At 44.5% G+C, this 71,568-nt stretch overlaps 2 protein-coding genes across 7 annotated transcripts; one reads left to right on the top strand and one right to left on the bottom strand.

The window, feature by feature from the left end:
• Positions 1–25,215: 25,215 nt before the first annotated feature.
• LOC746904 (colorectal neoplasia differentially expressed) lies at positions 25,216–35,157 on the bottom strand. Of its 6 annotated transcripts, none has more exons than XM_016929855.4 (5): positions 35,046–35,157; positions 31,382–31,494; positions 29,868–29,933; positions 26,583–26,612; positions 25,216–25,494 (listed from the first exon to the last, which is right to left on the bottom strand). In XM_016929855.4, exons 2-5 carry the CDS (start codon positions 31,415–31,417, stop codon positions 25,372–25,374), a joined length of 255 nt encoding a protein of 84 aa, XP_016785344.1. In that variant the 5' UTR covers positions 31,418–31,494; positions 35,046–35,157; the 3' UTR covers positions 25,216–25,371. The 6 variants fall into 6 exon arrangements, 4 of the variants coding, with proteins under 4 accessions (XP_016785344.1, XP_054524381.1, XP_054524380.1 ...); XM_054668406.2 differs by having other exon boundaries at positions 31,382–31,517; positions 35,046–35,128; XM_054668405.2 differs by lacking the exon at positions 35,046–35,157 and adding an exon at positions 34,770–34,857.
• A 1,790-nt stretch (positions 35,158–36,947) lies between these two features.
• Positions 36,948–40,704, top strand: IRX5 (iroquois homeobox 5). Its single transcript, XM_510970.7, has 3 exons — positions 36,948–37,724; positions 38,776–39,181; positions 39,355–40,704. Exons 1-3 carry the CDS (start codon positions 37,476–37,478, stop codon positions 40,149–40,151), a joined length of 1,452 nt encoding a protein of 483 aa, XP_510970.2. The 5' UTR covers positions 36,948–37,475; the 3' UTR covers positions 40,152–40,704.
• Positions 40,705–71,568: the final 30,864 nt, after the last annotated feature.

The raw sequence follows: 71,568 nt of genomic DNA on the forward strand, positions 1-71,568 counted from the left end.
GGTCAGGAGTTCAAGATCAGCCTGGTCAACAGGGTGAAACCCTGTCTCTACTAAAAATACAAAAAATAGCCAGGCATGGTGGCACGCGCCTGTAATCCCAGCTACTTGGGAAGCTGAGGCATGAGAATCGCTTGAATCCAGGAGATGGAGGTTGCAGTGAGCCAAGATCGTACCATTGCACTCCAGCCTGGGCGACAGAGCAAGACTCTGTCTCAAAAAATAAATAAATAAATAAAATAAAAAAATTAGGGCTTTAGACTTTAGCTTTAGTCCCAATAAATTGCAAGTCAAAAGAAGATATGTTTAGAGTTTATTAAAAAAAAAAAAGAGCAATAGGATAAAGAAGACAAGGGGAATTTACAGATTATCTCAATATAGGTGTCATTTAATAAACTATAAACTTAAAATGAGGCCTGTTTTAATTTTATTTTCTAAGGTGTATTCAAATACTCAAATATTTCCCTTAGTTCCCAGACTCAAGGCCCGATGGCTCCCCTATCCTGGCTAGAATCAGCCTCTGAAGAACTCTGCGAAGTGGAGAAGGATGTCAGAGGAGGGAGTTAGAGCAGATGTCCCTCATTTTAACACCCAATTGGCTAAAATACACAGAGAACTGAGAAAAGACTTGCTTGCAAGTTAATATACAACTGTGGCATCTGGCCCATTAGTGGGCTCTGGAAGCCCTTTTTCATGCTGGCTGTATTCTACTTAGCTCCACTACCTGGTCTCCAAGTCCACAGGAGCATAAAAGCAGCATTTTGAAGGGCAGGACGAGGCCTGCAGGTAGGGCCAACGAGAAATACAGCTGACAGCAATTGAAGACACAGAAAGCTTCTGAGAAATGCCAATGAGAACTAAACAGAAAACAAAAAACCAAAACAACTAAAAACGAAAAGGCCGAGTCCTTTCATGAGAACTGAGTTATACAGTCCAATTCTTACTGATGACGATGAGTTATTACCAAAGTTAAATGAGACTTGATATGCTTTCAAGATGAGATGGGAAAGTATAATCCATTTTAGAAAGATTTCCATCACAAATAGTTAATGTTAATTCCTAAAACTGGGCTATCTTGAATAACCCATTCCCTGAGGGTTCCAGATTAGCATCATTTCACTGTAGTTAGATAGTTTTATGGTTAATGTACTGTGGTATAAATAAATATAGCTTAGCCTGTCTCCACTGAAAATATGTGTTCCATAAAACAACAAGTAAAATAGGTCAATAACCAACCCATAGTAAATAATTCAAGCATAAAAGTACATAACATTAGAATGAACCAAGATAAACCAGTCCTCTTCAAAATTGACAATACATTTATTCAAAATGGACTTTTAAAATGAAAACCTAAATATCTAAAGATAAATGGTGAGAAAAGAGGTATCAAATTATTAATTTACATGCACTACACTCCTATAAGAAGAGTCTGTAGGAAAATAAATCAGTTTATGCATCCACATGATGATGAAGTCATACTCTGTACCACTCTTATTCAATTTTACAACATAAAGTTATAGTAGGTGTTCAATAAATTGTTGCACGGAAATATAATTTACAAGGCGTTCAGATGTCAGATGAAAAAGAGATGGGCAATAACAGGTATATCATCAGTTTTTCATGGGGGTATTTAGAGATGTGAAATATAAGGAAAGTGAAAGAGAGGAATTTGAAATTTTAAAGAAACTGAACCTGCTGACGGCTATGATGCACACGTTGATTTTGACTACATCTGGGGGCAAAAGATGCTTGGTGAATAATGTCTGGCTCTGGTTAGGTTTCAGAATAGGAGACTAATCTGAAGACATTCAAAATGGCACCAGCAGATGAGAAGGATGAAGTCAGAGTCCCAGCCTCCTATCTGCCCTGGCACTGGCTTCACTACTAGGCAGTCCCATTCAGCCAGGCTAACAAAAGATGTCCTGATCTGTGGCTTTGGGGAAACAAGGTAGCAGGTGACCTCCATGGAGCCCCTTGGTGGCAGAGGGAGGTGACAAAAGGTTCCCTATACTGTTAGCAAGCTTCCTTCACCTCCTTGCCTGGTGCAGGTTAAGTCAGAGTTTCAGTGATTCCATTGTTTTAGATTTTAATTTACATGGCTCTTTGGGCATTTTGCAGAGTATATCACCATAGAAGCGGACATGTTTGCCTTTAATGTCTACGGGCATAATTTATGCATTACTATACTGTCCATCACTCTACTAAGTCAAAGATATTAGTAATCTTTGCATTTTCCCCATAGGCTGTGAACTGTGGATAGCATAACCATACCAGGGACATGGGTATCCTCTCAGTCCTCAGCTTTACCCCAGTTTATTTTATTTATTTATTTATTTATTTATTTATTTATTTATTTATTTATTTGGAAATGGAGTCTTGCTCTCCTGCCCAGTTTGGGTAAGATGCGCCCACTGGGCAATGTTGCGATCTTGGCTCACTGCAACCTCTGCCTCCCAGGTTCAAGCAATTCTCCTGCCTCAGCCTCTGGGGTAGCTGGGATTTCAGGGGCGTGACACCACACCGGGCTAATTTTTGTATTTTAGTAGAGGCGGTGTTCTCCATGTTGGCCAGACTGGTCTCAAACTCCTGACCTGAAGTGATTTGCCTGCCTTGTCCTCCCAAAATGCTGGGATTACAGATGTGAGCCACTGTGCCCAGCGTTATCCAAGTTTATGACCAGCTAAACTTTACTCTCCCAGTCCAAAATTCACACAGCCCACTGAAACATAGACAGGGCACTCTTGACATTACAAAATTGCTTTATGGTGAGGTTTTAGAAGAACTTCATGTGTCTATCTCATAAAGACCTGAGTAAAAAAATTTACAAACACTTACACAATGCTTAGAATGTGCGCGCTGGCTCACTGCTATAATCACAGTACTTTGGGAGGCCAAGGTGGGCAGATTACCTGAGGTCAGGAGTTCAAGATCAGCCTGGCCAACACGGTGAAACCCTGTCTCTACTAAAAATATCAAAAATTAGCCAGGCGTGGTGGCTGATGCCTTTGATCCTAGCACTCCAGAGGCTGAAGCAGGAAAGTTGCTTAAACCCAGGGGGTAGAGGTTGCAGTGAGCCGAGATCTCGCCACTGCAGTCTGTCTCAAAAAAAAAAAAAAAAAAAAAGAATGTGGCCTACATCTTCCACTCCACTAGTGAAGGACATTTCAGGCCCCTGCAATAAATTGGCAAGAGGGGGCAGATAATTCATTGTTTACGTCATTTCGGGGGAGAATAGATCTGGGGATTTAGAAACCCCAAAGGCAATCCTAGTGAGGTTTCTGAAAGGCTGTTTAGAGACAGAGCAGAAGAAGGGGGATTCTTTCTCTCTCTTTAGAACAGGTGTCAGTCAACTAAATCCAGTCTGCAGCCTGTTTTGTAAATGTCATTGGAACGCTCTTGTACAAGTGTCATTGGAGCACAGTTACACCCTCTTGTCTATGGCTGCCTTTGCAATGCAATGACAAAGTAACTGTGACAGAGATTGTCTGGGTCACAAAGCCAAAAATATTCACTCTATAGCTCTTAATAGAAAAAGTTGGCCAATGCTTGCTTTAAAGTAGCTCTCAGGCTGGGGCACGGTGGCTCACGCCTGTAATCCCAGCACTTTGGGAGGCTGAGGTGGGTGGATCACTTGAGATCAGGAGTTTGAGACCAGCCTGACCAACATGGTGAAACCCCATCTCTACTAAAATACAAAAATTAGCCAGGCATGGTGGCATGTGCCTGTAATCCCAGCTACTCGGGAGGGAGGCTGAGGCAGGAGAATTGCTTGAACCTGGGAGGTGGAAGTTACAGTGAGCTGAGATCACGCCACTGCACTCCAGCCTGGGCAACAGAGCAAGACTACGTCTCAACAATCAATCATTCAATCAATAAAATTAAGTCTCTCTCCCTGAGAAGGATAGGAACCCCAGCAAAGCTGTCTCTATCCTAGAAAGCACCTCCCCACAACCCAGCTTTAAATAGCTTCTTCCCTGTTTGCCCCTCCCTACGCCCACCCCAGCCTTGACACATCCAGATGCTGAGGTCTGTGTTATTTGGAGATCACCCCTACCTAAAGGCCTAAAACACACCCCACTCGCCAGTTGTGAAACACCCAATGAAGACTCAGAACCATCAAGTCATCAGAGGAGTGGTTGAATTTGAAAGTTCCCTTTTCAGCTCCACATTCCCTTTTCAGTGACAGGGCAGAAAAAAGGGGATATTTTCTCTCCTTTAGAACAGGGCTTGGCAAACTAAATCCAGCCTGCAGCCTGTTTTTGTAAGTGTTACTGGAGCACTTGTTTATGGCTACCTTTGCATTGCGATGACGAAGTAGTTGCCACATAGATGGCTCAACATTGATTGAACACCTGGCTCCTGCCCATGCATTTGACCTCAAGTTTAGGGAAGCCTCAAAGAGGAGGATGTGAAAGAGTGTGTGGCATTTCATCTGAAAAGGATGAGACGAGGGAAGACCCTCCAAACGGAAGAGGCAGCAGACCCACAGGTGTGTGGGTGATCATGCATGTCATGGTCTACCCTAAAAATGCAGCTGCTGTGAGAGAAGGGTGCATAGGCTAGAGAGGTGGGAAACAAGGCTGGAACAGTCTGCCAGTCAGGCAGCAAAAGACCTTGTGAATGGCACTGTTGAGAAGTGGAAGGCATGAGGATGTTTCTGTTTAATTTTAATTTTTATTGTGATTTTACTTTAAGTTCCAGGATACAAGTGCAGAACTTGCAGGTTTGTTACATAGGTATATGTGTGCCATGATGGTTTGCTGCACCTATCAACCCATCATCTAGGTTTTAAGCCCCACATGCATTAGCGATTTGTCCTAATGCTCTCCCTCCCCTTGCCCTCCACCCCCACAACAGGCCCCGGTGTGTGATGCTCCTCTCCCTGTGACCATGTGTTCTGATCATTCACCTCCCACTTATGAGTGAGAACATGCGGTGTTTGGTTTTCTGTTCCTGTGTTAGTTTGCTGAGGATGATGGCTTCCAGATTCATCCATGTCCCTGCAAAGGACATGATCTCATTCCTTTTTATGGCTGCATAGTATTCCATGGTGTACATGTACCACATTTTCTTTATCTAGTCTATCATTGATGGGTATTTGGGTTGGTTCCATGTCTTTGCTATTGTAAATAGTGCTGCAGTAAACATACGTGTGCATGTGTCTTAATAGTAGAATGATTTATAATCCTTTGGGTATATACCCAGTAATGGGATTGCTGGGTTAATGGTATTTCTGGTTCTAGATCCTTGAGGAATCACCATGCTGTCTTCCACAATGGTTGAGCTTGTTTACATTCCCACCAACAGTGTAAAAGTGTTCCTATTTCTCCACAGCCTTGCCAGCATCTATTGTTTATTGACTTTTTAATAATCGCCATTCTGACTGGCATGAGAGGGAGTATCTCAGTGTGGTTTTGATTTGCATTTCTCTAATGTTCAATGATGCTGAGCTTTTTTTCATGTTTGTTGGCTGCATAAATGTCTTCTTTTGAGAATGTTTGTTCATATCCTTTGCCCACTTTTTGATGGGATTTTTTTGTTTGTTTTTTGTTTTTGTTTTTGTTTTTTTTGAGACGGAGTCTTGCTCTGTCACCCAGGCTAGAGTGCAGTGGCGCGATCTCGGCTCACTGCCCGCTCTGCCTCCCAGGTTCACACCATTCTCCTGCCTCAGCCTCCCGAGTAGCTGGGACTACAGGTGCCTGCCACCACGCCTGGCTAATTTTTTGTATTTTTAATAGAGATGGGGTTTCACCATGTTAGCAAGGATGGTCTCGATCTCCTGACCTCATGATCTGCCCGTCTCGGCCTCCCAAAGTGCTGGGATTACAGGCGTGAGCCACCGTGCCCAGCCTTGTTTGTTTGTTTTTTTTTCTTGTAAATTTGTTTACGTGCAGGAGGATGGTTCTAAAGGATTTAAACAGCAGGGTGCAGTGGCTCATGCCTGTAATCCCAGCACTTTGGGAGGTCAAGATGGGCAGAACACTTGAGGTCAGGAGTTTGAGACCAGCATGACCAACATGGTGAAACCTCATCTGTATCAAAAATACAAAAATTAGCCAGGCATGGTGGCACGCTCCTGTAATCCCAGCTACTTGGGAGGCTGAGGCAGGAGAATTGCTTGAATCCAGGAGGCGGAGGTTGCAGTGAACTGAGATCGCGCCACTGCACTCCAGCCTTGGGGACAGAGTGCGACTGTCTCAAAAAAATAAAATAAAATCCTTAAAAATGATTTAAGCAAGGGCACAATTGTGATCAGATCTCACTTTAGGACGGTCACTCTAATAGCAGGGGTGAGGTAGTTGGGGTAAGGGAAATCTGTGCCCTCTCCTAGGCTGCTGGACCCTCCCCACCACACCTCCTCTGAAAACCACTTCTCTATGCACCTCAGAGAGTTCAACCTTTTCCCCCAGGATCTATGGGCACCTTCTAGATAATAGCAAAAGCGGTATCGTTCTCATCCCAAATCATCACTTTCTGGACTGCCTCCCAGTCCCATGCTTCTCCTTCTATCAGCTGTTATTGTTGTTTTGTTTCTAATTTCCAATCTGCTAGAAAGGTAATTTTATTAAATACAAAATCTTACACTCGGGTACCATGGCAATGTCAAATTTCTATACAGGTCTCTAAATGCTTTCCCTCATTTTCTGCATTTGTCTTGTCACAGGCTGATCAAAAATGTTTGTGGAAGTCCAGTTTCCAGTTTGGCATTTAAAGCACTTGGAAGCTGCCCCTTCATCATAACAGGTGGAAAGCTGAGCAAACTGAAAACTCAACAACCTGACTTGGGTCTGTAAGAGTGAGATCACAGGGCAAACTGCTGCTTCTGAAATTGGAGAGACAAACAGGTAGATACAGGAAGACAACTTGTCAGAGCAGAGACCTCTGTGGGGACCAAAACCAGGTAGGAAAACCTGAATTGTAATTGACCAATTGCCAGAGACTGGTTGTGTACAAATCTGACAGTTAAAAACCCCTGAAGGACCCAGTCATGGGGAGGTAGGGGGCCATTTTTTGAGGTTTGCCTCTTAGAGCTCTACCAGGTTATTACAGTGAATATCAGAGAAAAATTCCCCCTCATGCTTCTAGTGGGGTGGGAGGGGGAAAGAAACCACTTGAAATACAATACAATACAGCACTCTCTTCCATTGTGTCCTTTTTTTTTCTTTTTTTTCTTTTTTGATATGGATCCTCGCTCTGTCACCCAGGCTGGAGTGCAGTGGTATGATCTCGGCTCACTGAAACCTCCGCCTCCCGAGTTCAAGTAATTCTCCTGCCTCAGCCTCATCATGCCTGAATAATTTTTGTATTTTTAGTAGAGACAGAGTTTTGCTATGTTGGCTAGGCTGGTGTCAAACTCCTCACCTCAAGTCATCCACCTGCCTCGGCCTCCCAAAGTGCTGGGATTACAGGTGTGAGCCACCGTGCCAGGCCTCATCTGTTCTTTTTTCTTCATTTTTTTTTTTATTTTGAAGTGGAGTCTTGCTCTGTTGCCCAAGCTAGAGTGCATTGATGTGATCTTAGCTCACTGCAACCTCTGCCTCCTGGTTTCAAGTGATTCTCCTGCTTCAGCCTCCTGAGTAGCTGGGATTACAGGCATCTGCCACCACGCCCAGGTAATTTTTGTAGTTTTAGTACAGACAGGGTTTCACCATCTTGGCCAGGCTGGTCTCAAACTCCTGACCTCACGATCCACCCGCCTCGGCTTCCCAAACTGCTGGGATTACAGGTGTGAGCCACCGCACCCAGCCCCCATCTGTTCTTAACAAGATCTGCTATTTGACCACAGCCTAACCTGATGGGGTTTTATCAGAGCCCAGGTGTTTTGGGGGAAGTGAAATACTCAATTTCAGCCCCCTCTATACTTCCATGTGGGAGAAGAGAAATACCCCACTCCAGCTCTCTCCAGCCATCCTGTCCCTCCTAAGCGGGGGAAATTGAGAAACGCATGTGAAGTTCATAGTTCAGAGGCATCGATTCACTAAAAGACAGAGGCAGGCCTAATCACAGGACTATAGAATGTTTCCCCTCTCCCCACACCTACCGTGAGATTACTGAAGGCCTATTTACGGCAAGTCCTTTTGCCCAGTACATCACGCGCAGCTACCAGGAAAAAATTACAAGGCATACTGAAGGGCAAAAAACACAGTTTGAAGACACAGAGCTAGCATCAGAACCAGACTGAGACATAGCAAGGATTTTGGAATTATTAGATTGGGAATTTAAAAGAACTATTTTTTTTAGGCTGAACTGTGTCTCTAAGTGATGTTTATTACCCTGTCTTTCCCAAGATCAAACATATTGCTAATGGTTAGATTAATTTCAGAAAAGTAAATTGAGCAGTGCCTGAAATTGAACAAGTGATGCTACAGTTCAAGTCAAAGTCAGACTTCGTTAAACTGAATTCAAGTATTAGGTTGGGGCAAAAGTAATTGTGGTTTTTGCCATTCCTTTTTTAAAAAAATTACTATTTTTATTTTAAGTTCCAGTACATGTGCAGGATGTGCAGCTTTGTTACTTAGGCAAATGTGTGCCATGGTGGTTTGCTGTACCTATCAACCCGTCACCTAGTTATTAAGCCTAGCATGCATTAGCTATTTTTCCTAATGGTCTCTCTCCCCTCACCCTATGCACCAACAGGCCCCAGTGTGTGTTGTTCCCCTCCCTGTGTCCATGTAAACCAACTATAATTGTTATAGTTGAAATGTTTTTGTCCATTCTAAAACTCTTGTATTGAAAACTTAATCTTCGATGCAATTATATTGAGAGGTGGGCCTAATAGAAGGTTTTTAGGTCATGAGGGCCCGGCCCTTATGAATGGATTAATGCCAATATCAAAAGAGTTTGCAAGAGTAGGGTCTCTCTTTTTCACTCTTCCGGTATATGAGAATACAACTTTCATTCTCACTTGTTCTTCTGCCTTCTGCCATGGGAGGACACAGCAAGAAGGCACTAGACACCAGATACTAACAACCTAATCTTGGACTTCTCAACCTCCAGAGTTGTGAGAAATAAATTTCTGTTCTGTATAAATTATCTCATCTGTGGTATTCTGTTATAGCAGCACAAATTAACCAAGACAATGATAAAGATACTAATGACTCTAAGGAATGAAGTAGAGGGCACGCAAAGACAGATGAGAAACATAAGCTGAGACATGGAAATTCAAAAAAAGAATTAAAAAAATACTAGAGATAAAAAACAATGTAAGAGAAATGAAGAATACTTTTGATGGGCTAATTAGTAGACTGAGGCAAGAATCTCTGAGCTTGGCAATATCTCAATAGAAACTACCAAGACTAAAAAGTAAAGAGAAAAGTAACTGAAAAAAAAAGAGAAAACAGAATATCCAAGAACTATGGGACAACTACAAAAGGTGTAGTCAGATGTGATGAGAATACTCGAAGGAGCATAAACAGTGAAAGGGCACATAAAAAATATTTGAAGCCATAATGACTGGGAATTTTCCCCCAGTTAATGTCAGACACCAAACCACAGATCCAAGAAGCTCAGAGAACATCAAGCAGGACCAATGCAAAACAACTGAAACCAAACAAACAAAAAACTACTCCTAAGCATATCATATTAAAAGTATAGAAAATCAAAGGTAAAGAAACAATCTTGAAGGAAGCCAGATGAAAAAACACCTTACCTATAGAGGAGTTCATTACATCTGAACTTCTCCTCAGAAACCATGCAAACAAGAAGACAGTAGTGTGAAATTCTGAAAGTGTTAAGAGAAAAAAACAAAACGAAACAAAATCATCAACCTAGAATTCTATGTCCTGTAAAATTACCCTTCAAAAGTAAAGGAGAAATAAAGACTTTCTCAGACAAACAAAAATTGAGGGAAAGCGTTGTAAATAGATCTGCCTCACAATAAATGTTTAAAAAGATTATTTAGAGAGAAGAAAACTTATATAGGCCAGAAACTTGGATCTACATCAAGAAAAAAAGATCATCAGAGAAGGAATAAATTAAGAAAAAATAAAAATTTTTATTTTTCTTATTTTTCATTGTTTTAACAGATAATGTTTTGTTCAAAATAATACTAGTGACAACAGCGTTTGATTATATATACATATATATGCTTATCTATAAGCAAAATGAATGACAACAATGTGATATTAGGGATGGGAAGGAGGAACTAGAATTATTTTATTATGAAAAGATAATCATGTTACCTATGAAGCAGTATCATATTATTTGAAAGAAGACCTGGATTGGCTGTAAATGTATATGGCAAACTCTAGAGCAACCACTGAAAAAAGTAAAAAAAAAAAAAAAAGAAATATAACTCATACGTTAAGAAAGGAAACAAATATTGTTAAATAGTTAATTGAAACCATAAAAGGCAGAAAAGGAGAAGACAAAAATAGAAACAAAGAACAAGAATAACAAATATACAACAGGAACAACCATGATATATGTTAACCCAGCTATATAAATAATCATTTTAAATGTCAGTGGTCTAAATGTACCAATGAAAAGAAGTTGTGTATGAGCCTGACAACAGAGAGTCAAAAACATATGAGGCAAAACCTGATAGAACTGCAAGGAGAAGTAGATGAATCCACTATTAGGGTTAGAGACCTTAACACTTCTTTATCAGAAATGGATAGATCCAGCAGGCAGGAAATCAGTAACGACAAAGTCAAACTCAACAACACCATCAATCAACTTGATATAATAAATCTATAGACTATTTCATCCAATAACAGCAGAATACACATTCTTCACAAACTCACATGGAACATTCATCAAGACAGAACATATTCTGGGCCATAAAAAAACACCTTAACAAATTTAAAGGAGCACAAATCATACAATATATGCTCTCAAAACACAATGGAATTAAACTAGAAATCATTGACAGAAAGATTAACTGCAAAATCCCAAAATAACTTGGAGATTAAATAATACATTTCTAGATAACACAGTGGTCAAATGAGAAATCTCAAAAGAAATTTCAAAATATTTTAAAATAAATAAAAATGAAACTGCAGTTTATTATAGGTTACAGAAAACCCAGTGCTTAAAGGAAATTTTATATAGCATTGAATGCATATGTTAGAAAAGAAAAAAAATCTAAAATCAATAATCTAAATTTCTACCTTAGGAAACCAGAAAAAGAAGAAAAAAATGAAATCCAAAATAAGCAGAAGAAAAGAAAATAAAACAAAAAGTGGTACAAATTATAGCAAAGGTAGCCTGCTATATACAAAGTTCATATGCAAAAGTCAATAGCTTTACCACATACCAGCAAGCAACATGTGTAATTTGAAATTGAAAACATGATACCATTTACATTAGCACCACTACAAATAAAATAATTTTAAATTTAATGAAATCTGTGCAAGGTCTATAGGAAGAAAACTATACAATTGATAAAAGAAATTGGAGAACTACATAAATGAAGAGATATTCTATGTTCATGGATAGAAGGACTCAATGTGGTTAAGATGTCTGTTCTTCCCAACTTGATCTAGAAATTCAACACAACCTCAATCAAAATCCCATCAAGTTATTTTGTGGATATCGACAAACTGATTCTAAATTTTATATGGATAGGCAAAAGACCCAGAATAGCCAACAGGTATGATATGATATGAAATGATAAACAAGAATAAAGTTGAAGTTCTGACAATACCAACTTCAAGATTTGCTATAAAGGTATGGTAATAAAGATAGTGTGATATTGGTGAAAGAGTAGACAAATAGATTAATGGAATAAAATAGAAGCCGGAAAATAGACTCACATAAATATAGTCAAATGATCATAGACAAAGAAGCAAAGGCAATACAATGGAGGAAAGACAGTCTTTTCAACAAATGATGCTAGAACAACTGGACATCTGCATTAAAAAAAATGAATCTAGACACAGGCTTTAAACTCTTCACAAAAATTTACTCAAATAGATCACAAAACTAAATGTAAAACACAAAACAATAAAATTCCTAGAAGATAACACAGGAGAAAAATCTAGATGACTTTGGGTTTGGTGCTGACTTTTTACATACAACACCAAAGACATGATCCATGAAAGAAAGAACTGATAAGCTAAACTTTATTAAAATTAGAAATTTCTGCTTTGTGAAAGACACTGTTAAGAGAATAAAAAGACAAGCCAGGGACTGAGAAAAAATATTTGGAAAAGATATATCTGATAAAGGACTGTTATACAAAATACACAAAGAACTCTTAAACTTAAAAATAGGAAAACAAGCAACCTGATTTTAAAAATGGGCCAAGTTGTGTATGGTGGCCCATGCTTGTAATCCCAGCAGACTGGGAGGCTGAGGCAGGAGGATTACTTGAAGCCAGGTGTTCGAGATCAGTCTGGGAACATGGGGAAACCCCATCTCTACAAACAAATTTTAAAAATTTAACCAGGCATGGTGGTGTGTGCCTGTGGTTCTAGCTACTCTGGAGGTTGAGGAAACGGGTTGCTTGAGCCCGGGAGGTAGAGGCTGCAGTAAGAAGTGATTGTACCACTGTACTTTTAGCTTTGCTGACAGTCAGACCCTGTCTCAAAAAAAAAAAAAAGATGTTGGGGGGGAGGCTAAATGCCTTAACAGACATCTCACCAAAGAAGACATACAGATGGAAAATCATCCCACAAATATATGGTCGACTGATCTTCGACAAGGGCGCCAAGTATACGCAATAGGGAAAAGGCAGTCTCTTCAACAAATGGTATTGGGAAAACTGGATATCCACATGCAATAGAATGAAACTGGACCCTTATACCATAAACAAAAATTAATTGAAATTGATTAAAGACTTAAATGTAAGACCTGAAAATGTAAAACTGCTAGAAGAAAACATAGTAGAAAAGTATCAAGACATTGGTCTTGGCAATGACTTCATGGATATAACACCAAAAGCACAGGCAGCAAAAACAAAAATAGACAAGTGGGAGTCCATCAAACTAAGAAGCTTTTCCACAGCAAAGGAAACAATCAACAGAGTGAAAAAGCAACCTAAGGAATGGGAGAGAATATTTGCAAACCATATGTCAGATAAGAAGTTAATTTCAGAAATTAAAGATTTATTATTTAATTTCAGAAATTAAATTATCCAGGTGTGATGGCACGCACCCGTGGTCCCAGCTACTCAGGAGGCTGAGGCAGAGGATTGCTTGAGTCTGGAAAGTAGAGGCTGCAGTAAGCAGTGATCACACCACTGCATTCCAGCTTTGGTGACAGAGTGAGACCCTCTCTCAAAAAAAAGTGGGGGTGTGCCAAATGCCTTAACAGACATCTCACCAAAGAAGATATAATATGGATGGAAAATCATCCCACACATATATGGTCATTTTTTTCTTTTTTTTTTTTGTGAAACGGAGTCTTGCTCTGTTTCCTAGGCTGGAGTGCAGTGGCATGAACTCGGCTCACTGCAACCTCCACCTCCCAGGTTCAAGCGATTCTTCTGCCTCAGCCTCTTCAGTAGCTGGGACCACAGCCGTGCAGCACCATGCCCAGCTAATTTTTTTGTATTTTTAGTAGAGATGGGGTTTCACCATTTTGGCCAGGCTGGTCTTGAACTCCTGACCTCAAGTGATCCTCCCACCTCAGCCTCCCAAATTGCTGGGATTACAGGTGTGAGCCACCACGCCCAGCCTATGTGGTAATATCTAATTTCAGAAATTAAATAAACTCCTGCAACTCAATAGCAAAAACACTAATAATCCAACTTAAAAATGGGCCTGGACTCGAATAGACATTTCTTCAAAGAAGACAAAAATGGCCAACATGTATATGAAAAATACTCAACATCACACTAATCATCAGAGAAGTGCAAGTCAAAACCATGAGATACTACCTCACACCTGTTTAGATAATGGCTATTATCAAAAAAAAAAAAAAAGCATGTTGGTAAGGATGTGGAGAAATGGGAAACCTTGTACTATTGATGAGAATACAAAATGATGCAACCACTATGGAAAACAGTATAAAAATTTCTCAGAAAATTAAAAATAAAAATACTGTATGATGCAGCAATCCAATCTAAAACCATTGAAATCAGGATCTCAAACAGATATTAGCACTCCAATGCTCATTGCAGCACTACTCACAGTAGTCAAGAAGTGGCAACAACAACCTGATGTTCTTTGGCAGATGAATGGATTATTTAAATGGTGGCATATACATACAGTGGGATATTATTTAGCCTGAAAAAAGAAGGACATTCCGACACATGCTACAACATGGATGAACCTTGAGGTCACTATGCTAAGTGAAATAAGCCAGTCATGGAAAGACAAATACTACATGACTCCACTTATATGAGGTACCCAGAATAGTAAACTCATCAAATCAGAGAGCAGAATTATGCTTGCCAGGGAATCGGGATGGGGGAATGGGAAGCTGCTCAATCATCACACATAAAGTCTCAACTATGCAAGATGTGGATCTAGAGATCCAATGTACAGCATTGTCTCTATAGTTAACAACAGAGTGTTAACTGTGTACATTGTACACTTTAACATTTGTTAAGAGGTTAGATCTTATGTTAAGTATTTCTTATCAAAATTAATTTTTCAAAAAGAAGAAATACAAATGGCAAATAGGCACATAATGCTCCCCATTATATGTCCTTAGGGAAATGCAAATGAGAGGCCACTACACACCTATTAAAATAGCCAAAAGCCAGAACACTGACAACACCAAACGCTGACATGGATGTGAAGAAACAGTAACTCTCATTCATTGCTGGTGGAAATGCAAAATGGTCCAGTCACTATGAAAGTTTGGCAGCTTCTAACAAACCTAAGCATAATTTTAATGTTTGATCTAGCAATCACATTATCACATTCTTCGGTATTTACCCAAAGGAGGTGAAAATTTATGTCGACCCAAGAACCTGCACACAGATGTTTACAACAGCTTCATTCATAATTGCCAGAACATGGAGGCAACCATGTTCTTTAGTAGGTGAATGGGTAAAAAAACTGTGGTATATCCAGATGATGGAATATTATTCAGTGCTAAAAAGAAATGAGTTATGAAGTCATGAAAAGATATGGAGGTAACAAATACATATGACTAAGTGAAAGATGCCAGTGTTAAAAGGCTACATACTACATGATTCCAATTATATGCAATTCTTAGAAAGGCAAAACTATGGATATACTGAAAAGATCAGTTGTTGCCAGGGGTTAGGAAGAGGGAGGGATGAACAGGCAGAACCCAGAAGATTTTTAGGGTGGTGAACTGACTCTGTATGATACTATAGTGGTAGAAACATGTCATTATACCTTTGTCCGAACCCATAGAATGTACAACATGAACTGTGAACCTTAATGTAAACTATGGACTTTGGGTGATGATGATGTGTTAATGCAGGTTCAGCAATTGTAACAAACGCACCATTCTGGTGTGGGATGTTGATGAGAGAAGCTGTGTATGTGTGGGGGTAGCAGGTATGTGGGAAACTTTTGTATCTTCTGCTCAATTTTACTATGAACCAAAAACTGCTCTAAAAATTAAGCCTATTTTTAAAAAAATATATGTGGGCTGTCAGTCTATGGAGCACACTTGGAGTTGCACTGTGGACTGTGGCCTTTCTAGGTATGGAGATGTTGATTCCTCCACCCTGGGTCCCCAGCCCTTTGTTCAAGTATCGCTGATGGTGGAACAGACCCAGGTGTGAGCTTTGAGGGGGCTAGAAGGCAGAATTGACCCAACCTGATGAAGAGGAACATGTACTGATTGGGTAACTGGGGCAAGAGTGATGCCATGACCCAAAACATGATGAGGAGGAGGGTATAGAGAGAGACAGGCTCAGGGCAGAGGAGCCAGAGGAGGGGCAATCAGGAGCTGTCCTGGTAGACAGCTGAGCTCTCCATACCCAGGCTTGGGCCAAGGAGAGCACTGAGGTGGGAGGTGGAGCTGCAGAGAGGAGCTACCTTTGAGGGATACACCAAACGAGGTGGCCAGCAAAAGCAACACAGGCAGGGGCCAAGGACGAACCCAGGAACGAGGGACACTGTTCCCTGCACAGAGAGAGCAAGCAGGATGAGGACTGAAAACCATCAGAGTTGGCAAATAGGCCTTCAGCAAACTAAGAAAACCAGGCTTGGCGTGGTGGCTCACGCCAGTAATCTTAGCACCCTGGGAGGCCAAGGCAGGCAGATCACTTGAGGTCAGGAGTTCGAGAACAGCCTGGCCAATGTGGCAAAACCCCATCTCTACTAAAAATATCAAAATTAGCAGGGCATGGTGGCAGGTGCCTGTAATCCCAGCTACTCGGGAAGCTGAGGCAGGAGAATCGCTTGAACCCGGGAGGCGGAGGTTAAAGTGAGCTGAGATCACGCCACTGCATTCCAGCCTGGGCGACAGAGTGAGACTCCATCTCAAAAAAAAAAAAAAGAAAGAAAACCTGATGGCACGGGGATGAATGAGAAATGAGAATGGGAAAACCAATAGAAAGACACCTTTCTATCGACTTTTTTCTAAAAGCTCAGTTAAGGACACAAATGCTCCCGGTGGAGCACAGAAAGAGAGTAGGTCTAGAGGGGATATTTTAGAATGGAAGCAAGTAAGGAAAAGAAATTAAGTGAAGAGGGAGAATTTTAAGATATAGAAAGAGTTAAGATACCAGAGGAAAACGGGAAAGAGAAAGCAAAGGATTAGCTAGATAGGAGAAAGGCTATCATTCCCTTAAAAATGAGGAACAGAGGTAAGACTGGGCACAGAAAAAATACAGAAATAGGCCAGGCACCATGGCTCACTCTGGGAGGCCAAGGAGGGTGGATCACACGAGGTCAGGAGTTTGAGACCAGCCTGACCAACATGGTGAAACCCCATCTCTACTAAAAATATGAAACTAGCCAGGTGCATGGTGGCGCATGCCTGTAATCCCAGCTACTTGGGAGGCTGAAGCAGGAGAAGTGCTTGAACCCGGGAGGTGGAGGTTGCAGTGAGCCTAGATTGCGCCATTGCACTCCAATCTGGGCAACAAGAGCGAGACTCTATCTCAAAAAATAAATAAATAAATAAAATAAAAAATTAGAAAAAAATAAAAAATTACAGAAATAATGTATTGTGCTTTGCTGAAAAAATTATCCCATTTGGTTTTACAATTAAGTCTGCATTACTTCAGCTTCTCAGTGGGTTTCAAGGTTTTCAAAATGAAAATGTCAAGGAAGTACCAATTTCCAACTTCTTCTAAAACCTGTCTATTCAATCTCTATTTTTTTGGTCCTCATCTTTTTGAGCAAATAAGTGATAACCCATTTTTTCTTAGCCACTCAGGAATAAACAGGAGCTACAGTCCATATCTGGTCCTGTTTCTGCTCTAAGGAACAATTCCACCAGCCCCAACACAACTGGCAAAAAATCAAGGCAGTACTGAATCCTTCCTTCCTTTTTCCACCTCTGAATATGGCAGTGCCTTCTGGAGGTATACATGTTCACTCTTGCAGGATTTACGAGTTGTAAGTCGTCCTCATGATGTATGTTAATTATATTAGGCAGATGCAGACAGGAAGATCATATCAGGGCTTATAATCCACAGCCGGGTTATAAACTCTGTGAAGGAAGGACTATGGCTACTGTGGTCTCCACTTACGGCCAACGCTGTCCCAGTACCCAGTACCTAGTAGGTGCTGAGTGAGTATAGTCATGTGCCACATAGCAACATTTTGGTCAATAATGAACTGCATATGTGATCCCATAAGATTATAATACCGTATTTTTACTGTACCTTTTCTATATTTAGACATGTTTAGAGACACAAATACCATTGTGTTACAACTGCCTACAGTATTCAGTACAGTAACACACTGTACAGCTGTGTCGGCTAGGAGTGATAGGTTACACCATAAATTCGAGGTGTGTAGTGGGCTATGCCATCTAGGTGTGTGTAAGTGCACTCTATGATGTTCATGCAACAATGAAATCACCTAACAAAGCATTTCTCAGAATTATCCCCATCGTGAAGCAGTGCATGACTGTATTTGTAGAATGTCTGTTTGAAGTAATAAGATGCAGGTAACATTACATGAAAACCTGAAGATACTAATCATTTAAGCATATGTTGTAACCAAACTCATCAAATTTCTAAAAACAAAAATATTCTTAAATGCTTTTTGTCTCTGAAATGTTTCACTCCTCTCCAACTACTAATTGCTATGCACAACAGAAATTTACTACACTTAATTCATTGAAATGCTTATGGGACAACTAGAGCTAGGAACATTCTTTCTCTTTCCTTCTTTCATATACTCCCGAATCCCATCTTTTTCAAAACATTGCCCAAAATATTGAACAGTCTGTCTCACAGCTGGCTTTACACAGGACCATGATAGCTGTACTACACAAAAACAAAACAAAAAATAAAAATAATGAAAGGAGACACATTTCTTGAGAGCGTTTCTCAAGAAATGTGCTCTTTAAGAGGAAAAAAGATGAAACAATATGAAAGAATTTTAAACACTTAGATATTTCAGTCGTGCCTCAAAACCAACTGCTGGGCCCACACTGAACATGGATCTTTTTCCCTCTAGACCTAATTTTCCTGGGTTCCAACTCAAAACATCCCCATCCCACCACAACTTAATTGTTTAAGCACTCTGGATGCCATTGACATGCTTTTCCTCTGCCATCACATGGAATCAGTCATCAAGCCCATTTATTTCTAGCATCTGAGCATCTTCCATCAATTCAGATCTCTCTCCTTCCCCTGGCCACTCTTAGCTCAGGCCAACAACCACTTGCAGAAACCTAACTGATCTCTCAATATCCAATCTTGCTGGCCTCTAATGCATTCCCCATGCTACCACCAAAGTGATATATTTAAAATGCAGACCTGGTCAGGTAAATGCTTAAAACCTTAAGGGGCCCCCCTGTTTGCAAGATGAAATGCAAGTTTGTTGGCCAGGCATATAAAAGCCCTTCACAGCCTTGCCTCTGCCTGTGCCTGCTCTCTTCTCTCTCTCCCATCTCTGCATACATCCCTCATGATCCTCTATACCAGACTACTCCAAGGTTCTCCATTGTCACTGGTCTTTGTTCCCCTTGCCTGGAGCCCTGTTCCTGCCAGGGATCAACCCCAATGCCCTCTCCTCTAGGAAGCCTTCCTTAACTTTGCCCACACTCCACCAGATTTAATTAGGGACTGGGCCCATGTACTACCATGATCCCTGGAGCTCCCCCTTATCATGCTGTGCTGAAATGATCTGTTTATGGCTTCATCTCTACAATAGGTGATAAGCTTCAAGTTCTGCCAGGGTAAAGACTGCATGCCATTTAACATTTTGTCCCCTGGCCAGAGCCAATGCCTACTTTGTTGAATTCAGGGAGTATTTTTATTCATATTTGATTCTCTGGATTTATCACAACGTTAAAACACAGCAGGTATGCATGAATAGCAATGAATAAACAGAACATTCCATTGGATAAAATCCAGTTCTTAGATGAACGCGCTGATGCTTTCTACTGGTACCCATATCTGGTGCCAAGATGTTTGCATGACATGTACAAATGACAAGTAGACATTTATTTCTGACATTTATTTCTAATGTGAAGAAACTATTATTAAGAATGGGGTTGTGATACAAACGTTGATACGGTGAATTTCCAGAAGTTGGGACAAGCATCTTCAAGTTGGCAGCATGTGCTTTGGAGTCAAAAAATAAGTTTAATCGTATCACTTACTAGCAAGTCATTTCACCTTGCTGGGACTCAGTTTCCTCATCTGAAAAACAAGTCTTCTCCAGCTTCAAAAGCCTGCAAGTGGAAGTGGCCTGCTATTTTTATGCACTGCATTTAAAAGTATTTTGAATAAAGAGGCTCCTGAAAAAAAAATAGTGCATAGATGTGTCTTGCAAATGACACTTTAGTATACTCATATATAAAGTTTAAAGATGGCACATACGTTAAAGTAACTTAGCAATAAGTTATTCTAAAACATGTTGTGGAGAAAAAATATATAAACAATTATAGACAAAATTATAAAGTGCCTGGTGTTTTAAAAGAATGTACAGTGAATACAGCAACCACTGCAGTCAGGAAGTCTAGTGGTAACCAACCTATGATTTGCAGTATTTGTAAAATTTTTTTTAAACTGTCTAAAATTGCACCATTTTTTTCTTTTTTTTTAAACTACTACATAAACAGTAGTACAAGATGATTCCACAACGCTTTGTCATTATATGTACTTGGAACTTTTAAGTCACTGGTCTAATATAGCCCTTTCATAAAATACAATTCATTTTGGTCTACTCATTGGCAATGCCATAGTGTTGAAGATATTGGAATCAATATTATTACATATAAAATCCTGAGTATCTTAATTTTAATGTCTTTTATAACTACCTTGCTCAAATTCATGATTTACATAAATTTAAAGAAACTCTGATAGAAACTTACATCTTCTGTTTTCCAGATTCCCAAGTTAATGGGGCCTTGGCTATATGAAAGCTTCCTATTTTAGCCTCTTAAAAATGGATGCACATTTAGAAAAGGCTCTTAGCTCTCTCTTACTATCCTGTACACTTTAACAAAGTAATGTACAGAAATACTTGTGTTTTCTTAGGTTGCTCAAAAGAGTTTCTTAATAAGGCCATAAACTCTATGTACAGTCTTACCAAAAGTCATTTGTGTGTGTGTGTGTGGAGACAGAGTTTCAATCTATTACCCAGGCTGGAGTGCAGTGGCGTGATCATGACTCATTGCAGCCGCGACCTCCCCAGGCTCAAGCCATCCTCCCATCTCAGCCTCCCAAGTAGCTGGGAGGTTAAAAAAATTGGTTAATACTTTTTTTTCCTGTATTTTGTAGAGACAGGGTTTCACCATGTTGCTCAGGCTGGTCTCAAACTTTTGGGTTCAGGTGATCCACCCACCTTGGCCTCCCAAAGTGCTGGGATTACAGGAATAAGCCATCATGCCTGGGGTCCCAAAGCCTGCTTTATATAACGTTTTATCTATATGTGATCTTACAGTTTTAATTTTGGAGCTCTTCCACAAGAGCTTTAAGTTCTTTTGTTATTTTAAGCCTCAGATAAACTAAAATTTTTAAAAGTATTATAGTCTTATAGATTATGCATTTAAGAGACCAGAAAAGTATAAAATACCTTATTCCTTCTTACCAAATATAAAAAAAAATGTTTTATCCACACACACCCACACACACACACGAGCCTCAGAACCTACGAGACTCTTCAAAGTGGTAGTTTTTCAAGGAAGGGTACTCATTTGTTTTTCATGGAAACCCACATATTTAAATTCAAAGATTACTATTTTTTTTCTTTTTTAAAAAGCATGCCTCATTTCTAGTGAATTCCTAAAACATAGAAAGCTGTTAAATACTTTTGGGCAATGACATACACTTTTGATGCCTCAAACTCTGAAACTGTAAACAAACCAGATTCCACCCCACTTCCAACAAACCATGTCCCAGTTGATTTCCCTCTTTCTATCTGATGTGCTCCTTCAAGATTCAAGCCTCTTGCTGGGGAGGGGAGGAGAGTGGTGACGGGGCGGGGGGGGGGTGGTGGGGGCGAAGGGGAGAGATTGGCCAATGGGTCTGAAGTTACAGATGGAAAGGAGGAGTAAGTTCTGGTGTTCTATTGCACAGTAGGGTGATTGTGGTTAACAATATTGCATTATGTATTTCAAAATACTAGAAGAGAGATTTTGAATGTTCTCATCACAAAGAAATGATGTTTTTGAAGTGATACATAAGCTAATTATCCTAATTTGATCATTACACAATATGTAAATGTATTAAAATGTCACACTGTATCCCGTAAGTATGTGCTATTGTGTCAATTACAAATAAAATGAAACTTAAAAAAAAAGCAAGCCTCTCATTCTCTGTAATGCCTACTCCATCAGCTGCAGTTCTTTTTCCTCATGAATTCTGGAAGCTTTGGATTTCTGATTATGCATAGATTGGTTTCTCAGTTTCTTTTTACTTTTTCCCATCCCTACCCCCTAGTCTAAGAGCTAAGAGAGCTACACTAAGAGAACAGGTGCTGTAGTGCCTTTTTATTTTTATTTTTTTTAGACAAAGTCTCGCTCTTATCCCCCAGGCTGGAGTGCAATGGCACGATCTTGGCTCACTGCAACCTCTGCCTCCCGGGTTCAAGCGATGTTCTGGCCTTACCCTCCCAAGTAGCTGGGATTACAGGCGCCTGCCACCATGCCCAGTTACTTTTTGTATTTTTAGTAGAGATGGGGTTTCACCATGTTGGCCAGGCTGGTCTCGAACTCCTGACCTCAGGTGATCCGCCTGCCTTGGCCTCCCAAAGTGCTGGGATTACAGGCGTGAGCCACAGCGCCTGGCCTGTAGTGCCTTCTTTATGATGGGTTCCCAGTGCTGGAAGTGCCAGAAGATGGGATGCTACAACACGGCTCAATGAATGAATGACTATTCTGGTATTCAAAGATTCAAGTGTACATCCTTTTACCCAGGTCAGTTTTAAGGGCAAAGACTATTTTATTATCTCGTGTCATTTATTTAACTATGGTCATGACCATAATGAGCTAAAGATTAAACTATATTCATGAGGATTGAAAGACTGGGGTTCCCTGTGCCTAGTATCTCACTCAAAAAAAAAAGCTAGATTTATAATATTGACTGCTGTTAGAAGGATCACTGTGACCAGCCCAATGTTTCATCCGCGGTAACTTTTTTTTTCTGTTTTTTTTGAGACTGAGTTTTGCTCTTGTTGCCCAGGCTGGAGTGCAGTGGCTCAGTCTTGGCTCACTGCAGCCTCCGCCTGCCAGGTTCAAGCAATTCTCCTGCCTCAGCCTTCCCAGTAGTTGGGAGTATAGGCGCCTGCCACCACGCCCGGCTAATTTGTGTATTTTTAGTAGAGACGGGGTTTCACCAGGTTGGGCTTGTCTCGAACTCCTGACTTCAGGTAATCCATCCGCCTCGGGCTCCCAAAGTGCTGGGATAACAGGCGTGAACCACCACGCCCAGCCGGTAACGTTTTAAAGTCAATATACTTGGCCAGCACGGCGGCTCACACCTGTAATCCCAGTATTTTGGGAAGCCAAGGTGGGTAGATCACCTGAGGTCAGGAGTTCGAGACCAGGCTACCAAATCCTGTCTCTACTAAAAATACAAAAATTAGCCAGGCATCGTAGCACACACCTATAGTCTCAGCTACTCGGGAGGCTGAGGCACGAGGATCACTTGAACCTGAGAGGCGGAGGTTGCAGTGAGCAGAGATTGCACCACTGCACTTCAGCCTGGGTGACGGGGTGAGACTCCATCTCAATCAATCAATCAAGTCAATATACATGATAGAAAATCAGAGCAAAAATTATCCTTGAAAATTCTTTCAGTGGGTCTCCCCAATAATATAGCATATATGGTTGTGTACTACCTCACTATGTCTCATAAAGCATAATATAACTTTGTATAATTTCCACCAGAGTTTGATGGAAACAGAGCTGTTTCCTCCATTCAGCATTGTGGAAAGTCGTCATTTTAGGGACCATGTACTAGAAAAAGATACTTCTTTTTCCTAACTGCATATAATTGAATTACATGAGCATTTTCTGAAACAGCACTCAACAAAGCATTGTAAAGATGAGTTAATTCTACAAATAAAAACTGCAGGCCTTAGGGTAGTGACAAACGCTAAAGAATCTATCAATTCAGAAACTATCATAATACATCCTTGAATGTCAAGTCTCCAGTAACACTGGAAAACTGCCCTCATCTTTCTCAAAGTTGCCTGTCAGCTTTGCAACATCTCTCCTAGAGTATATGTGTCTTTTATTCCTTTACATAGGAATTGTTTGCCAATAAAGCAATTTTTTCAAAAGTATTTCTCTAAAATAAGAATAAAGTCTAGATTCTGGAAAAATCCTTCCTTATATTTGGCTACAACTTATATTTTTATGTTTTAAAATCATAAACAAATCTAGTTAAAAACACTACAAAAATAGTCTCTACTTTCCTCCCCCCTCACAGACACAAAATCAATTCGTCTCAAAAAAAAAATACTCTACATAATTACCATATGACTCACAATTTTCACTCGTGGGCATCTGTCCCAGGATAATGAAAGTTTATGTTCACACAGAAACCTCTACACGAATATATATATAGTACTTCTATTTGTAATAATCAAATACCAGATACAACCCAGAAGTCCGAATTGATGAGTGATGTGGTACACATGTACCACAGAATACTACTGAACTAAAAAAAAGGGAACAAACTATTGACACATATAAGCTGAATCTCCAGAAAATGATGCTGGGTGAGTCAAACCCCAAAAGGTTACACACTTTAATTGCAATTATATAACATTCCTATAAAGGCAAATTTATAGAAATGGAGAACATGCTAGTGGTTGCCAGGGTTAAGGGAGGAGTGAGATGGTCTGGAAGTAGGGGTGGCTATCAAAGGGCAGTAATGAGGGATCCTCCTGGTGATATAAATGTTCTCTATCTTGACTGCATCAATGTCAGTATCCAGGTTGTGATGCTGTACTATACAGTATATTGCAAGAAGTTACTATTAGGAGAAACTGGGTAGTGTTCAAAGATCTCTGTATTATTTTGTAAAACTGCATGTGAATTTAACAATCTGAAAAAATAAAGTTTGATCAAAAATAAAAAAGGAAATCTCTCTAGCCTAATAAATTTACTTTATGACTCTGAGATCTAAGCTTAAGAATTCATCATAGCCCTTGGATTCTTTGTCATCATCAGCCTTTGTGGACCTTCCCAGTTCCTTCCCTAAGCACTCCTTCTCACCAGATGTACCCCTTCACAGTGTCCACACCAAAGAGGCTAGAGACCTGTCTGTACAAAAGAATTCTTCCATCTTCCTATAGCTGCTACAAAGGCCACAACAAGGTATTTCCCAATGGCAAGGTAATCTATCATTACTCAATTACCCAAATGCAGGGATTCTGTGAAGGAAGTGGACGTCAGCCTTCTTTACAGAGATGAAACTCTGCCATTTAGGGCAACTTTTTCTTGTATATGAAATGAGCCAATAGATTTGTTTGAGGAAGAGATATTCTATTCCAGAGGGACTATTACAGAAAATTAAAGTACACATAGGAATATCTTTCAAGTCTTTTTCCTCCCATAAATATGAGTCATATTAGAAAGTTATTTTAAACCTAGTCTAATATCTGATTGTCAAAAGAATGACTCTGATAGAAAAAGGAATTTTTTTGAACCTTTTTTTTTTCAGGTATAAACATTCATTCTATCCAATAAAGACATTTTAGAAAAAAGTCAACCTATACAATTTATTTTATTTTTCCTATACCTTGGCTAAACAAAATATATTTGGTGATACTGTAAAATACTAAGCATTTTCAGTAAAACTGGCAATCAAATACAGCTTAACCTTCTTCTGCGTGACAACTGAGGATTTTAATTGGAAAAGTATTATAGTCTATAAACAGGAACATCCAAAACATATTTAAACCACTTGAGCACTTTGATTTTTCCATGTTCTTTGCATCTCGATTGAAACACATCACAGGAAATTTCAAAGACCGACGGCTGAATCTAAAAGAAAAAAAAAATCCATTTAGTTGCCATGATCATTGTCACCATCAATCCCTGATATCTTATACTTCACTGGTCACACTTAACTCTGCTATGCTGTTTTATGCTTGGGAGAAGACAAATTACTAATCAATTAGGTATACTAATTTAAAATGCTACCTTTAGGAGGCATTTTAATAACTTCGTAATAGGGGTGAAGTGCTTCCTCTAACTGCTTACGTGAAAACACCTTCAATAATACATTAGCCAGGATGCACTGAACATTTGGGAACAATTAATGCTATAGTCTACGTAAACTATCAAATTGCCCCCCCCAAAGTAGTGGTACAATTCTGCAACTGGTTGAGGTCACATGGAAAATAGAATTATATGCTAATTTGTTCCTATATTAAGTTATCATAAAAGGTCAGACCAAACATAGTAAAAGGAATTCTGGAAAAAAAATTAAGTAGATTGGTATGTACTGTATCAAAATAAACTGTTTATCTTAATAGATACAAATACAAGAAAATGTTAAAGCCAGGGCATTTTCTCCTTTTTAAAAAGAAATGTTTTAGCTAACCCTAGGCAATGACTTGCATGATTTAAAAATACTTTATAGGAATAGTTTTTCCCTAAAGGAGAACAGGGGTAGGGTACTTTTTTTTGCTTTCAAGCAGAGAAAAGCAATGGAAAAGGGCATAATATCCAAAAAGGAAAAATTTCCCCAGAAAACTATTTCCTCTACTTTACATGTTTCTTAAATTTAATTCACATAGTTCTACACATGAACTATAAAATGAACACACAAACACACATGCTTAGTTTAGCTGAAACTAAAGAGGGGTCAAGAGATGTTGACTATAATACATTTATTATTTTACTCCAAACTAAGAAATAATTTGGAGGGGTGATGGAGAAATGAAATATTACAGCATACGAAATCACAGGTCTAGTATTTTATAAAGCATCCAGTTTATTGCAGGACACAACTAAGACAACTGACAGAGATCATCTGTCACACCCTTAGGCAAACTCCTGAGAAAAAAATAAAACAGTAATTTTGTGTTCTAGAGACTATGCTTTTTTCCATCAAAAGATATACTTACATTTTTCATTTCAACATTTCCAGTGGCATCCTACAAGAGAACTAGCACTCACAATGAGTCATCTGAATTTTCTTTAAATCGTAACTCATTTTTAATTTCTAAACAGGTTTTACCTATTGATTTAAATAAGATAATTATTAGTTACCATAAAATGAGTTAGGTTCACATGAAATATCAGTTTGACATCTTATTCAAATACTTACTTTCCTGCTATTACCAGCATTGTTTATCCTATTTTCCTTATCAAGTTAGATAGGAGATACCTAGGCATAAAATCTTCAGACACCTTGATGGACTAAAAATAAATTTATTTTTATAAAAAATATAAAAATTATTATCATTCTTGTTTTGAAGGATGTTATGTATTGGGAAGTAAATCCGTAAGAAGTTGAGAATTACATTAAAAGAGGGTAAAAGTCTGACAAAAATGAAAACATGCATTGATGCCTAAAAAATCAGGACTGAAGTAAATTAATCTTCATTCCCACTGAAAGCAATCTTGATGTCCAGAGACTGAGAATTATTCTACCATAAAATACGGCACATTAAATACTACAATAGCCCATCTGAAATGTCTTAATATAATTGATATCATCTACAAATGATTGTACATATATTTTAATATTCATTACTGGAGATTCCAATGCAAAATATATTGAAATTGTAAAAATATTAAGTCAGTTAAAGACCGCATCAAATCAGTAGCTATTCTATGACTAAAAGTAAGACTCAAAATAAGATTTGAAAAAAACCACTAAAAGCAGGGTCAAAATATTTGGATGTTGCTTATCAGAAACAACACTATCATTCCTGATGGTTTGCTTATAAAATTCTATATTCCTACCAGCTAGCTGAAAAGAATGAAAAGCTTCTTACAACCAGCTAAAAAGAAAGACTTTACCATGCCCCTTGAAAAAGCTCATTTTCACATTACTCAGGCTTCATTATGCTAAATCAATATTCGTTTAGTCACTGGGGTTATTGACATATTTTAAAATAAAAGTATACCCTTCAGCTACTGCACTCATTACAGGTAATTTGTCTTGTCAGAGAGCAGGGAATATTATCCTAGTCTTTCAGGGGCTGACAGCCCATGGAAATACCTCCCCATGGTTACAACTGTAAATAATTTTAAGGTAAAATATTGAAAAATCAATGACTGTTTCCTGCAATCTGTCACAAACAAATCAATCATAATCTGTACTGCCAGAGAGTATGATTTGAAGGAGATGGGAGCAGATGTAATTCTTGGCTGGAATCTCTCATTTCAAAATCACTTCACATAATGGTGTCATCATTTAAACACTTAACAGTCAGTGCAACTGCCACTGTAACATCTAGTTGGACAAAACCACAAGGAGGGGGAGGAGAAAATGCCATCACTATTATGTTAACAAACATTTAATTTAAATGGTTGCTGCACTAGTAAATTTCTGCAGAAAACAGTTTTACCCGCCCCCTTTCACAGTTCCAAATTAATCAAGGATGCTTTTCTATAATCTGATGCTTAGCAAATTAGCTCATGATTCAAATTTTGCCCTCTTGAAGCACATATACCCTTTTATTTTAAAAGTCCATTATAGAGAATAAAATTTGGAATTAATATATAAGGTATTTGAATTGCAGAACACCCCTCTAATTCTGTTAATATAGCAAAGACAAAACAGTATCATATACGTCAAGATCATACTTTTAAAGTAAGTTTAAAGGTCTCAATTGCCCAGATATTAAATTTATATTTTCCTTCTATTAAAAAATATTACATTTCAATTTTGTAATATTGTAACATATTTTAAGATGACCAGCAAGACCTAGTCAATTTGAAAATACCCTTGCATTCCATACACAAGCTATACCATAAGTAATAACCCAAGTATATGATGTGTAAAAGTTGGTGAAGGTCATAATACTGAATTTTTTTGCAAATGTAAACTGCTTTCCAAGTAATCAGCACCATTTTTTACTAGACTACATTTTAATCGCTTCCTTAGCTGCTTACAACCTCTACTTAGGCATAAATAAAAGAATCTGAAATTGGTATATTTCCCTTTCCTGCTGTGTTAACCAAAAATACTATTTGACTTAAAGAGTCTTTTTCCTGAAGGTTTTTGTTTTTAAATGTACACTAGTTCTTTTAATGAAAGAAACTGGTTTTAGCCACGTTTCTAACCAATTTCCTAATTATATAACTAGACACCATGAAGTCCTTCATTGTTTTATTAATATTCCTCCCCAGATATAGTTCAGGGGGCAGATGTTTTTAAGCCAGTCAAATTTAGCGTTGGGGGTTGGGGGAAGGTGGTACATCAGCATTAGTGAAAGGGGCAGATATTTTTGATGCCTAGAAAAGTATATTATTTTCCTTAAAAAGGAAAACAGATATAAATACCATTACAAAATTTCAGCCTGTATAAACATTCTTAGATATAGTAATTGGCGTATTATAAAAAGGTTTTACTCTGTTTTTAATTTAGCCTGCATATTCAATGTGCCTACATAGCATCAGAGGATAAAATCTTTTCTGATAGATACAAATTGAACCCAATTTTTGTTCTTCAAGAATCTTTCATTCTTAAACACCACTGGGTTTTTGCAAATGAAAAAGCACATGGGTAAATTATCAAAGAAATAATCCACAATAAAAGGGAGCCCTCCATTCCATGTGAATCCCTGCAACAGCTGCAAAGTAAGCAGCAAGCCAACCTAGGAAAAGATTACGTGAAAAGTGGAAAGGCACCTAAGGCTCTGAACCAGGAAAAGAACCCCTGTGCAGGAGCTCCCTGCCTCCAGGACACTACAATGCCCCAGGCTGGGCCCAACTACTTCTTAGCAGAGCACTGGAACTAGCTGCCAAACACCAAGTCTTATACTCAGAGTTTGGTCATGTCTAGCAGTAAATCATCCAGCAGAAAACACATCCCCCCCAAATGAAGGCAACAAAGAACTGGGAGGCGAATGAGGACGGTTAAGCAACATGCTGAATGCATGCACGTCAACCACAAACTAAAATGACATCTACAAGAACTGTGCAGGACACCTTCACAGATCTAATTCTCAGAAAGAAGCTATTTTAAGGGTGCTGAGTATGGCTAAATGATATTTCTCAGCTCTACCAATGCAGTCCATGGCACTAGAAGAGGCAGGCTCAAAAACTTAGCAGAGGAAAATAAAATTGTTTCCATATACCAAATTCAAAGAAATTGCTGTCTACTGCACAAAGTTCTTACATGTAATAAAGATTCAGGATTACAGAGGAAAGTATTCTTTTAAAAGAGATAATATTACCTCCTTATCTTCAGAATCTCCTCCTTCCAATAGCCAGTACAGTAGCTCCATTATGAATTGTAAACTCTTAAAAAGAAAAACAGGAATAGTTAGCTTCATCTTTTGCACCACTTCCTTCCTTCATGGAATTACAATTTAATTACCAATACTCCATTTGATTTTCTTCCTAGATGATACATTTCTCAAAAAGCATGCTCTTTAGCCATTTCTACTAGAGAACGTTTAATACAACCTTCTCAATTCATCAACCATAACCCATTATTGCTGAAAGGACATCTTTTCTTCATATTTTCAAGAGTGGGAACCCCCTACATCTATTTTATATAGAAGGAATATAAGAATTTTAATACATGTGAATACCTTTAATATACATGAAATATGAATCTTAATAAATGTGGCCGATAACAGATATAAAACTCAACCAATCTGCCTATGTGTTTAGATTTTTCCTACATTTATCCTTAGGAGGAAAAAAGAAATTACTTAATCCTCTTATCTTTTAAACTCAACAATTTTATACATGGTTTAAAACAAAGTAAAACAAAACAAAAAACTAAGCTTAAAGGCAAACAAAAAGGAATCAGATTACTCACCGCCTAACATTTTCTTTACATTTGTGTTGTGTTTTCTAACTCACTGTAATGCTTTAGCTCTCAGTCATACGTGAAACCCAATTTCCATAAGCAATCAATAATAGGAAAACTCAAGGATGTTACTTTAAAATTATTATATATCACTTCATATTAGTTAAAAATCACTGTAATGCCTCGGAAAGTATTCAGAGAAACATTTATTTTATTGGCGGCTATATTAACTACTGCCTTCTGTAAAATTAGCTTTTTTTTTGTTATAAGAACCATTTTTTTTACTTAACAAAATGTTCTGTGTCAATAAATTCAGTTCCTTGCCCTGACAACTAGACAAATATTCTGCAAAACAATTCTTTCTCATAGCTTTTCTTACCTGCCTATATTCAGCAGCCTCTATTTGATGAGAAATGACAAGTTTTACATACCTGTGTGTACTCTGTCACTAAAAAAGTTTGGTACCCATGACTGGAACTGATATTCCCACTAAATTTATTCTTAAAAGAAATAGGTAACTGAAATGATTAAAAACTGTAATTAGGCATAAACAGGTTATTTCTCTTAAATAATAATTCTATTTGTATAAAATATTACAAACTTCACTTTGATTTTTATGAAAAGCACTGAGTTTATAAATTTTACTGTCCAATTATACCATTAAAAATAAATTATTCAAAGTAATTCCATGATAAATAGTAAGTAAAAATAAATTATTCAGTTTTATTTCATGAACCTAAAATTTATCTATTTACTGTACTCTTGTTTAATGCATTAATAAAATTTTTAATAATCAAAGGCCTCAAGTAGCTGACATTCTCTACATTTTGTACTTAGCCTCTATTATCAATATAAATACTTTGGTAAAACCAACATTGATGCTATTTTGGATCGACTCCACATACAAGCAAACTGTGTGCAGACACTCACTTGCAGACCAGCCTTGGGATGAATTTCAGCCAACATTTGGAGGAACCCCTTAGTTCAGAAGTGAACTTAGCTGACAACATCCAAATGTATTATGGAAGCATCACACTTAACACCTGCACCGAAAATGGAAATGATTCTGTTTAAGGAAACACAGAAAACTAAGTAATACTTTTGGGATATTAGATTCAAATATCTAATTTTCTCCAAGGTATCACTCCATATTATGGCAAATAAACAAGTAAAAGCTGTATCAAGGTATGGAATATCATTAGCCTGAGAAAAGACTAGAAAAATGGATTACGTAAATGACAACTGCAGGAGAAAATTATATTCTCTTCTCCCGAACAAATGTTAAGTGCATCCTTACTAATAAAGACTTAAACTCAAACTACATTAGAATATACTGGTTTTCAATTTTGAAGCATCTAAGTTAATTTGCTAAGCTAAATTGGTGCTTAGGTATACTACAGCTATAAAAACACTGCAGATTTATGCAGAAATAAGCCTTCAGCATCACACTTCAGAGCAGTGCTATGAAAGCAAACCACTCATTATTGAAAAAGGAAAAAAGAATTCCTAGATTTGACATGTTCTTAGAGTTGCACCAGCTGCTATTCTATTAAGAAAAATTATTCCCTATAAACAGCTAACAAATATACCAAAAAGATGTTAAAATATAGGAGTCAACAAAAAAGAGATATTGAAGAGAAATATATAAAGATAATGAAATACTACCACTCAAAACAGGCTGTACTATCCCAGAGTTAAAACATTATTCCAAAGTATGATGCTATGTTCATAATCTATTTTGAAGAGCATATTTAATTCACTCAGGATTACATGATTTAATTTACTTTCCTGTTATCAACTAAAGAACATTTTTTCCTCAGATTTCTAGAATGTATACACATAATAATAATTATTGAGTTATTCGTTAAAATGGATAATTAGTTCATATTCCTATTTCATCTCTTTTAATGCAATATATCAAATTTGAAAATAACACATGGATAACAGCATAAGAATGCTCATCATAGCTGCCAGAGGGGAAAAAAATTTTGATTAGGGGTGGTATGGGAGATAAATAAAGCAATTATCTCAAAATTAATGGTCTTGTTTTAGTTTTAGCAAACAAATCTACATAAGTCTTTCTTTTAGTTTACCATGTAATTCTAACCAGCTAATTATCCTTGGAGTCAAGAATGAGCTGTGACTCTACACTTGGCTTTTCCGATCATATGCCTATGGTCTCCTCCACTTTCATTTCCTCTTTCTACAATGACTTTTAATATTAAAGAAAAACATACACACTTCTTACATACACACTGATAGCCAGCCAGCTTCCAGGAAATCCTAAGCTACAAAGAGAGGGGAAAATCTTAATGCAATACTTATGTTAAAAGGTATTAGGTGCTGGGTAAGCCAAGGGTAATATCATCAACAGCATCCATCTTGCCAGTGTTTTTGCATTCCGAGATTTGTAGTAAAGAACAGCAATATTATTTTAGTGGTCACCCAGGTTATGACTCAGATCCTTAAACTAGTAAGAGACTAAATGCACTATCTTCACTTACTCATCAATTCAAACACACAGAACAGTATTTTGGAAGAAATAAAACAGTTTTCTTCTATTTTTAGAAATAAAAACAAGGCATTCCGTAAACATTGTATCTAGGTATTTAATGATATGAAAAAGAAATTGTTTTAGATCATTAAGGCACCCCAGGAGACTGTTTCTTTTCCAAAAAAACGAAATAGCATAAATTTCTCATATATTTACCTCTTATTATAATCCTGTTTCTGCACATTAAGCATGCCCTCCTCTACAGACTTATTCTGAACACCAATAAGTGTTTGCTTAATAAAATACTGCTGTATTTTATGCTTTTCTTTCAAAATTAGAAACCATTATTCCACAAAGGTAGAGCACAAAGAAAGCCGACACAGGCATTGCCAAAAAGCCACAAGTAGTATCAGTACATGCCAGAACACTTAACATTAAACTATCATTTCTCTCTAAAACTTCTGTTGCCAAAGTGCTCACAAAATCTGGAAGCTCAAAGACAGGTTTCAAGTGCAATTAAATTCTCCAAAAGCAAAACTGTACAAAAATATGCCGCCCTTCTTATGTCACCATTTATAGACAACATTTTCTCAGGATCTTAATTAAGATAACGATGCACACCTGTGTCAACATTCTCTGGCAAGACAGCCTTATCAATCATAATCCTTTAAGTACACTCCAAAACAGCAAAGCGATATGACAGAAGCAATCTGTTGCCTTGCCTGGTGTTGGTGTTGTGTCTCTCCCACAAGAATGATGAGATCTTTAAAATACAGCAGACCTACTTCTATGAGTCTTTAAAGTTCTAACTGTAAATAGCTATTAACACTAAATAAACAGGAATAACCTCTTTTGCACTTGACTGAAACAATGACAACTGTACAGCCAAAACTTGAAGAACAAGCTCTAGGGCCATGTCCTGACAATACAATTGCGAATCGTACTTTAAAGCTTTAAATTTTAAGAGTTATGCGAAACTGGATCCGTGCAGACATGACAAACCAATAAACCTTTAGGAAGTTTCAAAATGAGAATATTTAATAGTCCTACGTCAAAAACAACCCGAGCAAACTTATCCCTAGTGTAAGTTTAAATGTTTGGAAAGACACAAATTCAACAGAAAGTAAGGGGAGAAAAAGTCTTCTTGGTAACCTAGGATGGGAGGGATACAGATCCCACCTCTGCTGGAAGAGAAAGCTTCAGAGTCAAGACACCAAACTACCGCTAACAAGTATGCAGCTTTCCAAACGGAAAAGCTAATGAATAGGAAGTAAAAAGGAGGGGAGAGTGAAACAAATGGTCACCACTACCCAGATAAAAAGTTAAAACCTCGTGTTTACCAGCAAAAAAGTGAACGCTTTCATATAAAAACGGAGAAAACCCGCCAGATGCTATCTGCATGCCGTCTGCCTGCTAATCATGATCGGCCGTTCCCTTTCTCATATTAACACAATTCTATCTCAGACGCCGGGCGGCCGTGGCCAGCTGAGCAGCAGAGCCATCAATGTGCAAATAAAGCAGAAAATAGAGACATCCTTAAGAAATGAGTCTTAAATTTGACGTAGAGCGGAGGTGACAACCACGGCAACAGAACCATACATTCTAAATGCCTCAATATCTTGCAGGAGTCTCTCCAGCCCCTGACACCAAAAAGAAAACAGTACGAGAAAAGGGGTTAAAAAAATTAAAAAAACAACCAACAAACAAGCCACGGGGCGGGGGCGGGGGCGGGGGCGGGGGGGAGAAAGCGCGGGACTGCCGGAGTGGCAGGATGATGTAATGAGGATGTCTGTGTGACAGACTCGGGTTCTCGGTGGCACAAACCTCCAAGGGCTCTACTCCGGAAAGCCGTGTCCCGGACGAGAGCCGCGGCGACGAAGGGAACAGGCGTGGACAGAGGAGCCACGCCCACGCGCGCCCGCCCCGAACCCCGACACCCGGAGAGGCTCGTCCGGCGCCGACGCGGCCCGAGGCCCAGGCCCTAGCCCACGGGACGTCTGGCCGGGCGCGGGGCACCGCTGCGTCCGTTCGGCCCACGAGGGGACACGACTAGAGGGGTGGACGGCGCGGCCAGAGGGCCTGGCCCGGGCCGGGGCTCACCTCTCCTCCGCCGCGCGGGCGCGCGGGCCGCGGACGCTCCCTCGTGGCTGGCGCGAGCCCCCGGCGGGCGGCGCGCGCGGGCCGTTACCGACCGTTAGCGCCAGGGGCTGCGGCTGCGGCGGGCGGAGCCGGGGGCGGGCGCTGAGGGGCCGTGGGGCCGCAAGAGGCGGGAGCGAGGGGAGCAGGGCGTGGACGCTGCTCCCGGGAGCTCCCGGCGACGACTCGGGCCTACTGCGAGCCCGGGAAGAGGCCGCCGGCGAGGCCGCCACTGGCCGGCTGCGCGCTCCCCCAGGCTCAGGCCGCCTGGGCCGCTCCGCCTCGCTTAGACATTGGCCGGCTGGCAGCCACCTCGGCCCCACGGTCCCCGCCGCCGCTGCAGCCAGCTTCCCGTCTCCATGACAATAGCGCGATCGAGACCCCGCCCCGCCCCGCCCCTTTGGCGCCGAGACTCGGAGGAAAGCGGGGTTACGTCACCAGGGGGCGGAGCCCAGGGAGGCCAGCGCCCAATCATAGGTGAAGGAGGTGTCAGGCACTGGGCTGGGCGGACCCAGGGGCTCTCGGAGAATGTAGTCTGAACCGCTCAGGCCTCTTGGTGGGCGGTGTCTGGGGGAGGGGAGGAGACGGAGGGGAGGAGCCAACGCGCGTGCACGAGAGCGCAGCACCGAGCGGTTGCCGGTGCGGCGGTGGGTTAGTGTGAGCTCGCGAAATAAAGTACATCTCGCCCGTCAAAGTCAATGCGAGAAACTTTGTATATAGTTATGCTTCGGCTTGCGTGTGGCCCCATTATGCGAAGTTCCCGATATCCCGAGCTTCCGCGGCGTGCCCAAACCTGTGCCATCTTCTGTCCTGGTTCACCAGCGCCCCTGTCTGTCCCAGAGTTCGAGTGCGTCCGTGGCTTGTGGTGGCGGGAGGTGGAGAGAAGAGGAGAGGGTCTGTTTTGTATTCTAACTGTGTGGCCGTCGTGGGCAAGGGCTCTGCCTCTGACTCAGTTGTGTGTGTTTGCCTCGCCAGCGCCTCGCTGAACAAACAGTGGTTGGGTTGGGCACTGCTCTGCCCAGTGTTTGCAGTGGAGCGTGGGCGGATGCGAGAGTGCGTGCGAAGGGGAAGGCGACGTAGTTAAACAAAAGGGAAGGGGACCCGCACCCTCCACCACCACCGACTCGGCGGTGCGAGCTGCGTGCGGTGGGAAAACCGGGAGAAAGAGGCTGCGAGGCGTGGGAGTGGAGCTGGGGACGGTCCCGAGACCTCCTCGGGTGTAGCTGATTCTCTGTCTGGCAGTTCTTGCCCACCACCCCTACTCTAGAAAAAGGCTACCCCGGTAGTTCCAGGCACCAGTGTCTTCTCCCTCGCCGTCCGGCGGGGGGTCGGTAGAAGGAAGGCGAGGCGGAGACGTGCAGACCTCATGAGGCCTGTCTCTCGCCCACCTGCTGCTGCCGGCGCAGAGGGGCAGTCATCCCGGACTTCCTGCGCCCTGGGCGCGGGCCATCCATCGGCTCTCCCAGAGACTTTCATTCCGGATCTCCAGCTGGCTCTCCGGGCCCCCTGGCTTGGGGAAGACGCCAGAGGGGGGTGGGCAACGAATGGCCTCGGAGCCCAGTCTGCCGGAGAACAAGAAATCCGCTAAGTCCGCGACCTACTGTGGCTAGGAGAGCGCAGAGCGTTCGCCGGCGCACAGCCCGCGGCCTTGTTCCCTTTGTGCTTCGGGGCGGCGGGACTGCCACTCCGCCCCGAGTTAGCAGAAGAGGAAAGTTGGAAGAGATCGGCGCTCCTGGGATGTGATTGTCATCCTGGGGCCGGCGCTCGAGAGTCTGAGAGAAAGCGAGAGAGAGGGAGAGACCGGGGAGGGGAAAAGGGGAGGCAAAGAGGAGGGGTGAGAGGGGGGGCCGCGGAGGGGAGGCGGGCGCTAGGGAGGGGCGAGAGGAGCGCCAGCGAGCGGGAGAGGGAGCCGAGGAGGAAGAGGGAGAGGGCGAGGCGCGCCTGGCGGCCGGGTTGGCTGCGGCCGCCCAGAAGCTCCTGCCAGTCCTCCCACCGACTACACCCCGGGAAGGAGGAGCTTCGGGCGCGCACAAGGCGTCAGAATCCTCAATTTCCAACTTAGCATCTTGGCAGGACCTTTGCAAAGGCAAAAGCAGAGCCCCCCAGTGCAAAGAGCGAGGGGAAAAAAGAGAAAGCAGCAAGGGAGGGGAGGGGAGGGGAAAAAAAGCCCAGCTGGGGCGAGCGAGGCGCGCAGAGGAGCGGGCGCGGCGGTCGCAGCCGGAGGCGCGCGGGAAGCCAGCGAGGAGGCGCCGCGGGCCGGAGCCCCGGATCCGGGGCCAGAGGAGCGGCTGCCCAGGGCAGCCAGAGGCCAGGTGCCCGCCCGCTCGCCCTCGCAGGGCGCCGCCCGGCTCGTTGGCGGCCGCGGCGCGGCGCGCCCCATGCCCGTGTGTGGCCATGTCCTATCCGCAGGGCTACTTGTACCAGCCGTCCGCCTCGCTGGCGCTCTACTCGTGCCCGGCGTACAGCACCAGCGTCATTTCGGGGCCCCGCACGGATGAGCTCGGCCGCTCTTCTTCGGGCTCCGCGTTCTCGCCCTACGCTGGCTCGACTGCCTTCACGGCGCCCTCGCCGGGCTACAACTCGCACCTCCAGTACGGCGCCGACCCCGCGGCCGCCGCCGCCGCCGCCTTCTCCTCGTACGTGGTAAGTGAGCGGGATCCGCGGCGGGCGAGGGGCAGCAGGGGCCGGGCGGGAGGACGGGGGCGGAGGGGGACACGGGCCTAGGCGCCAACACCGACCTCCCCCGCCAAGCTTCGCGGCCCCTTCAAACTTGGGCGATTGTCTCCGCCAGCTTCGCCCAGGCCTTGGACTCAAGAGTTGCTCGGAAAAGAGAGCCGCGTCTTGCTCGGATCGCTGAGCTGGCGGGAAGGGGTTCTGTGGGGAGAGATAGCTGCAATTAAAGAGCAGCATTTGGTGTAAACGTAAGCTCCGGGCTGCCCTGCAAATTTTATATTTTTGGTTTTGCCATTTTGGAAAAGTAGTTCAAAAGAAATAGACTCGAAATTTGAGCAGAAGCGTGCTAAGTCTATGTAAATGTGTTTGGCCTAGCCTTTAATTAGTCCTCCAAAATGTTGCAAATCCGTAATCCTATCTTCGCAATCCGATTTGGGAGTATTAAATTTCTGAAAAGTCGGTCGAGCTGCGGTGCATCCGGGATTTTTCGGCCGGGTTGTAACTTCGGTCTGGGGTAGTATTTTTGGAGGGTGGGAGTGCGTGGGCATGGCTCAGCTTTTTGTTTGCATTTCTTAGCGTGTTGAAAAAAGAAAAAAAGAGCCTTGACTTCCCTTGTTTTCCCCCCTTGCGCCCAACGTGCGTCCGCTCCCGCGCCGAGCGCGGAGTCGCCTCAGTTGCCCAGGCCTCTATCTGCATGGAGGGCCGGGCCGCCGTGGCCAGATCTGCGCACGGGGTACGGACGTGCCCGGGCAGATGGGGGCCTACGGGGTGACACCGAGGCCGGGACAGCTTCAGGGGCCCCAGAAGGACCTGACCCAGAAATTGAGGTCCCCGCTGCCTTCTGAGGAGGGGGAGGAGTTGCTCCTAGGTCTGAACCCCGCCAGCCTTGCCCCGTAGGAAGCTGGAGTGCGGGCCTCGTCCACCCACAGACCCCGGGGAGCTCAGGGAAAAGGGTGCTTCGGTCGTTCCGATGGCAGTGGAGACCACGGTCCACACTCACCTCTCTGCGTCTCCACCGCAGGGCTCTCCCTACGACCACACACCCGGCATGGCGGGCTCCCTGGGGTACCATCCTTACGCGGCACCCCTGGGATCGTACCCTTACGGGGACCCAGCGTACCGGAAGAACGCCACAAGGGACGCCACGGCTACGCTCAAGGCCTGGCTCAACGAGCACCGCAAGAACCCCTACCCCACCAAGGGCGAGAAGATCATGCTGGCCATCATCACCAAGATGACCCTCACCCAGGTGTCCACCTGGTTCGCCAACGCGCGCCGGCGCCTCAAGAAAGAGAATAAAATGACGTGGACGCCGCGGAACCGCAGCGAGGACGAGGAAGAGGAGGAGAACATTGACCTGGAGAAGAACGACGAGGACGAGCCCCAGAAGCCCGAGGACAAGGGCGACCCCGAGGGCCCCGAAGCAGGTTGGTGGACACGGGAAAGGGCGTGTTGGGCGGGAGTAAAAAGGAAAAGAGAGGCCTGGAGGGGGCGCGCACGGGGCCTGGAGGTTGGGGGCAGGGGTCCCTGCCTTTGCGGGCGGGAACCGGGTCCCGCCGCGCGGCCTCTGCGCCCCTGACAGCCTGGGTTTCGCCCGCAGGAGGAGCTGAGCAGAAGGCGGCTTCGGGCTGCGAACGGCTTCAGGGACCACCCACCCCTGCAGGCAAGGAGACGGAGGGCAGCCTCAGCGACTCGGATTTTAAGGAGCCGCCCTCGGAGGGCCGCCTCGACGCGCTGCAGGGCCCCCCCCGCACCGGCGGGCCCTCCCCGGCTGGGCCAGCGGCGGCGCGGTTGGCGGAGGACCCGGCCCCTCACTACCCCGCCGGAGCGCCGGCGCCCGGCCCGCATCCAGCCGCGGGAGAGCTGCCCCCGGGTCCCGGCGGGCCCTCGGTTATCCATTCGCCGCCTCCGCCGCCGCCTCCTGCGGTGCTCGCCAAGCCCAAACTGTGGTCTTTGGCAGAGATCGCCACATCGTCGGACAAGGTCAAGGACGGGGGCGGCGGGAGCGAGGGCTCTCCATGCCCACCGTGTCCCGGGCCCATAGCCGGGCAAGCCCTAGGAGGCAGCCGTGCGTCGCCGGCCCCGGCGCCGTCACGCTCGCCCTCGGCGCAGTGTCCTTTTCCAGGCGGGACGGTGCTGTCCCGGCCTCTCTACTACACCGCGCCCTTCTATCCCGGCTACACGAACTATGGCTCCTTCGGACACCTTCATGGCCACCCGGGGCCCGGGCCAGGCCCCACAACCGGTCCGGGGTCTCATTTCAATGGATTAAACCAGACCGTGTTGAACCGAGCGGACGCTTTGGCTAAAGACCCGAAAATGTTGCGGAGCCAGTCTCAGCTAGACCTGTGCAAAGACTCTCCCTATGAATTGAAGAAAGGTATGTCCGACATTTAACGCGGGCTGCGTCGGTCCCGGACTTTTCTAATTTATTAAAAACATGGCCTTGGCAGTTATTTTTCCATCACCGAGAGAGAGAGACAGAGAGAGAAAATAAACTACCCCTCCTATTCAGAAGTTTATAGTTTATGGAGATGGATGACATAAAAATGTAAACATCTCCACACACACACAAAAATGTCTTAACCAACCGAAAAGAAAAATTAAAAAAGGATTTGTATTAAATCTTATTCTGTATATTTAATGTAGCATTTTTGTATTTAAATTGATAATTCAATATCTTTGAAGTAAATTATGAAATCAAGACACCTGTACAGGCATTTAATGTTTTTTTGTAATATAAATATATACATTTGTGTTTCCCCCAAAACTGTTTCATAGTTAAAAAATACAAGTTTAATTTAATTTTTTACACCTATTGATTCTGCTGGGTATGAGCTAAAGTATTACAGAAAGGAAACAGGTTATACTCTTAGATTTAAAAAGTGAAAGAAACTGCAGGCGCCTTTGTAAAATGCAAAATATTTAATTAAAAGAGATTTTAACATAATGAGAGCCACTCATTACTTTTTAGAAGCCTCAATAAACTGTCCATTGCCTTGGTCAAAAGGTGCAAACTGCAACTTTTTTCAAAGTGGGGATTGAAAGGTTCCACAGACCTTCAAGTGTACCAGGGGAAAACCATAATTAGGCTGCAAGCCCCGGGGAACCTGGCCCTGCCCAGAATGCAGATCTGGATCACTGATGCGGGCTGTTTGGGAGAGATTGGACCCTGGAGGAAGGAGAAGAGAGACCCAAGTGTGTGCCCAGAAGGGAGAAAAGATGGCAAAGCCAGCTAGAGACACGCACCACCCGAGCGCCATCGCTTAACCTAATTACTTCCAATCAGTGTCGTGTTTTATGCAAAGCAATCAGCTGGTGAACTTTGCTAATGAGTTCGATTTTATGCCGGATTTAGCCCTTATTACTGTTTCAAGGGTGCTTCGGGCTAGTGCGGGCGGGAGCATTCAGGGGTGCCAAGGGGAAGACTTTCCCAAGTCACCGTCTTCTTCTCTGCCCCTTCAAATTTGGGCATTGATCTCTTCTTTGGATTTGATTAAATTATGAACGTTCCATCTCAGACCGTGCGGGTGGCGGGCGTCCCAGAAGTGCCCGCTCAGCTGCGGGGCTGGGGTCGAGCGGGACGGGCGAGGGGACGGTTTCCCCCTTTCACAGGTAGGTGTCACACTTGTCCTGAATTTCAAGCCTGCACTTTGCAGAGTCGGAGATTGCAGAGTGGGCGGAAGGGGAGGAGGGAGCGCCACAGCCACTTGGGGGAAGAGAGGGGAGCCCCTGAAAGGATCCCTCCCTCTCACAACGGGCCTCTTTTTGGACAAGTGGCCTTCAAAAGTTCGAGGCCATTTGCCTAGATAACGAGGCCGTTGTGGACTCCATCAGGCTTGTCGTCGCTTTAGCACTTTTCCCAGCTCAGATGCAAGAGTCCGAGTAGCTACAAAAATATTTTTGGGGTTTTATTTTCTCGTTTTAATCCCACATACTTCATCTCAAAATAAAAAGTCAGGATGCATTTGAATCCCTAATGAGGAAGAATCCACGCCCTGTCCCCGAGGCCGGCCAGCGATGTGGGTTCGGGCTTGGCTGCGGTGCTGGCGGCTCCATTTTGCACCCGAGATCTGGAGCCCGGACGCGTTTTACTTCGTGGGAAATTTTCAGTGGTTGGGGGAGGGACTGGGGGGGTGTTATAGCAAAAACATACCCCAGCGACGGGAATTAATTTGCTCTATTAAACCCAAGCCTGAGTGTAGAGAGGGAATGTGTTTGCACATAACACCGGCTTAATTAGACTAAATCAAAATGCACATATTTGCATTTCTACTGAAGATGACTTTAACCTTAACTCGGTGTTTTAAACCCACCCCGAAGTTTCACTGGAGTTGCTTTTGCTATTTCTTTTTTTTAACCTGCCACGGGGCTCCTTTATAAGCTTATTCGAATTTAAACAAGTTTGAAAGCTGCATTGTCCAGATGTTTTAGCAAACAGCAGTCGACTTCAGGGTTTAAATTAGTGAGAAAATTCACGCAGGGAAAATGGTTTCAAAGCTGGAAGTGTGAATGATTAAATATGCATGAGACGATCGTATTTTATTTTGTCCCTTTAATTATAAATGATTTTTTAAAACAATTGAATTCCAGAGATGACTTGCCTTCCCTCCTTTCTCCCCCACCCCGCGCCTCATCCCCCTCCACTCTCCCCTCTCTCCCCCCACAGCCTGGTTCACAATCAGCTTTCCCCCCTGTTGAATATGCAGCCCCAGGAGTCACCTTTTCTAAAAAAGTCAGAAGAATAGGCCAGTCCCCTTCTCTTAAGGGAGAGTTTAAGGACGACATCAACTCGGCGGGGTTTTGGAAGCATTGGCCCTAAACCCTGCCCAACGATTTTAAAAAGAAAATTACAGGCCTCCCAGTGTTCCCGGGAATATGCAAATGCCAGGGCGCAGGCCTCCCAAATCAGACCGCGAAGGCTCGGGGCTGCGAGCCGAATGCCCGCCGAGCTGCCTGGGGACGGGAACCGCGCACCCGGGAACGCCAGGCGTTTCTCTTCATCCAGGAACGGCGCGGAGAGCCTCCGGCTGGGGAGCTAAACCGCTGGGGGCTCCGCGGCTGCTGCCTGAGTCGCTGTCCCCTGCCCGCATCCCTTCCGCCCTGGGCCTCTGCACGGTCTGCGGTTTTCTGTGCGCACTTGGTCTTCAGTACTAGCACCCAATTACGTCTGGGTTTTTCTTCTTTACAGAGCTGGGTTTCGGTGGCCACCAGCTTTTCTGGTGTTTAGCGACTCTGAGTTTGGAGGTGGCCTACCAGGCAAACGGGGATTCAGGGCATTTAGGAAACGTCTTCCGCGCTTAATCCCAGAAGTGGTTGCGTGTCCGTACGATCCCAAGTTCCTCCCGGAGCCTCTTCTTTGCTGCGTCTCGGGCCCTCCAGCAGGCGAAGCCTCTTAGACGCGCTGGGGAAACTTCCGGCGTGTTCGGGGCTCAGGGTTTCTTCTCAGGCATGGATTGGGGCGCAGAAGTTGCGCGAGGCAGCGCCTAAGGTCCCGAGGTGCTGAGACTGTGCTGGCGTTTGCCACCTGCCCCTGGCTAGGCCGTTTCTGGACCCCAAGAAACGCCTATCTTGGCACTTAGGGACCAGAAGCCTCTGGATGTCTAGCAACAGGGGTCACGGGATCACTGCGTGGGGTCTCTGTAAGCAGTCCCCTGAGGCAGTGCAAAACCGGGAACCTGCTCTGTGCGGGGCCGAATCAGTTCATGGGATTTGGGAGTCAGGAGAGACGTCTTTCTCCTCCCAGCTCCTACACTCCGGGTACCAAGGCCCGAAATGCCGTTCCCCCAGCCCGGGTGCGGGGTCTGCAGCAAGGCCTCCTGATTTGCAAACCCCTCCGGGCTGCTTATTCCTGGTGCCATGCGCAGCCCTTGGGACCTAGAAGATTGTGGGGGAGGGAAGGTCGCACGTGCGGTTTTGGCACCGACCGTGCCTCCTAGTCCACCTGTCCCCCACAGCTAGCTGCCGACTCGGACGGAAGCGCGGAACAGCGCAATGCAAACCGTCCAAAGTGAAAGGAATGTAATTGCGCTCCCATGACAGAGCCAGACGCGGATGCAGTTTAGGAAGGGCGCCGCCTACCGGCCCCTGGAAGCCATGCGATTCGAAGGGAGGGGGACCTAGAGGAGACCCCCGCTATCCCCCCACCCACCGTGGGGCCTTAGCTTTGAACTCCGGCCCGGACAAACTTAAACTGCTTCGCCACCCCAACGCGCCACAGCCCTGGACCTAAGACCCAGTTAGCATTGGGAATTTGGGGAGCAGGGCCCACGACTAGAACAGCGTTAACCCTACCGGTTCCCGCCACAGCTTCGGCACATTTCAAAAAACCAGGCGCAGGCAATTGAGAAATACGCTGCCGGCTGAAACAGCCTGCGGGTGGGGGCTGCAGTCGTGCGCGCCCGGCAGTTCCCGTCCCGCATCAGGTGTACGCACTTTCACTCCTGCGGGCCCTTCCACGCTCCAACTCTGGACCCCGCGCAGTTTTAATCTGCGGTTTGGGAAATGGGGGTGCTACCGTGCAACCGCGCCCTGAAAGACCGTTTTGGTCTTAAGAGCTTTTGGCCTGTGGGGTGGACATCTGTAGAAAAAGGAAAAACAAAACAAAAGTACCCTCCCATTGCGTCGAACCCTCCTATTTCGAAAAGAACTTTCATGAGGTTGGCTTGGCAAGGCCTGCGGTGCTTACCTCGGCTTCGCCCTACCCCGCCAGAAGCCCTCATAGGTTGTGTCCACTGGTCTCCCCCAGGTGCAGGGTTATTAGGGGAAAGCGGGGCGCGCCCTCGGGCTGGATCTTTGTTTCCCTCGTCGCCCGGTCATCAAACAGGAGGGAAATCGGGCCCGACTGGGACCTTGCTGCCCGCCTTCCCCTTAAACTGGCTAAAGCTTCAGGACTGTCCCTAGACCCACCCCGCGGGTCTTCCTTTGTGTCCAGGGCATAGCCGATCTCCTTTTCGTTTTCACGAGAACTGCGACTTGGGCCTCGGGCACTAGGCGAGCCCAGGTTGTGGCCTAACAGCAGATCGCCTCGGGGGCTTGGCTGCAGCTCTGGCCGCACCTCCAGCGCTGGGCGGCCTCTCGGGGCCAGTGGGGATCTCTGGCCTCGTGTAGGCCACGGGCCCTAGCCCTGGGTCCCCAAGGCCGCTCGCCGGGCAGCGCTCGTTTCCGGCACCGGGACGAGCCCAACGCGCCCAGACACCACTTTCCCGGTGAAATCTGCTTTTATTTGCTCCGAGCAAACCTCGGGCTCTCAGCGCTCCCGCCTGATGGATGCAAATGTAAATGTGCACTTATTTAATTGGATCAGGCCCCAAGATAAAAGAGATAAACGGCTCCCCGTTTGCTAACTTATTTTCCTAGGCATGCAGCGCCGCGTGGAGGGGAAGCTAATGAAGGAGCAGCGCGGCGCTGGGCACTCGAGCTCTCCGCAGCCGTGGCACGCTGGCCGGCCGGCCGACCCCGCGTGGGCTGCAACTCCTTGTCGACCTGTTTTGCACTGGCCCTGCCGGCTAGATAGGGTCCCCCCCGGGACCTTCTGTGCGCCAGGCTGGGAAAGTGAGAAGGCGTGGTGTTGGCATTGCGCTTGCAAATACCCCACCCTCGCCACAACTTTCTCTTTTCTCTACCTCGGTTTGTCCCCCTCCCCTTTCTTACCCAAGTCTCCACGCTTGGGTCATACTGGCTGGGCCCATTCCATAGAAAATCCTTGCTATCTTCTTTCCCAGTCATCTTCTTAATTCCCCAGGCGTCGTCTTCCACTTCAATTGGTGGTTTCAGAAAAAGACACGAGGGCCGTGAAAAAGACCAGGTGCGACCCTCCAGCCCCCAGGGTCCTGCGGAGCCGCCCTCGAGAAGGAAGGACCCCCTCCTCTGTTCCCACAAGGCCCTCTTTTGGAGTATGAGATTTCTTTCAGAATCAGCTGGAAGACATGGATTAACCTCTTTTCTCCCAAATAATGTAGGAACACAATACACAGAGCACTTAAGTCATTGCAAGGGGTCGCGGAACCCCGAAAACCAAACATTAGGAGAAAGGGGTGCCTGGCTCTTGCCTCCCCGGGGCGGGAGTTCGAACCTCAAGGCCAGAGCATCCTCCTTCCCTGCAAGTTTGTTTTCCAATTTGGGGTCTTGGTTTTTCGTTCCCGCAGTTTCTCTCATGTTCAGAAGGGCTGCGGAGGAAGTCGGGATGGGCTAGGGCGAGAGACCTGATGAAACAACCTGCCGAGAATGGGTACACAGCAGTCGGTGGTGAGGGGCACCCTAGGCTGAGACACTGTGGGCTGGATGGCTGGACTGGCGAGGTTGGGAAGGGCTGTGTGGGAGGAGGCCAGGCCGGGCAGGGCGTCCCGGCCACGCCCCGTCCCCAACGCGCTGATGGATCGGCTTGTCAGGAGAGCTCTGTGCGCGGAGCCCATCAGAAAGCACTTACCTCGCTAAACTGAAATTACTGTCTTTTCAGGGGCTAATTTGTGTAACTCCCATGGAGGGGCTTGGAGGGGGTTTGATGAGGCATAAAATGATGATTAATGAATTTATTGGCCGCTGCTCATCAAACAAGGACTGGAGAGTTCGCGTCTGCACCCGCGGCCTGGCGGCGGTGCTCAACACAACTGGGGTTCAGTCTCCAGGGACTCAGCGCCTGCTTGAGTTTCCCCAAGTGCCCGGTCCTGAGTGCTTTCCTTAGCTGCTTCCTGCTGGCGGTCTCCCCCACAACCCCATCCTAATTCGGGGCACAGGCTCTAGCTGCCGCCATCGCCCCCTGCGAACCAGCTGTCCCGGCCTGCGGGGAGGTCGGCTGCAGGCCCATGGGGACAATGGCTTCTCCAGGACTGAGTGTGACTGTGGCACCCGAGGCAGCCTAGAGCTGGGGGACTGGAGTTGCCTTCCCAAAATGTTATAGTTTACCAGGTTGGTACTTGGGCCTTCGTGGCTCAGCCCTGCCTCTGCAACTTACTAGCTATGTGTCCTTGGACAGATCCAATACCCAATCTGAGCCTCAGTGTCCTCATCTGTGAAATGGGGCTTTACCACTCCTGGCTTTGTGAGGATTCAAGTGCACGGCACATGGCTATCCTTCAATATAGTTATTAAAGTCATGCTATTTTAAGACTTCAGTTCACTGGAGATGCTAGCTAAGGCCTGGGAATAAACAGAGGGTGGGAGACAGAGGCTTGGGTTGTGACTTGAGGGAGAGAGAATCCTGCCTGAATGGCTGATCTTTCTCAGCACTTGCCTCCACCTTCCCAGCTTTCCTGGCTGGGGCTTGATAACCGGGACAGTGAGGGAGACTGGAAGGCAGTTCGACCAGGGAGTGACCTGCTCAGAGTTGAGCTTTCTGGAGCTGACTGGAGCTGCTACGTGGCTTGTTTACATGGCAGAATCTACTTTCAGGTTAGTCTGCTGGACAGTTCAGAACTTCTTCTTCTCATAACCCACCCTTTGTCTGCAGGCTCCTGTCTTTTGGAATCTGTCCACAAGGACCTTTTGGCTATTTCTGCTGGTTTTAATCAAGAACCTGCAACCCATGAACTTATAATTTCAACTTGGATTATTTTCTCCGATTGAATCACCTCCCCTGCCTACCTCACACCACCTCACTCTGTCCGTCCCAGATCTCCCAACAGTGGACTTCTCCCTTGCCTTCCCAGGACATCCCGTGTTCCTGCAACAGAAGACAGGAAAGACCTTGACATTGACCTCTCTAGTGGAATGCCTATCCTAGTCTCTGTGTTAGTACAGCCCCACTTAAACTCTTCCCTTCCCTTACTCTAACCACTGTCAGTTAAGCACCCATAATATACCAGATGTACTGTTCTAGTCATTGGTGATGCAGCAATGAACAAAACAAAGTCCCTGCCTTCCAACACTTTAGAGAATATGACAGAAAATAAACAAATGAGTGAGATAATGACTTATTGCCATGTCCAGGTGATGAGAGTTATGAGAAAAATTTAGTAGGGTAAGGGGTTAGTGAGGGCAGTCTGGGAACCCTCTCTTAGGAAGCTCTCTTAGGTGTTTGCACAAAGACCTGAAAGAAGTTAGGGAACAGGCCATGCAGATATTTGCAGGAAGAGAGTGCCAGGCAGAAGGAAGGGCAAATGCAAGGATCCTGCAGTGGGAGCAGGGTTTGATCAGCAAGGAGATCTTTGTGGAAGGGGAAGAAGCCTAGGTAAAGCTAGGGTCAGGTTATATGGGACCTTGTAGGTCCTGGTGGGATATTTGGGATTTATGAGAGAGGGAGAAAAGGAGGAAGTGTGGGAGGATTTTGAGGGGAGTAACAAGATCTAACTTACGGGTTTTTTGTTTTTTTCTGTTTTGTTTTTGGTGTTTTTTGTGGGTTTTTTTTTTTTTTTTTTTTTTTTTTTTTTTTTTTTTTTTGACAGAGTCTCACTCTGTCGCCCAGGCTGGAGCGCAGTGACACGATCTCGGTCACTGCAACCTCTGCCTCCCAGATTCAAGCGATTCTCCTGCCTCAGCCTCCTGAGAAGCTGAAACTATAGGCACATGCCACCATGCCTGGCTAATTTTTTATATTTTTAGTAGAGACAGGGTTTCACCATGTTACCCAGGTTGGTCTCCTGACCTCACGATCTGCCCGTCTCGGCCTCCCAAAGTGCTGGGATTACAGGCCTGAGCCACTGTGCCCGGCCCAACAAGATCTAATTTATGTTTTAAATGCATCTCTAGGGTGTGAGAGCTGAAAGTCTGGTAGGACAAGAGTGCAAGTAGGAAACAGTTAGGAGGCCAATGGAGAATTCAGGGGGAGGGAATGTTGCTTTGCACCAACCTCTACTTGGTGGTACCCAGAGAGGCGGGGAGAAGTGCTCAGGTTTGGGCTATATTTTGAAGGCAGAGTCAACAGGCTTTACTGATGATGGATTGTATATGGGCGAAGAGAGAAGAGCAGAGAATGCTGGATGCCTCTAAGGATTTGGGCCTGAGTCCCCAGGATAATAGGGGGTGTCATTTGCTGAGATGCCTAACATTAAGGGAGGTGCAGGGATTTTTTTTTCCCAGAAAGAGGGTAAGTAAAATACTCATTGCCCTGACCCTCAAGCCATTGGGCCAAAAGGAGCTGCTTTTGTGGACACGTGAGGCATCTAGTGGCAAAGCACTCAAATGCCCAAGGCAGACGCACAAGTCCAGGGAAAACTCAACAGATCCTCTCTCCTGAAACCATAGACCTTACAGTTCTTTGACCACATCTCCCATTTCTTTTCTTTTTTTCCTTTAAAAAATAACCTATCTATCCATTCTCTCTCTCTCTCTCTCTCTCTCTCTCTCTCTCTCTATTTCTCTAGTAAAGATGGAGTTTCACTATGTTGCCCAGACTGGTCTTGAACTCCTGGACTCAAGCAATCCTCCTGCCTCAGCCTCTCAAAGTGCTAGGATTCCAGGTGTGAGACACCGCACCCTGGCCTCCCTGTTTATTTCTTTTCTCCTTAGCAGTGGAGAAACTGAGACTGAGGAAATGAAAATGATTTCTCCAAGCTCATGCTGGGGGTTTAGAGACAGGGATGGATCCAAAACCCAAGTCTCCTAACTCCTAGGCCTGCATTTTTCCCTGCCTCATCCAAGCTAAGTTCTCTGGGATATCTGTATTTTAACAGAGAACTCCTGGAAACAAAATGCTTTAACAGAGAGGAATGAATTTATAATGGCGGAATCTCAGACACCGTGACAGGCTGTCAAGGGAGATATATTTAGGCTGGGCTGGGAAACATCTTAGCCCTCCTCAGACACTGCTGGAGCATGACTGCCTCCTCAGGACTCCATGTATGAAGTACAGATGAAGAAAAAGCTTGGGATGTGTCGTCTCTCCCAGAGACTAAACAACAAGGAGGAACTGGGGCCGTTTCGCCTACCAGGGAGTGTTTTCTTTCCTAAACAATTGCTGTTTGAAAGGATTTACTCATTTCTTCTGTTTGAAGTGACATCTGCCTGCCCACAATTATCCCATGTGATGCCAGCAAAAATTAATGTTCCTTTGCCCATCGTTTCACAGCAACTCCTATCAAAGACAGATTGGAGTTGGGGGCAAGGCCCCCCATCATGGGTCCTTCATGCATTTATTTTGAATTTTTTTTTCTGACATTTCAGCTTCACTGTTTTTTTTTCAATCCTTTACTTGACTTGGGGATTTTGTTTTGTTTTATTTTTTTTCTCTAAATGATCGGTAGCTTTGTCCCCAAGGGAATCCACAGGCCCTTAGAAACAGCATCTCAACATCTTTCAAGCAGAGTGAGACATCTGTTATCCCTAGATTCCAAATCCTCTCACCGTTCCAGAATGTTCCAGACACCTTCCCAACTAACATGGTTTGACATCAGACACCACATAGTTGTTTCTGAGACTTTTTTTAGATCCAAACCACAAGATTTTCTGTTTGTTTGTTTGTTTTGTTTGCCCTCTATTTGTATGCAGTATCTAAGTCCAAACCCTGTGTAATAGGTGTCTTTTTTTCCACATACTCATCTATGAAAGATATTCATTGGTCGCTGAGGACCAATTTTCCTGGATCACATAAAAGAGAAGATTAGTGGCAACGTGGAGAAAAGGGCTCATTTGGAATAAATACCACCTCTTTGCTCTCATGAAGAGTGTGGCAGAAAAGTCATTGGCCTGGTTTATTTTGGTTGTTGGAGTTATTTTTCTTTCTGTTTTTTTTTTTCTTTTTAATTTTCCCTTTCAATCTGGCTAAGGCCTGACAAGTTCTAGAGCATGTAGGAGGAACATCTGGGGCCCCACGGGGCTGGAGACTAGAAGGAACCAGAGCCCTGTACTCCATGCTCTTCAAACTCACTCATTCCAGGGCTGGAATGAGTGCAATTTCTATTTTGATTACTATTTAGAAAATAATTTCCTTCCAATTTTTTCATGATTTACTTATTTAGGAATATTTATAATGCTACTGAAACTGAAACAGAAGACCCTTATAAAAAAATTAATTCAGTGAAATTATTGGCCCCATGGGTTTGAAAGTGACTAAAGTTTCTCAGGGTCTCTGATTGCTTCTAGAGGCTTCCCCTGACCCTGTTCTTTCTTCTTTGCAGGCTGCCCTCAAAGTTATATGGGCTGCATGAGTATCTCCTCATCCCCACCTAAAATCATGTCATGTCTTTCCAGAGATGTACTTACTACACTTTGGAAAATAGCAACTGCTTATTTTGCAGATATGGAAACTGAAGTCCTGTGAGGTAAAGCAACTTACTCAAGATCAGTCAGCTGGTTGGGGACAGAGCCAGGGGTGTCTGCCTTCCCTTCCCCACCCTGCTCCCCCGACTTCCTCATCGGTTCCCTCTGGGAGCTCTTTCTTATCAAACCCATTGCACTGGAATCCTCATCTCAAATGTGGTTCTAGGGTGCAGGACTCAAACGGGAGGGGCCTTGCAAACCACTGAGATTTCAATGCTTCTGTCCCACTGGTCCTGCAATACCTGAACCCTTTTTTCCTGTCTGTGAGTCACTCTTTGGGGGTAAAAGGCCAAGACCAACAACCAAATATGCTCTTTGACATCATAAAAATCCCTGGCCCTTCTTTTCTTCTGCAGGGACAGGAGAGGTGGCCAGAGTTTGCACCTGTGAGAAAGCACAGCGGGGTGGGGAGTTGGGGTTCTCAGGTAACGTCGCAGTGAAGGGGTAGATGTCATCTTCCATCCAGAAGTTTCTGCCCCAGGAGCCCCTCATGTCCTCTTTCTCCAGTTACTCACAAATGGGGTTTCCCATCCCAGTCCCCTCCTTCCTAAAGCCAACCACAGTGACATGTGGTAATTTTTGAGTGTCAACAAGTGGGGGCTTTGGGCTCCCAGCTGTAATGTCACTCAAAGTCAACTCCCACTAGCTTGTCCCTTTTCCCTTCTTTTCTCCTCGGGTTGGGGATCAGATAGGCCCTCCCCTACCTGCCCTGGAAGATCAGCCATGCCCCTCAGTGCTGCTACCGCCCACCTGGCTTGGCACCCAGCCCTGCCTCTCACCCTTGCTGTAAGCCACACATCGACTAGCTGAATATATACAGGTTGGGCATCCTTAACCTGAAAATCCGAAATCCAAAATGCTCCAAATTTCAAAACTTTTTGAGTGCTGACATGATACTGGGTGAAATATTTCACACCTGACCTCATGAGACAGGCCACAGTCAAAACGTGGGTAAACAACACATGGTGTATTCAGTGTCCCCAAGGGAAAAATAAAATTATCTTCAGGATGTGTATATAAGGTGTGTATTAAATATAAGTGAATTACATGTCTAGATGTGGGTCCCCAAGATATCTAATTATATATTTTCCAATATTCCAAAATCCCCCCAAAATGCAAAATACAAAACACTTCTGGTCTCAAGCATTTTGGATAAGGGATACTCAACCTGTATCTGCAACTAGAAGGACCACATGCAACTCAATGTCAAAATGCCCCAAACTGAAGTTAAGCCCTCCCCATTCCTCCCCTTAGCCCTAGGTTCATATCAGCTTCTCCCCATGTCCTGCACCCAGTCACCCAGTGGAGGGAATGTAGAAACCTCCTGGCGCCTCTCTTTTCCTCCCTTCCATACTCTAATTGGAGCCTTTGTCCTCTGTTGCATGGACTGTCACATATCTCTGGAGTGTCTACCTGCCCTTATCAGCTTTGTACCACTTACACGAAGCCTAAAGCCTGGTGTGTCCTGAGTATTCAATAAATGCAGATGGAAATGAAAACAAATGAATGAATCCTAAGCCAATGTATTTGAACTTTCCTATACAATTTCCCTATGAATTTTGAAAGCAAGCTGGTGTCAGACAGATGTGGGTTCAAATCCTGACGGCCCTCTGTTATTTGGAGTATATTAGTGAGCTAGATTAAATGCTCATGGAATCTAGACAGAGATGCCCAGGACATGTGGGGAGTGAGAAGGTGAGCTCCAGAGTATGCATGCCTGTGTTCCATTCCAGTTTGTGACATGTGCCAGCTGTGGAATCCCAGGTAAGTTCTTTCATCCCTCTGAGCCTCAGTGTTCTCATCTGTAAGATGGAGATAATAACAGTATCCGGCTCAGAGGGCAAATGAGATAGTGCCTGCCAAGCCCACCAAAGCACATGGTTGACAATCAATAAATGGAAGCTGGGCCAGGCATGGTGGCTCACACCTGTAATCCCAGCACTTTGAAAGGTCGAGGTGGGTGGATGGCTTGAGCTCAGGAGTTTGAGACCAGCCTGGGCAACATGATAAAACCCCATCTCTACTAAAAATACAAGAATTAGCCAGGCGTGGTGGCACACGCCTGTAATTCCAGCCACTGAGGAGGCTGAGGCACGAGAGTCGCTTGAACCAGGGAGGTGGAAGTTGCAGTGAGCCAAGACCGCACCATTGCCAGCCTAGGTGACAGAGCAAGACTGTCTCAAAACAAAACACAAAAACAAAATAAATGGAAGCTGTAGCCATTATTACTTGATAAATATTGCTTCATGTTATTGAAGATGACTTCATCTGAGAATTTCTAAAATTGCGTAGTGTGTTTTCTTCAGTTCTTAACTGCTTCACATGTTTTTGCTGACCAGCAATGTTTAAGGTGTCTAGAGTTAAAAAAAAAAAAAAAAGGTTATTTAAGAATCATGCCTCGGAACATTATTTCATTACTTAAACTTGCTGCTGACTCATCTGTCCCTTGGTAACTGAGTCTTTCTTTACCAATAACTTTAATTACATCAATCACTCATTTCAAAAACTGCTGAATAATGAGAACTCCTAGAGGTGACACCATGGACTTCTGTCACACAAGCAGGGACTTGTGGAAGGGGAACAGGTTTTTCTTTTCTTTTTTAATAGCATTCAGTACTTCAAACGGGGAAAATACATTCAGTCTTCATTATTTACTTTCTGTCTATCTATCTATAATTAGCAATCTTCATAGCAGGGGAAAATGACAATTCATAACTTCTTGAACTGAATTGAATTTGTTTCATCTTCTGACATTTCTGAGTCATAAGGCCCAAGTCTCTGCCTCTGGGGTAAAATAAATGTTTGATAATTCTAGCACCAATTCCTTTGCTAAAAGCTGCTAATTACATAGTTTATGATTTAACATATTACCTAAACAATTATCTTGTCATTAATAACAATAGCTACCTTATTAAGCTCTTAGTATATGCCAGTTATTGCATTGAAGCTTTTATGTACATGATCTCAGCAGAATCTCATCAAACCCTACAGAGTAGGTGCAATTATTATCCCCATTTTACAGCTGAAGAAACTAAAACATTGCAAGATTAACTTGCCTAAGTAGGTGTCAGAGTAAGAGATGTGTGTAGGAATGTCTGTCTCTCTTTCTGTGCCTAGACGCAACCAGGAGAGAGCTGCTGGCTGTTCTTTGCTGCTATAGGCATTAAATGCTTTTCTGGCTATTCATGGCTCAGTTCTACTGTGAGTTGAATAAGGTACCTGCTATTTGCTGAGCTTGAAATGCTATCAGACTGCAGGGAAGCGGTAATCCTCAATGTGGTGAGAGGAGGAGGTGGATGCCTAGGCTGGGCATCTCTCAAAACCCTGCCCCGGAGCACACAGTCTTCCTTCCTCCTCTCCAAGCCCTTGTACCCTGGCTCCTGGACTGTGACATCGGACTCCCACTAGGTCTCTCTGACTCCAGACTCTCCCTGCATCTTTTCATCTGCATAATCTTCCCTTATTAGCCAGGAGACAATGGAGCTATGGAAGGTTGTGGAGCAGGAGAGTGACTAAATCAAAGCTGCCCTTCAAAAAGAGTAAAGTCAGGCCAGCCACGGTGGCTCACACCTCTAATCCCGGCACTTTGGGTGGTTGAGATGGGCAGATCACTTGAGGTCAGGAGTTCAAGACTAGCCTGGCCAACATGGTGAAACCCTGTCTCTCTAAAAAAAAAATACAAAAGTTAGTTGGACGTGGTGGCAAGCGCCTGTAATCCCAGCTACTCAGGAGACTGAGGTGGGAGAACCGCTTGAACCTGGGAGGTGGAGGTTGTAGTGAGCCGAGATCACGCCACTGCACTCCAGCCTGGGTGACAGAGTGAGACCTTGTCTGAAAAAACAAAAACAAAACCAACCAACCAAACAAACAAAAAACAAAAGGAATAAAGCGCGGCTCCTGTATCTGTCATTCAAAGCCCTTCTTCCATCTGACCCCACTCTCCTTGTAGCCTCATGTCCCAAGACTGTTCATGGGTATCTTGTGCTGAACAGTCCCTGCCCACACATTTTCTCAGGCTCTTCCTCTGCTTCAATGCCCTTCATCCAGGTCACATGTCTAAATCCACCTGCCCTTTTGAGATTCATCTTAAGCCCTTCTAGAGGTCTTCCTCAATGGCTCTAGCCCATAGTGCTTCTGCCGAGCCAGAGGCGATGTAGTTTACAGGGTCTGGGGTCAGGGTAATCTGGGTTTGCATCTCACCTCTGCTACGTATCAGCTCTGTGACTTTGGGTAAGGGCTCAACCTCTCAAAGCCTCAATTCCACAATAGTAAAGATGTGAATCTCTGTGTCCTGAAGCTGTTAGGATGAGTGTGGGCATTTCTGGGGAATGTCTTTTGAACTCACTAATTTTAGCACTGCCTACAGAGCCAGGTATGTTTGTTGGCCACATACTGAGTGCCCAGGTAGAAGACTGGAAACAAGATGATTCCAAAATGCACACACTCTGGTGAGATCTGGGCTGGCTGGCTACTGTGATCTTTTCGTGTATGTTCCTTTGAACACATAGATCTGGCTCTGGGCTTTCCTGCTCTGTTTGTCCTGAGCCAGTACCATACTCTTTGTCTTACTATGGTTTTGTAATATGCTTTAATATCTGGTAGGGCAGTCCTTATATCTTGTTTTTCTTGGTCAAAACTATTTGACTTGACTATTTGGGGGCATTTATTCTTCCACACAAATTTCAAGATGAGTTTATTAAGTGTTTAAATCATTATATTTGTACCCTTTCTGCGCCTGACACAAAGTTTTAGCTTTAAGACTATGGGGGTGAGAATATCCAGGTGGTTCTCTGAGGACACAGGTTGAGAAAGTAATAAAGTGTGTGCCAGTGTTCTGACAGGACCTGTCTCGTGCACCGTAATGGTTCTTAGGTGAAACCGAGGACCCAGGTGCCTTGCCTTGGGTGGGTGGAGGGGAAAAAGCTCTGAGGTAGTGTGACAGAGGAGTGCATGCCCTGGTCCTGGAAGGCAGCACTCTCCTGTGCCTGCTGCTCTGGGCAGGGTGCAGAGCTGGCTGCCTGAGGACTTGGGGCTTCTGGTGCACCCATACCCAGTGAAGGAGGTTTCCTTATTTCAATCAGGTTCCCCTGAAATACCCTTGGCCCAGTCCTGACTCTTTCCTATCAAATGACAAGTACCAGGGATCCAGGTCATATGGTGACTAATAGCATGGGCCCCAGAGTCAGGCTACCTGGGTTCCTGTCCCTCTATGATGGATCCCTCCTCTGCCTATCTGCCCAACTCACCACCACTCTTAGCAAGTGGCAGCACTGCCATCTAAAAACCCAGGAGTCAGCCAGCTTTTCTCATTTTCTCCAAATTGTCACATCTAGTTACCAAATCTGGTGGATTCAACATCCTTGACTTTTTGCTTGAATCTCTCTTGTTCTCCATTCCCATGGCCACCGCTAATCCAGGCCATGGTCACCTCTCACTTCCTCAGTGGCCTCCCAGTACTCCAGTACTGCTCCCTGCAGCTGAAATTCCCCACCGAGGATGAGCTGCAGATGTAGTGATATGATTCCCCTGCCTAGAAGAGTCAGTGGCTCCCTATTGCCCTCATACGAGGCCCAGAGACTCCTAAGTATGATGGTGCTTCAAACTTTAAGCTCTGAACCTGTAAGACAGTGTGTCATATCTGTGCTCTACCTTGCCTCTGAGGCTTTGCACACACCATTCCATTTGCTTGGCAAGCTCTGTTTCCCCTTCTCCCGCTACCTTCCTGCAGTCAGCCCCTGCATAGTGAAATATCTGTACTTGAAGCCTCCCCTCCCTTAGTGTCCTGCCTCTCTCTATGCTAAACATATGAAATAAGGGATAAGCATGAGTTAAAACCTCACTTCTACCCTTGACTAATTGCGTGCTCTTGGGTACTTAATTCACCTCTGAGATTCAGTTTCTCTATCTGTTAAAATGGGGCACAATCATAATGTTAGGAGTCCATTTCAGGCAGACGCTTTAAAAGTCAGGGTCTGCTTTCCTGGCTTGTAGGATTGTTGTGAGACTTAAAGAAGATTGTTGCAGGCAAACTTTCTAGGCCTGTGGATTGTTGCAGGCAAACTTTCTAAACAGATGCATAAGGCTCAATCCTACCCTAAGGAGCTTTCATTGAGATCGGACTCATAGCACAATGATTAACAACTTCTTGAGAATCATTTTTAATTTTTGTTCCCCAAGGGGACCCCAGTCTTGTTTGGGGTGGCAATGTACCCTGCCCTAGGGGAGGAACCGATTATATTCTGTTGTAAGAATTACATTTCCCTTTTGCATGATGCTTGCTTTTCCAGCCTTCCTTGCAGCTAGGTGGTCATGTGACCAATTCTGGCCAATGAGATATAAAAACAATCTACTAAGCTTTCTGAATCTCAGTCTCTTATTTCATAAAATCAAAGTGCAGTGATGTTTAATCTCCCCTTTTCTTTTTTTCTTTTCTTTCTTTCTTTCTTTCTTTTTTTTTTTTTTGAGATGCAGTCTTGCTCTGTTGCCCAGGCTGGAGTGCAATGGCACGATCTTGGCTCACTGCAACCTCCGCCTCCCAGGTTCAAGTGATTCTCCCACCTCAGCCTCCTGAGTAGCTGGGATTACAGGCATGCACCACCATGCTCAGCTAATTTTTGTATTTTTAGTAAAGACGAGGTTTCACCATGTTGGCCAGGCTCATCTCAAACTCCTGACCTCAAGTGATCCACCCACTTCAGCCTCCCAAAATGCTGAGATTACAGGTGTGAGCTACGGTGCCCAGCCTTTTTTTTTTTTTCTTTTTAAAGCAGAAGATCCTCTTTTTTTTGTTCCAAAGAAATCTTACGTGGAATCCTAATATATAACAAACAAAGCACAATTGCTGTAATTGAAATGGAGATTGGAGACTGCAGGAGTCCTCTCCCAGCCTTTCTGGGCAGTCCCTGTAGATGTCTACAAAACAATACTTGGTAATCCTCTGGGTTGGAGAATATCTGTATTCTGTAGTGGATATGTGTTATCTTGTTTAATTTTTGGGACACACAGATTCCATTCCTGCACACTGAATTTCTCCCTGAGAGCCACCATTCCATTTCCCCAGGTCCATATGTTTTTGATGAAGTTAATTCAATTTGGCTCCAGGGCTAGGCATATGATTTTGGCATGCCCAACATTTCATCCCACTGGACTCAGTGATTGGTTCAGGAATGTGCACATGACTCAGTTTAGCCCAGTGAGATTAGATCTAGGATTTTTATTAAAATTGAAGAGAGGTGGAATTTTTTTTCCCCCATTAAACTTGAACTCTGGGACTATGAAACCTGAAAATAAAGGCTACATGGAAGTAAACAGAGCTGAAAGATGGAAAGAGACCAGATCTCAGAGGTGTTAAGCCATTGGATTAAGATTTGCCTGAAGACAGACAGATCTGCCACTGGACCTTTGGTTTTGTGAGTCAATATATTTTTTTTTAATTTAAGTAGCTGGAGTTTCACCTTCTATTATTTGCAACCTAGAGTCCCAACTAGTACAGATTCCTTCCAGATCCAGAATCCCAGGATCCTCCGGGAGGTAGATTTTGGGGCTGTTCACCAACTTTCCACTTTTTATTCTCCTGAGCACATGGTAGGATTGCACTTCCTCACTCATTCTGAGTGGAGCATGACATATGACTGTGGTGTATGACTTTCTTTGTCAACAAAATGTGAGTAGACGTGATATGTGTCACTTCCAGGTGGGCTCTTTAAAGTCAGTGCATAATTCACTCCACTCTTTCTTTCCCATAATAATGAATGTTCCAGATGTTGGAAGCTCCATCAGCCTGGGTCCCAGATTGAGGACAACGAGGAGCACAGATCTCTGCTGACCCTTGATGGATTTGTACTGTGAGCAAGAAATAAACTCTTGTTATTTTACATCATTGAGATACTGGATCAGTTGCTAGAGTAGAGTACCTCAGCCTACCCTGAATGATAAATGAATAATTCTTTACTTCCTACTCCTTCTGTTCTTCTTCTTCTCTTCCTCCTCCTCTTTTTCCTCTTCTCCTCCTCCCTCCTCCCTTTCTCCATCTCTTTCTTCTTGCAGCCTTGCTCTGGCCAGCAGTCTTGTAACTCTATCTCTTAACTTACCTTCTGTCAACAGACCATTAAAAGGGTTCCATGATTGCTCTTCTCCAGCCTTCCCAGTGACATCCAAGTGGACACTGGCAGGAGATAACCAGTTTACCTCAACAAAGTCATGCTGGTGGTATCCCCACTAGTGCCAATCAATTACAGCTGTCAGTCATTCATTCTTCCTAGTACTGGTCCCAGCAGGGGCCAACTTCCTGATCATATTGTTGGACACACAGGGCTCTGAGTTCTGGAATAAAACTTTCTCCAGAAATTTCCATTCATTATCTTATGACAATTAAAAAGATTCTGGAGTTTGGGGCATGGTATTCATAACATAATGCTCTGCCAAGATAAAAAATGGACAGGCAGGCACGATGGCTCACGCCTATAATCCCAGTTCTTTGGGAAGCCAAGGTGGGAGGACCGATTGAGCCCAGGACTTCAAGACCAGCCTGGGCAACATAGGGAGACCTCATCTCTACACAAAATTTAAAAATTAATTGGGCATGGTGGTGCACACCTGTAGTCCCAGCTACTTGGGAGGCTGAGGTAGGAGGATCACTTGGACCTTTATAGTTGAGGCTACAGTGAGCTGTGAGCTTACCACTGCACTCCACTGCACTCCAGCCTGGGCGACAGAGTTAGACTCTGTCTCAAACAACAACAACAGCAACAAAATGGACAATTAAAAAAATTATATGCATCAGCTTTAGTTGTTAATAAGCAATTTTTAGGGCTGATCAGCTAATTAAGCCAATGCACAAGATTCTGCGTCTGGGGTGGATATTTGGAAATGACTAAGTTCTGTTGAATGAAAAAGTAGAAGTAAATCATTCCTGAAGCTTGAGTGCGATCATTGTCATTAACATATGAGACACTGTATAGCTCAGGAGTCTCAGACGCATCTGGTAATAGGGGCCAGACAGACCATGGCAGTTATTAAAGCAGGCCAGTGGGAGTGGTGGGGACCGTGGGGACCTTCACAGGGATACTTCTTCTACATTCAGCTCTGGCTGATTGTCCCCATGTAGGAATGTAGGCCCAATGTTGCTAGTTCTTCCATTTTTTTTTTTTTTCAGGAGACTTGAAATCCATCTGCTTGTCAACTAGATTTTTTTCTAAAATACTGTAAAGTTCAAACTTTGTCGGTGACCACGGGTAGAATGTTTGATAGTGTATAACACATGGTCACCCTTATTATGTCTTGCCATTCTACATTGTCTCCATTCTACAGATTAGGAAACCAAGGCTCAGGAAGGTACAGTGACTCCCCAAGATGGACATAGCCAGGTTCTGAAACTTGAACCTATGCCATTTGGCTCCATGTCAACTGCTTTCTCTTCCTCCTCTATCGTAGCTGTCTCCTCATGGCTGAATATGTAATGGAGAGACTGATAGTACACCAAAGATTCATGCTTCCATTTCCATAGCACAGGTGGTGAGTGGGAAGTGGCTATGAGCTAGGGACTGCAATTCCCAGCCTCTCTTCTTGTTTTATTTTTTATTGTTTTCTTTTATTTTTTATTTTTTTCTGCAGCCTCTCTTCTAGATCAAGTCATGTGACAAGTTCTTGCCAATGAATGGAACATGACAGGAAGTGATATGTGTTATTTCCGGGCAACAGCAATTAAGAAATGGGTGCATCTTCTCCACCCTCTCTTTCCCCTCCCACAGCTTGCTGCAGAGGAACCCAGCCACTTGGAAGCCATGTGTTGAAGATAAAAGGACCACAAGATGGAATACATCCTGTTTCCTGATGTATTTTCCTCCAAATACATCATTTGGAGGAAAGCCAACTCCAATGCGTAGTGCTCATTTTGGACTTGATAAATAAACTTTCACTGTCTTTAAGTCATTATATATTTTTGGTTTTGTTATAGCAATTAGCATTACTTTAACTGATAGAAATATGAATGGACTTTAAAACATTTTTCCTTTTTCCCTTCCATAGTAACAGGAGGAGTTCATAATGGACACGGTTATCCACTTGAATCCTGCAGGTCTTAGATGAGAAAATGACTCAAATTAGGTTTGGTTTCTAGGGATGGGAGTGTAGTGGCCCTCAGTGTCCCAGTGTCACTGCCTCTTGACCCTCTGCCCCCTTCCCAACCTGGCATTAAAGGAGGCCTCATTCATGCTTCAGCCTGGGGTGAACATATTATCATTGCTGTCTTCTGGAGAAAGGCAACAGACAAAACAAGCATTCGGCCTGTCTGGGCCGCACACCCTCAACCAAGATAGGAGTCAACATGTTTGGGAACATCAAAGACAGTGTGGTATCTTAAGCATAAGGAGATTAACATTTACAAAGGTTTGCCCCTCGGCCTAGTCCCAGGAATCCAGCAGACAGAGCCAGAAGGGACAATTAACATCACCCATCCACACTGGGGTCTTCTGGCATCTCAGAAGATTTTCTTTTGAGCTTTCTGCTAGATCTGGGATGGAGGAGGCAAAGTCTAGTCTCATATTTGAGCAAGAACCCTCTGCACTCAAAAGAGATGTTAAGACATGCTGGGCATGACAGCATAGGTGTGAAGTCCCATGGGAGAATTCTGCCCCACTAAGTACTGTGCACTGGCACTCAAAGGGAGAGAGTTTTTACCCAGAAAGTCAGTACTCTCCTAAGCCAGCCAGTCAGTACAAAGGGACTGAGGTGGGCTGTGTGGCCGGAGGAGGGGTGAGGCACTGGTTTGCCTCTTTGAAGCAAGAGGTCAAGAATATCCCAACACGCTCCAAGCGCTGGCAACAGTAGGCAAAAATGGGGGACCTAAATCCTTTACAGCTGTTGGAAACCATACCCTATTCAGAGATAATTGGCAATTAGTTAAACAACTCCTGTTTAAAACACTCCTCCTCCCCATCCTTAAAGACAGCTGTGTTTAAAAAGGGAAGGGGAGAGACTTCTCAGGAAACCTAATCTTCAAGTCTCTTCCCAGAGTTCTGGGAATCAATGAGTTAGAGAATTTAGAACTATGTCCAGGCAATAGAACATCTTTCTAAGACCTATTGCTCCATTTTTCTCTTGCAGTACAACATAGCAACATAGCGGCCAAGAGCACAAACTTGGGGGTTAGAAAGGCCTAGGTTTGAGGACCTACTCTGCCACTTATGAGCTATGGGAACTTGGGCAAGTTGCTTAAACTCTCTAACAAATGAAGATGAGAAGAAAGGAGTCCTAGGCAGAGAGAATGGTGTGGTCAATTTTTTCATCTGTAAAATGGGCATGATAGTAATTGTACTATGAAGATTAAATGAGATGGTGCCTGGCACAGAGTCAGTACTCAGAAGTGTCAGCTCATAGGCATACAGGCATATTCAAACCCAAATTCCTTAGCCTGGTATTCAAGGTCTTCTACAGTTTATCTCCAATCATCTCTTCCTAACTCTGCCTCACCTCATGTCCTCTATTATCTAGCCAAAAAGAACCAACCCACCAGGCGTTAGTTTCCTCTTCTGTGAAATGAGATCAATGAATTGGATTGTCTCTAAGGTTCCTACCAATCCTACTCTTCTAGGCCTTGGGAAAGCCCCACCCCATACCTTTGACCACACCATTCTCTCTGCCTAGGACTCCTTTCTTCTCATCTTCATTTGTCAGTCTTACCAAGCCTTCAAGAAACCTTCCCAGGGAAGGGATTTATTTCTTCTTATAAATCAGCTCAAACCAAAGTTGTCAATTGGTGCCCTTTTGTTAGTCCTGTACTGTTTTTTTTTTTTTTTTTTTTTTTTTGAGATGGAGTCTTTCTCTGTCATCCAGGCTGGATTGCAGTGGTGCAATCTTGGTTCACTGCAACCTGCACCTCCTGGGTTCATGCAATTCTCCCTGCCTCATCCTCCCAAGTGGCTGGGATTACAGGAGCCCAACACCACACCCAGCTAATTTTTTTGTATTTTTAGTAGAAATGAGGTGTCACCATGTTAGCCAGGCTGGTCTCCAACTCCTGACCTCAGGTGATCCACCCACCTCAGCCTCCCAAAGTGCAGGGATTACAGGTGTGAGCCACCACGCCCAGCCCTGTGCTGTATTTTTTAAAAGCAGAAAATATTACTTTTTTTTTTTATTTTCAACTTCTTTTATTTTTATTTTACTATTATTATTTTGAGACACAGGCTTGCTCTGTTGCCCCAGGCTGCAGTGCAGTGGCACCATCATGGCTCACTGCAGCTTCAAACTGCCAGGCTCAAGGGATCCTCCCGCCTCAGCCTCCTGAGTAGCTGGCATGCACCACCACGCCAGCTAATTTTTTGGTAGAGTCTGTGTCTTGCTATGTTGCCCAGGCTGGTCTTGAACTCCTGGCCTCAAGTGATCCTCCCACCTCAGCCTTCCAAAGTGTTGGGATTATACGCATGAGCCACCACACCCAGCAGCAACTTCTTTTGAAAAGTCAGGCCGGACACGATGGCTCACATCTGTAATCCCAGCACTTTGGATCACCCGAGGTCAAGAGTTCAAGACCAGACTGACCAACATGGTGAAACACCGTCTCTACTAAAATTACAAAATTAGCCAGTCATGGTGGTTCATGCCTGTAATCCCAGCTACTCGGGAGGCTGAGGCAGGAGAATAGCTTGAATCCAGGAGGCGGAGGTTGCAGTGAGCCAAGATAGCGCAATTGCACTGCAGCCTGGGCAATAAGAGTGAAACTCTGTCTCAAAAAAAAAAGAAAAAGAAAAGAAAAGAAAAAGAAAAGAAAAAAAAGAAAAGAAAAGAAAAGAAAAGAAAAGAAAAGAAAAGAAAAAAAGTCAGAAGACCTGACAATCTGGGACCTGGACAGTTGTCTGGAGATGGCTAACTACTGCCCCCTACAGGTGGGGCAGGTGTTCCTGAATTTTTTTTCACCTCTGATGCTTTCCTAATTGACTGATTTTCTGCCTGGGCCCAGAAGGCAATTTTCCTCCTCCTCCCCCTTCTCCTCCTCTTCCTCCTCCTCCTCCCCCCGACCTTCCTCCTCTTCCTCCTCCTCCACCTCCTCCTTCTTCTTTGTCTGGTCCTCCTATTCCTTTGTGTGTGTGTTGGAGGGTGGTAATTATTTCTTGTCTCCCAGCTTATGTTGGAATTATTGATGTTTATAGGCACCCTCATCTTATCCACTGGCCTGTGAGATTCTTGAGGACTGGATTCTTATTCATTTGTGAAGCCCAAAGGACCTGGCCCAGAGTCTAAATGCAAAGAGGGGATGAGTAGGGGCCCTGCATGCCTGTGAATGGAATCCCTGCAGTTGTACAACCCAGCCAAGTGAGTGAGTGAGCTTGTGAGTGAGTGAATAGGTTAATGAATGATGAAGATGTGTACTTACATAGCACGTTTTATGTGCCAGGCACTGTACTAAGTACTTTACAGATGTTAACTTATTATAAAATGAATGGACACAGCAGTAAATATTGAATGAATGGGTCCCTGTGCTTGGTTCTCGGCTTAGGGCTGATGACCTCTTTTCTCTGGGAGACATGAACATACATTCTCAGTTCTGAGCCCCAGTTGGCTTGGGAGCTCTTTCCATGTTCTAGACCTTGGTTTCAACAAGCTTTACTCACATCAGTGGAATGGGGATGAGGAGATTGTGATTGTCCCAACCTGATAAAGTTGTTGATTACCCAAAGAGCTGCCCCATCGCCTGATGGAACCCTAAACAATAGACAGAGGTCGCTACAGCTGCAATCTAGACTGCCTGCTTGGTTTCCTTTTTTTTTTTTTTTTGAGACAGAGTCCCGCTCTGTCTCCCAGGCTGGAGTGCAGTGGCGTGATCTCCGCTCACTGCAAGCTTCGCCTCTCGGGTTCACGCCATTCTCCTGCCTCAGCCTCCTGAGTAGCTGGGACTACAGGTGCCCGCCACCACGCCCGGCTAATTTTTTGTATTTTTAGTAGAGACAGCGTTTCACTGTGTTAGCCAGGATGGTCTCGATCTCCTGACCTTGTGATCTGCCCACCTCGGCCTCCCAAAGTGCTGGAATTACAGGCATTAGCCACCGCGCCCAGCCTGGTTTCCCTTTCAATGTTCAGTCTCATTCCCTGAGAGTAGGACATTCTTTGTGTTTGCACAAATGTTTGCATCAATCTGTTTCATGTATATGACATTTTAGAGCTTAGTATTTCTTAATTCATTGTCTACTTTGATCCTGAAGAGTTACTTATTTCTCCCTCTTCCCTACCTCCATTATAAGGTATGGAAAACACACATTACTTTATACTCATTTTACAGATGAGGAAACAGAGGTCAAAATGGAGAAAAAGGATTTGCTCTAGGTCGTACTGCAAGGTAGAGACTCTAACTTGCACTTCTGGCTCAACTCTTTTTCTGTTTCATTGCAAAAATGTGTAATACTTAGGTGGAAAAACATCCCAATCCATTGGCCACCATTGTGATATCAACAGAGAGGAGGACATGGTGGTTCTGTTGATTGAGGGTGGTGGAGGGAAAGTGCAGGAAGAGAGGCCTGATTGGAGGTGGCTGGGGAAGACGTTGAGAAGGGGCTTGGGGACAGGGACAGAGGAAGCGAGAGTGATAGCACTCTCGCACACCCACTGGACCCATTTGCGTTAGCTCCCTGGGCCCATGGGCAGGCACATTTCTGATCCATGATATTGACAGAGGACCCAGAACCCAAGCAAGGCCATATGCAAGTTCATGTTTTAAGGGAGCAAACTCTAAGAAAGCAAGAGGTGTGAAAGTAGAGGAACAAGGTACTCCCGGGGCAGCTGACGAAGCCGATTGCCCCCACCACCCACAAACCCCTGAGCTTGGTAAAGCCCATGTAGACAGGTAATCCACACACTCCTGCCTTAGGGCCAGAGCCACCCTCCCATCCCTGCCCTCTGGAGACCAGCTGTCCTTCCTCTAGGTCCTGTCCCCTGCCCTCCATTCCATGAGGTCCCTGAGTAGCCTTGCTGCCAATAGAACCCAAATGGAAGAGGCAGCTTGGATTCTGTGGTACTGTTCCCCATCTCAGGCCATCTTGCTGGTTATCTTATTTGAGTTTTGTGATCATGTGGGAAGGAAGCAAGGAGTCCTCCCCATTTGACAGATGAAAATACTGAGGCCAAAAAGAGTTCGGGGGCTTGTCCAAGGTCACACTGTGAGATACTGGCTTAGCCAGGACCAGCATCCAAGGCCTGGCTTTAGGAATTTCAGTTTCTCGTCACCTTCTCCAGGTTTTATTGACATTAATTCCCCTCCTGATGGCTCACCTTCCCCTTTCTGTCTCCAGAGGTAAGACTTGCTTGACAGAGTCTGCCAGAATGATTTGGGTTTTAGTTAAAAACTAGGAATTTCTGCCCCAAGCCACCCAATGGGAAAAGAGTAAGCAGAAAAGAAATCCCTCAGAGACAGAAAGCAGGTGAGAAAACAGTTTTCAGGGACTATGTTACTTGGATGATGGTAGTAACTGATACCCGACAGGGTATTACCCTGTGACAGACACTGTGTGCTAAGGTCTTTACATGAATTAACTTATTTCATACCGTTAATAGCCATATGTGAGAGAGACAAGATTATAACATGCGATATCAGAGAAGTTAAGCAACTTGTGCCAGGTCACACAGCTGACAAATGGCAGAGCTGGGATTTGAACTCACAAGGCTGGGATTTAGAGTCTTTGCTCTTGACATGTATTAGCCTATTTCATCTTCCCTATGCTTCTGTGATAGGGGTACTATCAGTACCTGCACTGTAGAGATAGTCAAACAGAGATTCAAAGAGAAAAGGTGATTTGCCCAAGCAGTAAACTAACACCCTTGTTCTCTTTGAGTCCAGGCCAGACAGCACCTCCTTCATGTGCATACCCCAGGAGTGGAGATGATAGATGCTGACCATAGCTAGCACTGAATGTGTATGCATAATGTGTCAGCCACTGTTCTAAGTGCTTTGTGAGTATTCACACATGCAACCCTTACATGGGCCTTATGAAGTACATACAAATTACCCCCATTATACAGATGAGGAAACCGAGGTCCAGGGAAGCTAAGTAGCTTGCCCAGCATCACACAGCTGGTAGGTGGTACAGTCTGGCTCCAGAGCCCTTCTTCTTTTCAGCCTTGTGTGCTAGACAAAGGCCCATTTTAGGCCTAAGGGACATGAAACACTGTGCAAAAATAGCATCTAGGTATGGGAGAGTTGTATCCAGGGAAACATCAGCCTCCTCTACTCTGAAAAGCACCAGAATAAAAGCCGATGCTCTCTGGTGCAGCCCAGACCAGAGTTTGGGAGGCATCCTCAGCTGAGATGCTGAGAACCCAAGAATGAGACAATGAGATGCTCCCCAGAGGCTTGGCAGCCTGGGGAATTCAGTGGATTCTCATTAATGGAAGCCCATAGGATATGCCCAATAAAGGATGTTGCTGATTGGGAAGGCCGGCCCCTTGCTTTGCACAGAGGAGATCCCAGTGTCAGAAATTATTAGGGGTCAGGTTTGTCTGTGAGCCAGGCTGGGAGCCAGGGCAGAGGTAGTGGGGAGATGAGAGGAGAGGGCTATTAATAAGACAGAGAGGAGGGGAGATGGGATGGGGAGAGAGTGAGAGTGAGATTGAGAGAGAAGGGGAAGAGAAGGGAGGCATATTGAAGCAATCGGAAAAAAAGTCAAAGAAGACAGCATAATTTTCAGCAGGCTCTTTTTCATCTCCCATCCCCCACATCCTTGACTCCATTCCTTTTTGCCTCCCACCTCTAAGTTGGCGATTAAGTTATCATACAAATAACAAATACAATGGAAGTGGCTTCTTGAAAAATGATTTCAGGAAATAAATAATTGTCTTCATGAGCACTGGCCAAATACAACGATTCTGGTTCCTTTTTTTTTCCAAGATGGGGCTAGAGAGGGAGAGGTGGGGAGCAGGTCACAGGCCTGCTGGTGGAATTGCCTCTCTGTGGCTCTGTCTCTCTGTCTGTCTCTCTCTCTTTCACAAGTGAAGGTACATCTCATCGTCATGTCTGACTATCCCAGCCAGGTAAGTGCTCAAGACAATGAAAACTAGAGACATAAAGCAGGCCGCAGCCTCCATCCCCAGGTGGAACCCAGAAGCCAGCACTCAGAATGACAGGGAGCCCAGGCCTCCCCTGAGACTCCAGCAAAATCTGCAGTCCTCTGCCCCACAGTTTTAGGGCAGAAAAGCCTGCCACCCTCTTGCACTCTAGGAGAAGCAAAACTCACCCCCAAAATACAACCCCCACCCCAAAAGAGCTGGGAGGGGGAATGTGTTTCATTTGACTCAGGCAGAAAGATAAACTTGTTCCTCCCAAGAAGAGGTACATTTCCCTTGATGACTCCAAGTCCTACATTCAGAGCTCCTGGTAAGAGCTCCTAGCTAAGGATGGACAGCTTCTGTGGAAGTCTTTACAGATCATAACAGGTGGTTTTCTTTTTGTTTATGTTTTACAGTGTTGATGGTAGCTTCACGGTGTGGTGTTGTCTCCTACTTATGTGTAACACTTTTGTTCTTCTCTCCTTTCATCCGTCTCTCCCTCCCTTTTTTCCCTCCTTTCTTCCTTGCTTTTTTTCTATCTTCCCTTCTTTCCCTTCCTTCCTTCCCTTCTCTCCTTCCTTCCATCCTTCTTTCCTTCCTTCCTTCCCTCCTTCCTTCCATCCTTCTTTCCATCCATTCTTACTTCCATTCTTTTCTTCTTTCCTTTTTTCCTTCCTTCCTTCCATCCTTCCCTCCCTCCCTCCCTTCTCCTTCCTTCCTTCCTTCCTTCCTTCCTTCCTTCCTTCCTTCCTTCCCTTCCCCCCTCCCTCCCTCCCTTTCTTCAACACACATTCACTGAGCACCTACTCTATGTCAAACTCTGTTCTACATTCTGGGAGTACAGCAGCAAGATAGGCAGACAAGGTCCCTGGCCTTATGTGATTTACATTCTATAAAGAAACTACAGACAATCAACAATCAACTACAGACTCACCACCAACAATACTTTAAATAGTGTTAAGCGCTATGAAGGAAAAAATGCAGGAGTGTCACGGGGTGAGGCAGGAGTTTCATGGTGTTGGCTGGAGAAGTGGCGGTGGGGGTGTCCATACTAGGTTGGACAGTGAGGAAAGGTGCCCCTGATGCTGTCTGTGAATGAGGGGAAAAGCAGTAAAAGGAAAGGTCAGGACAGAGGACAGGGAGTGGCATGGGATCCTACAGGACATGATTTTAGATTTTCCTCGGGTAAGTTGGGAGCTAGGGCAGAGGAGAGGCATGATCCCTCCAGCTGTGGTGGCCACGGGTAGAGGGGCCAAGACAGAGGCAGGAAGGCTGATGCAATGATCCGGGTGGGAGACTGGCAGAGTGAAAGCAGTGGAGACAGTAAGGCTGGGGGATCTTGGATGTATTTTGAAGGTAGAGCTGGATTTGCTTAGGAACTGGAGAAAGTTAGTGTCATCCTTGGGTGATGACAAGGTGAGTATGAGTGAATGGTCTGCAGCTCTCCCCTGGGAGTGAGACCTTTACAGCTCCCATGCGTGCCTCTGTTTTGGAAGCAAAGGCAGGGAAGCTAACATGTTGACCTCCTTCCAGAGCTTTCTGGTGGCCAGGAGAGAAGGCACCCTCCTGGAACGTTTATCCTTGCTACCCCTGCCAGGCGCCTCTCTGCAGAGTGTCCTTACCCCCTTTTTGCACAGGGTAAAAAATACATATATGCCTTGATTTTCATTGATCCATCCTGAATCAATGCTTTTAAAAAATCTCACGCACATTTGGCTTAAGAGCCAAAGCATGCATTTTATGTTTTGACATGGTGTCATCGATCTGAGGCACGTGTGTGTGCCCCACCTGCCCAAGACCCCCGCCCATCCCCCCGGTGGCCGCCCTGTGATTCTGCGTCCTTAATGGCCTTGCCCCTGCCTGCACCTTCAATGCCTCCCCTGGCCCTCAGCATGGGGCCCTTTCTCGGGTTTTTTGAAAGAATCGATAAGGTGCCGGGGCCTCCTGCGGCTGCTTGTCACTCACACTCCGCCATATAATAAATTATGTATCTCTCTCTCTCTCGCTCTCTCTCGCTCTCGCTCTAATTTTTATTGCGTTTGTTGATGGCTCTGTGATGGTTGACTTTGCCCAGGCTCAGAGGCAGGGTGCAGTTGAACTTTAGTGAGGACATGGAGAAGGGGCAGCAGTCTTAGGAAAAGGGGCCATGGGGGCAGTGGGGGAAGAGGAGAAGGCATTAGCTGCAGACTATGAAAATGGGCTTGCTCTGAGCCTCTGGGGCTCAGGAGAGCTAAACTGCTTCCTGTGGTCCTGGGACCTCCTCGGTGGGACAGGGCTGGATCAGAAACCCCCCAGGTTTCAGCCGAGGAAGAAGACATATATTTCTGGGGGGAAAGGGAGAGATTAAGGTGGCATACAATAGCATCTCCTGCTGGGTGTTCTACCCTGACTTTTGGGCCAACAGGGAACTTTGCTGAGGCTGGGTCAAGCCATGGGTGTGGAAACAGTGGGTGTGCTGGGGAGTGGGCTTCCTCACTCAGGGGCCTCCCGAACACCCATCCTGAATGATGTGTTAAAAGAACAGTAGGCAGGAATGCAGGAGGCCTAATCCCTTGGCCCCAGTTACTGTGTAACGAGAAACAAGCTTGTTCTCTTCCCTCAAATGTATAACCAGGAGATTAAAGTAGTTGATACTTCCAACAGTGGCCAGTTATTGAGCACTCGCCGTGTACTGTCTCAGGTCATCTCCACAACAACCTTCAGGCATGGGCAATTGCAATCCCAATTTACAGATGAGCAAACTGAGGCCAGAACGGTTAAGTTGGTTGCCCAAGGTTGCGTGGCTAGAAGTGAGCAAGATTTGAACCAAGGCCTATCTGGCTCCAGAGGCCATGGTCCTAGTGGCTCTGCCTTGCTAACTATTTTTGTTGTTCCTGAGACCCCTGCTCTTTGCCTCTTTGGTTCTCTTAGAATCTGTCCCTGTGGCCTTTGCACCCTCTGTCCCATTAGTGACCTCAGTCACTAATGTCTGGTTTGCCTCACCTCCTCGTTGCTTTTTCAGCTCCTCTAACATCTTTGTGGCCCACTCTCTGAATTCACTTCCCTCTGTTGAGTTCCTGGAGTGGGTTTTGTTTGCCTGGATGCATTTTGAGGGACAGATTCAAGGGGCAGCCACTACTCAGTGCCAGCTAGCTATTGCTCATCAGTAGCAGGCCCGTGGGCCTAGCATGGCCTGCTCTTCTAATTCTCAAGCAAAGCCAAGTGTCTGGATTTTTATACAATGCCTCATTTTTGCATGTTAACACCAATTTAAGCTTTAAAACAACATTCCAAAGACTGAATACAACCGGTCCATGGGTCCCAGTTTGCAACTCTGCTCCTTATCGTGACTTAATGTTTTTTGCCACTGTTTCCTTCTTTCAGTACTTGGGTCAGGTCCTAAGGAGGGGAGTCGGTTTAGTCAGCTCATGCCTTATGCTAGGTCAGTCACTGACCATTCAATGGATTCTCTGCCTTTGAATTGGGTGCCCTCCCTTGGCTGAACACCTAAGGTTAGGGGGTGATCTCATGGCACAAAACCACGTTGATTAAGCCTGTCTATTTGGCAAGATGGCTTGCCTTTTAATCCAGTGTTCTTTCCATCTTACTT

Source organism: Pan troglodytes, chromosome 18 (assembly GCF_028858775.2).
Source record: "Pan troglodytes isolate AG18354 chromosome 18, NHGRI_mPanTro3-v2.0_pri, whole genome shotgun sequence".
In the NCBI taxonomy this organism is placed as follows: Eukaryota; Metazoa; Chordata; class Mammalia; order Primates; family Hominidae; genus Pan; species Pan troglodytes.

What these genes read in the sequence shown, in the direction of transcription:
- LOC746904 (XM_016929855.4), bottom strand. Translation starts at nt 31,417, where the DNA reads ATGTTGGCTGAAATTCATCCCAAGGCTGGTCTGCAA. An exon ending in ATCCCAAGGCTGGTCTGCAA is followed by an intron (nt 29,934 to 31,381) that starts GTGAGTGTCTGC and finishes TTTCTTTTTAAG; the next exon opens with AGTTTACAATTCATAATGGA. An exon ending in GAAATGTTGAAATGAAAAAT is followed by an intron (nt 25,495 to 26,582) that starts GTAAGTATATCT and finishes TTTTTCTTTTAG; the next exon opens with ATTCAGCCGTCGGTCTTTGA.
- IRX5 (XM_510970.7), top strand. Translation starts at nt 37,476, where the DNA reads ATGTCCTATCCGCAGGGCTACTTGTACCAGCCGTCCGCCTCGCTGGCG. An exon ending in CCGCCTTCTCCTCGTACGTG is followed by an intron (nt 37,725 to 38,775) that starts GTAAGTGAGCGG and finishes TCTCCACCGCAG; the next exon opens with GGCTCTCCCTACGACCACAC. An exon ending in CCCCGAGGGCCCCGAAGCAG is followed by an intron (nt 39,182 to 39,354) that starts GTTGGTGGACAC and finishes TTTCGCCCGCAG; the next exon opens with GAGGAGCTGAGCAGAAGGCG.